We start from the raw sequence: 72,089 nt of genomic DNA on the forward strand, positions 1-72,089 counted from the left end.
AAAGCTTTTATTCAGTCATGGAATCTTCACAATTCTCTTCAAATGGAAATTATATTCCTACTTTTGTTCCAATATCTAATAGTTCTTCTTCAGAGAATATAATTCCAGATTTACCCTTACCTAACAATTCAAGTGGTAGACCACATCGGCCTAGAAACAAACCATCATATTTGAAGGATTATCACTACAATCTCATCAAGATCAATGCTTGTTCTGATGCTTCTTCTTCCAAACTTAATGACTGTAGATATCCTTTATCTGAAGTCATTAATTATGATAACCTTAGTTCTACTTGTAGAGCTTACACTTTATCTATATATGCACAAGAAGAACCAAGAAACTATAATGAATCTATTAAAATGGTTGAATGGCAACAAGACATGAATGCTAATTGTAGGCCTTGGAGTCAAACAATACATGGATTATTGTTCCTCTTCCAAAAGACAGAAAACCATTGGGATGCAAATAGGTGTACAAGATTAAAAGAAAGGATGATGGAACAGTGGATAGGTTTAAAGCCCGGTTGGTGACAAAAGGTTCAATCAACAAGAAGGGGTAGACTTTCTAGATACTTATTCACCAGTGGCTAAGCTTGTTACAGTCAAATTACTCTTAGCCTTAGCAGCCCAAAACAACTGGCCTCTTCTTCAGCTAGATGTAAACAATGCATTTCTTAATGGAGATTTAGAGGAAGAGGTATATATACAATTACCCCAAGGGTATTCTGGTAATTTTCCTTCCTCATTTGGGTCTTCTCCAATGGTTTGTAAGCTTCAAAAATCATTATATGTATTAAGACAAGCTTCTATGCAATGGTACTCAAAGTTTTCAAGTTTCTTAATCACTTTGGGTTTCACACAATCCAAGTCAGATTACTCTTTATTTTTCAAAGACAGTGGTTCTTCATATGCTGCTCTACTTGTTTATGTAGATGACATAGTTATCATAGGTGCTTCTACCGATACCATACAATTAGTTAAAAAGGATTTAAGTGCAAGATTCAAGGTGAAAGATTTGGGAAATTTAAGGCATTTTTTGGGTCTTGAAATTGCTAGAAACAAAAGTGGTATCTTCATATCACAAAGGCAATATGTTCTTAAACTTTTAGAAGATATGGGTTTATTAGCTGCAAAACCAACCTAACAACCTATGGATCCGAAGTACAAGCTATCTGATTTTGAAGGTGATCTCTTACCAGATGAATTTCAATATAGAAGACTCATTGGTCGTCTCTTATACTTGGCAATAACCAGACCCGATATTACTTATGCATTACACAAATTAAGCCAATTTCTAAATAAGCCTAAAACACATCATTTACATGTTGCAGCTCATCTTCTTCGATTTATAAAGTCAAATCCAGGTCAAGGCTTATTTTTTTCTACAAACAGCTCATTACAATTGAGAGTTTTCGGTGATGCTGATTGGGCAGGGTGCAAAGCAACAAGAAGATCAGTTACTAGTTTTTGTGTCTTTATTGGAGAATCACTCATTTCTAGGAAAGTCTAAAAAGCAAAACACTATTTCAAGGTCCTCAATTGAGGCAAAATAGATGGCTATTGCTGGTGTCACATGTGAATTAATGTGGTTAAGACACTTATTAAGTGATTTTTAGAGTAAAACAAAATGAACCAAATATGATATTCTATGATAATGAGTCAACAATATAATTGACATCTAATCCTACGTTTCACGAGAGGACAAAGCATGTAGAAATTGACTGCCATTTCATCAGAGATAAAATCATTGACAAGACTATCAAGCTTCTTACCATACGAACTCAATTCCAACTTGCAGACATATTTACTAAACCATTACCATGTGCCAAACTCTTACCTTTAATGTCCATGATGTCCTTAAAAAGCATTTTTCAATGGTCATCTTGAGGGGAGATATTAGGGGTATTAATGTAATTTAACATTGAGTCAGTTGTCGGTATCATATGTTACGAGTTGGTTAGGTGTATGCTAGTTCAAAGACGTATTGTAACAAGTATATATATATATATATATATATATATATATATATATATATATATATATATATATATATATAGTCTGTAATCATTTCTTAATCACTAATGAGAAATTAAGATCCCATCTCACATTTCATTTCTGTTCATACAAGTTGATAATGTGCCAATACATATTTACCGTATTTTAGAAATAAACTTAGATTCACTCAATTTTATGTTAAATTTCGTTTGAAAATAAAGTCAATCGATTAGATGACTTAATATAGAAACAATGAAGGTGACAAGTTTGGTATACTACTTAAAAATAAAACGATACTTTGTTATATATGAATTCAACAAATCAAATAAATTAATACGACAGTCACATCAGGTTTATTAAGAAGTTTACATCATAAATTTTTAATTTTGATTAAATAATCAACTTTTTATAAATCAGTTTAATATATTAATTAGTTATAAAATTTAGAGGAAATGTTAAAAGCCAATCTAAGTCATATTGACCCCCATTAATTTTTTTCTTCTTTTTATCTTCAGAGTTTTGACATGTAAATTGCCCTTTGCCATTTATCGATTAATGGTTTTTCAGCATCTTAAGATAAAAGTTTAAATTTGTAAATTTTGTTTAAAGTTTGAGGGTATAATTATTTAAGTTTGACATAAATAAAATTGGTATGCATTGGGAAGAGGGAGAAAGAGATGGTCCATTGGCATTGACATGTGCATGTGAATAAAGCACATAATAGAGTAAAGTACACAAATGGGCAAACCATTTTTTAAATAGTTAACGTGTAAATAATAATAGGAATAATATGGTCGTTAGACATCACATCTTATAACTACCTAATTTAATTAATACTAATTTTTTAAAATAGTTAATGTGTAAATAATAATAAAATAATATGGTAGTTTGGCACACATAGAGATATGAGTTTGCATTTAGTATGGGTTATCCACTTCAAACAAGTAGAATAGTTAGTTGATTGTTTGAATCATTTAAAATACATAATAAATTTTTTAATTGTTATAATGATTAAATAATGTAGATTTATTTATATTCAAGTATGTTACCATTTACAATTAATTTATATTGTCGTGAAGTGTTAGTAGATTGTTTATAGAGATTAGACGTAACATGAAGATTACACATAACATTCCTGAGTGCTTAATAGAGATTTAAGTATTGGTAAAACCCATGCTCAGAGATATTGCTTCATAGATTCAATCACGACCAATTCTGAGATGATAATATCATTTATTCCTAAAACAATGAGACATTTGAGTTCTTTGGATATAAGTTAGTTATGTCTTAGTCTTTCTCTAACGCTATTCGTAACTGGTAGTCATAACAAGTAGGTCTATGCATAATCTAGCTTGTAGACAAAAGTTGTGTAGTCAAAGTTTATTTGTCCCTTTTTCCATACATGGAAAGGCGATATTGTGGGCCCTTCGGTAATTTGATGATGATATACATCTGCTAGGTCTGGCTAGGACTTGATTGATGTGTTCAATTAGTAGTCTGATTTAATCGTCATAAATTAGAAGATCGAGAATCAACTCATGGACTGTTAGGTTGATTCATAATTCATGACTCGGTCCCTAATGATATCTCGAAAGATACAAAGAGATAATTGGTCACTTGTCTAAGGGTGAATTCTTCATAAGATCAGAGTTCAACAATTGTTGTAGAAGACACACTTTGTTGGTTATTCAAAGTCTAGCTGACAAATAGTAATCGATGAATTGTCCAAGTCGGAGACTGTTGGAAATAGATATCCAATGGCATAACTAAATGATGTAACTTCAGAAATAATAACAAAGTCTTTTTTGAGTTTTCCTCAAGAACAAGAATACCTAGAAATGGTTTTAGGAGATTTAGGAAAAGGTTTATTAATTTATTAAAGGGAGAATTTCATATATGCCCCTCTTAAACTTCAAAATATCATATTTGTCCAGCTTAATTTCTCAATATCATATTTACCCTTCATAAACCTTCAAAATATCATATTTGCCCAAATCCTTTTTTATAATGTTTTTAGTATTTTGCAATCATTTTTTATACCTTAGAATCATTATAATAATTAAAATTTTTAACCATATTATCCTTACGTTTATGATAATGGAATGTGAACTTCTAAATTGTTGGATTGTCGCCCTCTTGACAAACAAAAAGATTCATCTTCAACCCTCTTTATGGAATGAATATTTTGATTGTTTAGTTTTTGTTTTTGTTGGTTATTATCATGTTGTGGATGAAGGATATTTTAGATATTATCATTGATATTTTTGTGACATCCCCAAAATCTCGGCCAGAAAAGACCGATTTCATTTATGCTTTTCAAACATTTTCAGAGTAAATCCTTTTGATTTTAAAAGAGATGTGGAATTTGTTCCCAAAAACAAAGTATGATAAAATAATATTTACCAAAGCATTTCATAAAGAAATGTATTTTCATTATATAACCAAAACTCGGGATGTCATGTTCCGATACAGACCATAAAGCATAAACAATAAACATTACAAGTCAAACAACAAATATATACATATACAGACTTGTAAACAAAAACAACTTGATGATTATCCATCTCATGCCCTTGTGCCACTTCCTGTAATACAAAGAAACTGAGTGGGTCAGGCTTGGGAGCCTGGTGAGCATATAGGGTTTTCAACCCACAATAAATAATTAAATTAATTTTCATCAACCAACAATAACCCAATTACCCATTCCTGTTATTCTCACTTTATGTCCCTAAAATAACTAACACAAGGGACCTAGTCTAAGAATATTTCATCGGGGCGACAACACATGCATTCGGGGGTTTCCCGGCAATATATGTCAAATAAGGCAACCATGGGGGGATGGAGTACAGCGAATGAACACCCAAGTTCATTAACACCTACAAGTGGCGAGCCTGCTAGTGTTCCACAAGACTGTCTAGAAAAGTCCATGGTCGTCATCTAAACTCCGCTAGATGACTGAATCAAAACAACATCGAGGCCTCTTATCTGTTTATTACACACCAACTATCTACCCATGTTCTACCCAACATATTAGTAGATAAAAATATACATTTTTTTATACATAGTTTAAAACCTGCATAGCATGCTTTAATCAATACATATTCCACATAACAGATGAGGCACACACACATAACACGTATTTCATAGAGAATAACTCAGATCTATGAGATAGAAGAGAGTGAATATACATTCACACACATAACAACAAAATATATACACATAGCACGTATTTTATATAAAATACTTCATAATAATGTGTTGGAAGAAGGTAACTACACACTCACTTGATCAGAAGATGATCCGACAGCACTACGACTTATAGAAGTAGTATACTTCGATAGATCTGGAAGATCTTCACCAAAATCGGACTCCTCGCGGGCAGAGCTTCGGCTCGGGAATAACGCTCTTCGGGATCCTCGGGGCTTCGGATCTTGCTTCGGGGCTCGGGAATGATACCGGGGCTTCGGGATATGATTGGCACGCAAATCGAGGAAAAAACTAGAGAGAAGGAAGAGTTTGAACAAGAGAAAATGGCTGATTTCGGTTTCTATTTATAAGCTGGGAGTCTGGGATTACGCTGGGCGTAATCTCAAATTACGCTGGGCGTACTAAGGTTACGCTGGGTGTACTTTGACGTCACTGCGTGCGTCGACGGGTGGCACTCGAGTACTGGTCAGACAAGTTGCAACCTTGTGAGTACGTTGGGCGTAATTTGACTCGTCAAACTTCTAAATTCCGTAACTTTCGCATACGAGCTCCGTTTTCAACGTTCTTTATATCCACGCGTAGGTGAGACTACGCTCTACAACTTTCGTTTAGACTCCGTCGGCTAATTTTGACTTTATTTTTTTATTATTTATTTTTAGTAGGCCCGGACAGGAAAACTTCGTTATAAAATCATAACTTCTTCGTCCGACGTCCATTTTCGCCTATCTTTTCATCGCTTCGCTACTAACAACGAGATCTTCGAGTCTCATTTAGATTGTTTTGGCTAAAAACCGCTCGATCTCAAATCGAGTATTCGGGCTACATACTGCTAAGTCGAAATTTAGAAAAATCATAACTTCCTCATACGAAGTCAGATTTCGGCGTTCTTTTTATGCACGCTCTCGGTTTAACGAAATCTACTACTTTCGTTTAGATCACTAAGGCTAAATATCGCTCTATCTTAAATTCATATTTTACGTCATTCGGCGTCGTGCCGGTTTTGTCGCTAAACTTCGACAGGTCATAACTTCTTCGTTATAACTCAGATTTTGGCATTCCTTATATATCCGGAATCCTTGTTTCGACCACTACAACTTTATGCAAAGATATCGGGCTTATCTCACACTTTAATTTTGACGCTTATTTTATTCTTAATTCATTAAATTATAATAATCAAGAAAATAAACGCATAAATCACATAATTCACAAATATTACATTTTTATTATTCCAAATTGGGTTACAAAGGTTAACCTAGACTATTACATCAAAGAAAATGCCTAGCCTGGAAACGTGGGCGTTACAATTTTGATGTTTAAAAACTACATATACGATATTTTGATATTTAAGAAGGGCATATATGATATTTTGATGTTTAAAAAGGACATATATGATATTTTGAAATTTTATGAAGGGTAAATATGATATTTAGAAATTTTATGAAGGGTAAATATGATATTTAGAAATTAAGTTGGGTAAATATGATATTTTAATGTTTAATTAGAAACTAGTTGAAATTAATTAGAATTAATTTGGAATTAATTATGGATGAATTGGAGGTACAAGAACTGAATGTTAATTGTTTAATAGTTAAACAAATGGGACATTCTAGAACCCCCATGAGGTGGACAGTATTGGGAGCCTCCTTGAAGGATTCCAAAATTGTTCCATTCATCAAAGAAAGCAGTGATTTAAATCAGGATTAAATCTAATATTTAACTTATTGAAATCAGGGGTATCACGTCACCTGCTCAACTATATAAAGAGGTATTAGGGAGCTTATATTTTTGTCCAACCCTAACCTCCTGGAAGGCTGAAGAATCCGTCCCCCCCCCCCCATCTCTCTCTCTATAGCCTCTCTTCTTAGTTTCTAGGGTTATTGGCTTTTGGGTGTGACACATTAGAGCTACAGTATTTTGGGTACTAGTCTTCTAAGAAGCAACAAGAGATCAAGGAATCAAGCATCAAGAAAGAGAAATTAGTTTTGTCTTAGGTATGTATTCGAATCCCCTTCTTATAGTTTGAAAAGCTAGTTTTTAAAGTATATGCTATAATAGTAAAACTTAGAATCCTACGTTGCATGTACACTTAAATTTATTATTGAATGCTTTCATTGCCATAACTAGTGTAAATATGCATAGAAAACCCAACAAAATCAACCATGAAAAAACGCTCGATACTTGACGCAAAATTATGCTCACATTGACTTGTCGGTTAACCACAGACACTCCATCAACAAAATAATTTCCCAAGTGATTTCCATTTTAACTTGTTGAGCATCAACGCTACCGGTTGATCTAAAACCAATTGGTGTTGGAAAGGGCGCAACCTTACCCATATAGCGTATTCAGTCCTCCAGGACCAGGCATTCGATTGCGGCACTCCAGGCCATCGTGTGAGGACTTGGTCGATGTCATTTCTGACCCCCAACAATCCCCCTCAAAAATTGCTCCCTGAGAGAATTGAACCCTCGCCACTGGCTCTGATACCACTTGTTGAGCATCAACGCTATCGGTTGATCTAAACCCAATTGGTGTTAGAAAGGGCACAACCTTACCCATATAGCACAGACACCCACACACTATCATCATAATATAAAAAGAAAATGTGTGTTTTCAAGGGTAGCACATGACTCAAGCTATATATATATATATATATATATATATATATATATATATATATATATATCAAGAATTATGTTTTATTACTTTTGATCTTTAAACAAAATCTGATCGAACCCTTTCCTTAACTCTACTCTTAAGATATAAAAAGTCGGTCGGGTGGTAAGCACGAACCATTTTAAAAACAGACCTCATTAGGAATCGTAGATAACTCATTAAACCTTTCTTAGAGAATTAGAGTGGGTGAGCCTAGTCTTGATTCGATGATTATGTTTTTATTAACATGTGAGGACACATATGATATAATTGTTTTACGTATAATAGATTATACAATATAATTAATTTAAACCTTTTACATTTATAATCTTATCTTTATAATTTAATTCTCTTATTAAATAAAGTTCAAGATAAATATTCAAATTTTAATTCAAGTTTAAATAATATTCAAATTTAATTAATTAAATATTCAAAATTAAATTCCAGTTAAATAATATTTCAAATTAATTACAAAATTCAAATATTAATATTTAAACAATTAAAATAACATTTTAAACAAAAGGCTTATCCCCATATTTTTGAAATTAGTCAAAATCCCGAAATCCTGAAAATCTGCCCGTCGCGCTGTGGCCAACTGGTGACCGCGTTCTGACTGCGATTAACAAGTTTCTTTTGTTTTTCAATTTTTACAAAGTTTGTGATATTAATTTAAACCAATTAGTCTCTAATACCACTGTTGGGGATTATTAAAATTAAATACATTATCTAAGGTAGAGGAAACATTTATGAGATTTACCAAAATGCTCATGCATCCCAGAATTTTGGTTTTACTAATTATGACAACATGCTTTAAAAATCAACAAAAAAGAACTGCTAACCTCTTTATTGCTTGATTGTGATCTTATAACTATCAATTCGTTACTATGGATGAAGGATCCAACATAGCACCCCTTTAATGGAATTAGACCCACAACATTAAAAGCAAAATAATGAAACCCTAAACGAGAGTTTATATGAAATTCTCCAACCCTTAAGAGAGAGGTTGAGAAATCATTGAGAGAGAGAGAGAGAGAGTATGAACGAATTTTTGGGAGTGAACAAGCAGCTCTAGGGTTTACCCCCTAGCAGTCTATTTATAGGTTGTAGATGGAAACCTAAAAGGATTTAAAATGTATGGTAAATCCTTATTTGATTCAAACCAACCATATCTTTATCTTTGTATACACCAAAACTTTCCATCTCTACACATTTAGGAGCTTCTGGAATATTCCAATTAATCTCATTGATTAATTAATATCCAAGCCCTTTAATTAATTAAAACCTCTTAATTAATTACCAAAATAATTTCTAATTAATTTATTCATTCCTTAATAAATTAAAAATGTATTTATGTCCATTTCTTTATACTATTTGGGTCATGAGGCCAGCTCATAAAAATCATGCTATTATTAGAAATATTACAAAAATAGTTAATAACCTTGGAAACTATATGTGACATCCCTATTTTCTCAGGCCGAAAATACCTTTTCTTTACGCTTATTTTAAAATAGAGTATTCTTTATATATGCGGAATTTTTCAATAAAAAGTATTTTCGAATAAATGTTTCATCTATTATTAAAGCAAAAGGCCTACATCTCCTCGAATCTCTCGTCAGATCCAAACATCATTATCCATGTACCTTTATACTTCTACCTGAGATATAAAAAAAATTGAGTGAGTCAGGTTTGGGAGCTTGGTGAGTACATACGGTTTTCAACCTACAATAATATAATTAGTTTGTTTAATTATATACTTCACATCAAACATTTAACCCGATTACTCCTCCTCATTTTCGTATATATATATCTCTAAGGACACATCCTAAGAATCATCATGAACATCGAGTAGACAGTACTTCTTTGGGGATTCCTCCGCAATATATATATATATATATATATATATATATATATATATATATATATATATATATATATATATATATCAGTAAGAAATAGACTACATCGCAGGAACACATAGTTCATCACCTACAGGTTGTGAACCTACTTGTGTTTCACTTGGCCGTCTAGAATAGTCTGTGTTCATCATCTATACTTCATCAGATGACTTCATCGTTAGTACAATAGTACTATTAAAGTCGTGGCATCCTATCATCATTGTCATCTCTCAACGTACTATAAAACTCATGTTATCATCATTTTCCTCTCTCATCACCCTTTACTACCATATGTATTATAATTACGGAAATACATATACGGTTTAAATCATATAGAAATCATCTTATATAATTTCATCTACCACAAAACCTCTTAAGAACATAATATAAGCATATATATAGCATTTAATTATCTAAATACTTTCTATATATATGTAAGATGAAAGTAATTATGCACTCACTTGTTAAAAGTAGATGACTGGTGATTTCGGCAGAGCTTCGCCTAACACCATAGTTTTTCCTTTAATATGACCTAGGTATAATTATTGCTAAGCCTTAGTCTTATATTTCTTACGATTTTAATAATGATAGTCTAGATTCCACAATAATCCCAATGGCTACTGATCTATAGTTGATAATAAGAAACCATGTAAGATCATATCGGAGGTAGGTTATGTTTGGTATACATAGTATATTTTTTAGAAAGCCCACTTTAAACACCTCACTAAATCTAGCTTAGACATCAACCCCGTAAGTAGATCAATTAGTATTATGACTTGGAATCACTAATAAATCTTATTTATAGATTCATAATAACAACTATGAATATAAATATAAGTTACAATTGAAGCATAATAAGTGTAGCTTAACTTACTGAGATTTCTAACAAAAGCTCGGATAGTTTGCAAGTAGAACTTCGACCCGAACACTTCTATCTCTTTGACGAATCAGGGCTTCACTATAAAATTTTAGAATCTAAGGGAAAATCATAAATTTTCCAAATGATACCCGCTCTATACTATATTTATGTCGAAGGGCTCCAAATCACGATATCTTCAACTCTCGTTTAGATTGTTTTGTCTAACAATCAACCGATTTTAATATCAATTTCTATGTGAATGCAGTTGCGATGAAACATTGAAAAATCATATCTTCCTCATCTGAAGTCAGATTTGGAAGTTCACCATATGAACGAGTTCGCTTTTATGATTACTATGACTTTCATTTAGATTACTTAGACTAATAACCAACCTATCTCTGATTCATTTTTTTATAATGCACACAACCGTGTCAGATTGATCGTGAAATTTTAAATAAGCGTAACATCTCCATATGAATTCAGATTTAAGTGTTCCTTATATCCATGATATAGTTACTAATATTATTTATTTTATCTTAAATGTATAGCTCGAATTTGCGGGCGTTAAAATTACCTCCCCCTTAGGATGATTATGTCCCAGAATCATTGGCAAAATAGGGTCAGATAATGATCTCGTGAGTGTCTTTTCCATCCTAAGCAATAGCCGTAACTCAATGTCTTTCCCAATGAGTATCAAACTCTTGAACTTCTTGGCGGCTGGTGGTGCTCAAACTTGCATTTGATCTTCATTCTCTGTTGGACCTTTAGTCTTAACCTTCGAGTTACAAACTCCACCTTCATCACAGTCTCCTGATCCTTCTCGATACATGATAAGGTCTTTACTTTGGCTATAGTAATGAATCAAATGGTCATTTCCTAATAACCTTACATCACATGATGCAATGGCTAGACTCAGGTCTTTATAAGTCAAACTCTAGCACGTAAGATACTTTCCTTCGTGTTCTAATGTGATACGACCACATCATATCAGGAATCATTTCTAGCTACTAGTTGATTAATCCTAACGATGTCTACAACTCTTTCATTGATTACTTCGATTATCTTCTTCTCCAATATTTTGAATAAAGTCAGACACTACAACGAACATGGTTCTCTGAACTGGGTAACTTACTTCGCAGATTTGTTTTTAATTGGACTTGATTCGATATGATGACTAAGGTCTAAATAACATTCTTTTTCTTAGTCATCACTGAAACGAAGGTAACGACGGAAAAGAACAAAACGAATTTAACTACCATTGCCTTAGTAACATTGTGACTTTTCCTGATCCAAATGTGAGTCCTGTGCTTCAGGTAATATAGGCCTCTACTAACTTTCACACATACTAATACTCGTCCGAAGAATTGCATCGCAATCCCTAATTCCATATGTGAAAAAGAATCACACAACAACTAAACACATTGAATAATAACATTATTAGGGATTGTATAACTTCTTGAAAATAATAAAAATAATATTCAAGTTCCCCATACTCCATTCCTCTTATATTAGACTACATAACATATAACCAATTCATATCTTGAAATCCAGGTAAGCAACCTCCTACTCTTGATCTCCTTCACCTTCTGCTGCCTCCAAGGTCATCTCCGAAGTCCAGAACTTGACCCAACCCAAAAAGTCAAAGGAAGTCAACACTTAAGTCAACAGTCCATGTTGACTCAACTCGTCGAGTCCTCAGCACTTAGAAATCATGAAAACCTGAGTCAACTCGCCAAGTTGCTAGTCAACTCGTCGAGTCCATGCATAGTCCAGAAGACCGGGGAAAAACCCTAACCACTCGTCGAGTTGTCTCATCAACTCGTCAAGTTCACTCTGAACCCAGAAACGGGAAAACTCAACTCAACTCGTCGAGTTCCTCAACCCTTTCTCATTAAACTCATTTCAGCTGATTTAAATGATCCAAACTCCTAGGATGGAGTTACCACGTAAAGTTGCTAACTTTACGATCATGCAAGGCCTCACAAGGCTAAATCACCCAAAACTAAGCTCAATAAGGGGCTTAGGACATGAATACGAGTCAAAGATTCATAAAGCTTGAAGCTTTATGTACACAGGACCTAGAGAAGTCCAGATTTGAAACTCATGCCCCCTGGGGATGCTTAACTCGAGAATGGCCCTCAATTTGCACCAAAAACCAATGAACTCACATAAGAAGAGATCTAAGAAATGGAAAGCCAAGGTAAGGACTTTTTACCTCCAGGTGAATGCTACAACGGGTATGAACGTTGGATCAAAAGACTCATTCTTGTTCCATGTTCTTCAATCTTCATATTCCTTCAAAGGAATGCACCAAAATACTCACTATTTTCTCCACACACTCTCAAAATGGAAGGTACCTGATTAGGGTTTGTCTCAGGGTGGTAAAATGATGAGAGAGGCGGGGTGAAGGAGCTAATGTCCTTTAAATAGGGTGCAATCCCAAACAATTAGGGTTTCATCAAACAGACTCAACTCGCCGAGTCCAGTCCTCCGACTCGACGAGTAGAATTCATATTCCGCGCATGCTGATCAACTCCTACACGATGAGTTGGGGCCAACCAACTCGTCGAGTAGGCCCTTCCACTTGCACTAAATTCTCAAGTTCCATATCCAGGAATCGGTGTGTTACAATTTTCCCCCACTTGAATTAGATCTCGCACTCGAAATCACTCTTTATCAACACATTGATCGAAACAAATAACCCGAGAAGCACCACCGGAAAAATATCATTTCATACAACGATCTCCTTCCCAGGACATCCAGAACTGACAGGAACTCCCAACCCGAAAAGGACGGACCCCGTTGTCGATGCAGCATCGACTCTAACTCTCCAAAACTCAGAAACTATAGTGGTCTGTCTCCCTGAAAGACCGCCCATGCAGAATATCACCATACCGATCACTCATTGAATCTCGGACCGATAATACTCCCAACTCTGATTATCTCATAGAGACTGATGGGGACAAGTCTTTGACCATAATTGGCTGTTGATCACTCACTTCAGACATGCTAGTCGATCCCGATCGTAACTCAAAAGGAACGGAGGGGTCACATCTCACCAAGGACCAACCACCAGTACTGCTATCAGAACCAATCTGAAAAATGAATCTCAATACTCCGCTCTCATACACTAGAAGGATGACCATGCCCGGTCGAAACTATCCTTTGATCTCTAAAATCATAAGCCCCAGCTTCCTCTCAATGCTCCTCCCAACACCGAGTACCAAGTCAGCTCCCGACCCAAGAGTTGAATCTCTCCAAAGCTACCCTAGCCCATCTAGCAATACGACTTCACAGTCGTCCCATCCAACCGAGCTGACTCATCCAATCACACTAAACTTCATAATCATACGGTCCGCTTTACCCCACGCGATTATTACAATCGTTTTGAAATCGTACCCCACATACGATCTCAGTCATCTACTACTTGCTACTTCATGCACGTCGTGGTCCTACTCAAACCAACGAACCGATTCACCCAAGTCTAAAACATCAAATGGGAAACACATCCCACTCAGAATGAAATCCATCTGAAAACTCTGAAATTCCCAACATGCTCGTCCTCCACATAGATAGAGCCAAACTCACCCACAAGAGTCTGGTCCGACACATAATTGGAACTACTCGTCCTAACCTAGTACTCAACTCATGACCCATGTTCCATGAATCCACACATGCATTACACATATATCCTCCCGATTTGCGACAACCCCTCTCTAACTCAAAACACAATGGTTTTCGACCATTGTTGAGACCCCAATCTCGCCCCTAGTTCAGCCACCAAGTTCCCACATACTCAATTGGCAAGGCTACTCAGGCCTAAAACCCCTCTGCGTCACACTCTGACTAGTGAATGCCATGACTCCCTGCAGTCTTATGATACTCCCTCTCATCGACTCGTGAATGTTGCGGCTCCCTGCAATATTACGTTATTCTCTCTTACTGACTTGTGAATGCTACGGCTCCTCGTAGTATTACGATACTCTCTCGTACTGACTCGTGAATGCTACAGCTCCCCGTAGTATTACGATACTCTCTCTTACCGACTCGTGAATGCTACGGCTCCCCGTAGTATTACGATACTCTCACTTACTGACTCGTGAATGCTACGGCTCCCCGTAGTATTACGATACTCTCACTTACTGACTCGTGAATGCTACGGCTCCCCGTAGTATTACGATACTCTCACTTACTGACTCATGAATGCTACGACTCCATGTAGTATTACGATACTCTCTCTTACTGACTCGTGAATGCTACGGCTCCTCGTAGTATTACGATACCCTCTCTTACTCACCATGGACTCACCCCACGGTTTTCCTGACAGTCCTAAGTGATTACTCCCACCTGGACCCACTTACTCTCTTGTCACCCCATAATCTCACCATATCACCAAACCACGTTCACTAACTCATGCTCTGCGGTCCAACATGGATAGGTGCGCTCACCTTCCCAAATTATGCATCACTACTCTTGACGAAAAAAATCTCGTAGACAAAGCACTTTCCCTCAATACAGTTCACATCCCTGGATAATCCCCGTCTGGTGACAATTACTGTTGGTCTCACCTCTAGAAATATAGTCTCTTGATGTTCCACTTGCTGTCTGACAGACCCAAGTCTCATAGAAATCCAATAAATTAGGGCATTATACTCGGATACCTCGATACACCATCACAGAATCTCACAATGTCTTGCCACGACCACTGATCTTCCACTCACACAACTCGAAGCCTTGAAGTACTCCAAGTCACAACTTGAAGCACGGAGGAATGGTCAATGACTGAGAATGCATTGACGAAAATCTTAAACCCCATCCTCTACCGATCAAGCACATGCGAAACTACTCATACCGACCCTGAAGTTGATTGAAAAATCAATTGCTGTCCTTCCTAGAGTACAAATAACAATCCATACGCCGAACTATCAGTCTGTCCGAAACCGAATCTTGACCTTGGCAACCCAACCGTCTCGAAACTCAAATGTTGGCACACCAGAAGAATACATACCACAATCAGATTCATGTCTAACGGCCACCTGCCGTGAAGACACTCATTCTCTCCTGAGCCTATGCAACATGGATCCTCTTGCTCTGTACTTGCCTTGACTATCACATGAATCCCGTCTCATATATTGGGACTGCAGATCCCATAACCCAAACCTCTATACCACATCATATTGAGGATCCTCCCCGTAGAATACCCAGTTCTCCCCACTTAGGGTTCGAACCATCGTCCCTTGACATACCAAACAAACCATACTACAGACTGACTCACAAGATGTACCATTCCTGACTCATGGAATGTACCACGCAGCACTCGATGATATTCCAGATAATAACCATATAACTCCAAGTATCCTGTATCTCAGATGAAAGCCTTAAAATCCCCCCCAATATGACTTTCTCTAGTCACCCAAAATCTCATACCGACACGTCACCGAACATCTCGACCGTCCCGAATTAGTTATGACTCTCAACCTGAGAGTAATGAAATATCACACACACACCTCATCTCTGTTTCCTCAACCACCATGCCATCGTGTGAATTATCATAGAAGCAAAAGACCTCACTGTCACAATCGATATACAACGTAAACAACGAGGGTCGTCGCCCCGATATACTCCTCTTGATTACCTGGAACTGTTGCAAAAATGTGCCTTACTATACTCATCTAAGGCATATCCTTGTCCTCATCCATCTCAGTCCCCTCTGGTGACTCTCTCACGATATATGCATACCTCACAATAGACATACCATACATATTCTGGTGAAGATATCTCAACTAAATGCTACCCCACATGGTTTACCTCCAAATTTTGAAACCAAAAACTTGTTATCTCCTTCACTCCACACTGGAAACAGAAATAGTGTAATTCTCGTCACAGAAAGTGACGTCTCAACTATCGGCCGATCACTCAACCCTGACCGCAATCCTCCACAGCATAACATCTCCACTTTTCCTCAAGTCCTGCGACTCCAACTGGCAGCTCACCAGTCAAACTCCTCGGGATCTAAACTCAATTTTCCTTACAAGGTACACTCTATCGAAGCTCAACCGACTTGGCCCTCTGGCCCCACAGTTTACCATATCCATTCTCAGTCTGAACATCCATCTTCGGATAATTTGTAAAGATGGAAACACACTCTGCTACGAATCATGGTACCCGAACCATGTTATCTCCTCTCATCCAGCTATTTAGAACCTATGGAATTCTCCCTGTTTCGAGTATAAGTCCTCTGCTTTCAGTAGTACATGCCCATACTACCTGCCACATCTACACATACTTTCCACATAGATTTTCCCAAACTTCCTAAGTAGCTACTCAACTTCCTCGATCACCAATCCCATTACACATGATCACTCTCTAGCGAATACTCACCTCTAAACAACATACTCATCGCACTAGAATTTCTCCCTAGGCTCTCCTAGGTTCTCACACTCTTCTGTCTTCTGCTGTTGAAGAACTCCTCATGATGTCGGCCATCTACCTCCTGAATATCATCATTTTCACTTAGCAGCTGAATCCAATCATCAAGAGTTCGACAAATCACAAAGCAAGCAGCATTCAAGCATCGAATAACCTCTACCAGCACATAAAGCCACTCTAGCATACAACTCCACTCGCTCTATCCATAACTCAAAAGGCATCACCGAACTCAGGCAACCCTACCTCTCATGGTATCTAACCACTATCTCAATAGGTTCCTCAAACGCATATCTAGGTATCTTTCCTAGATTACTCCTCTACTTCAAGCTCTCTATGAAAGATTCCTACTAGGCACTCCTACCCACCACATACATAGAGCAATAGCAGATAATATCAATCAATAGCATCCCCTAGGCTAAGGCATCATGAATCAGGGAACTTTAGCCCTAATTTCTGAAATACCTAGCATATCCTCTAGCATGCAGCTATAATATCTCATAATGTAAACAAGTAATGGTACTTTGGGAAATCACCGCTCGGGCTCTGGCTGATTGTACACACTGCTCTGTCTCGTTTTCTCTTTAAACTCTTACTCGTTTTAGAAAAATAATTTCTTTTTAGAAAATTTTCACAAATCCTCATTTTAAGTCTAAACATACCCAAAAGTACATTCGAATCCCTCAAACCAAGGCTCTGATACCAACTTGTAACACTACAAATTTTCAAATAAAATTTTCATTTTTAAAATCACATAAACTCAATATCATATTTCCCAAAAACCACAAAATGTATAAGTTGTCAAAACACAAGTCAACAATGTTTGATAAAATCCCAAAATCCTCAAAACATGATCTCTAACTGGTGTGTACAATCAAGCTGACGCCTTCCCACGATCCTGAAAATACCTGAAACACATATCACACAATACGGTAAGCACAAAACTTAGTAAGTTCCCCAAAATACCACACACATCTCATTAGCCTCTCATGGCTAAATCTCAATAAAGACCCTCCGGTCAATGTGTCTCAGTGGAGACCCTCCGGCCCCACAACTCGGGTTGGACCTTGCGGTCCTAAATCAATAAAGCTCAGAATAATACACAACATAAATCACAAAGACATAATGCATGATATCACAATACTCAATAATAGCATACAAGACCCTCCAGTCACATAAAGTTACCACTTATGGTAAGTATAGTGAGAAGACTCACCTCGCAGAGTAAAGCAACATATCCCACACTCGAACTGCTGGTCTAGACTCCGCCTACACATATCACAATCATCTCTACTCAACAATTATATAAAACATTAAGCTAACTCCTCTACTAAATCTCTGAAAAGGGTGAAAGACCATTTACCCCTCCATGATCTCCAAAGTCCACAACTTGACCCAACCCTAAAAGTCAACAGAAAGTCAACACTTAAGTCAACAGTCCATGTTGACTCAACTCGTCGAGTCCTCAACACTTAGAAATCACAAAAACCTGAGTCAACTCGCCTAGTTGCTAGTCAACTCGTCGAGTCCATACATAGTCCAAAAGACCGGGGGAAAACCCTAACCACTCGTCAAGTTGACTCATCAACTCGTCGAGTTCACTTTGAACCCAGAAACAGGAAAACACAACTCAACTCGTCGAGTTCCTCAACCCTTTCTCATTAAACTCATTCCAGCCGATTCCAATGCTCCAAACTCCAGATCCAACCTCCTAGGATGGAGTTACCACGTAAAGTTGCTAACTTTACGATCATACAAGGCCTCACAAGGCTAAATCACCCAAAACTAAGCTCAAGAAGGGGTTCAGGACATGAAGACGGGTCAAAGCTTCATAAAGCTTGATGATTTATGTACACGGGACCTAGAGAAGTCCAAATCTGAAACTCATACCCCCGGGCAAGCTTAACTCGAGAATGGCCCTCAATTTGCACCAAAAACCCATGAACTCACATAAGAAGAGATCTAAGGAATGGAAAGCCAAGGTAAGGACTTTTTACCTCCAGATGGATGTTACAACTGCATGAACGTTGTATCTAAAGACTCCTTCTTGTTCCATGTTCTTCGCTCTTCATATTCCTTCAAAGGAATGCACCAAAATACTCACTATTGGCTCCAAACATTCTCAAAATGGAAGGTACCGATTAGGGTTTGTCTCAAGGTGGTAAAATTATAAGGGAGGCAGGGTGAAGGAGTTAAAGTGATTTAAATAGGGTGCAAGCCCGAACAATTAGGGTTTCATCAAACAGACTCAACTCGTTGAGTCCAGTCCTCCAACTCGACGAGTAGAATTTATATTCCGCGCATGCTGATAAACTCCTACACGACGAGTTGGGACCAACCAACTCGTCGAGTAGGCCCTTCTACTTGCACTAAATTCTTAAGTTCTACATCCAGGAATCAGAGTGTTACAATTTTGTTGTAACCTAATAAACCGATCCGTCTCATCCTCAGATTTGGCTGGTCCATCAAATATCTCAAACTCTTGTGGTCCGTGTAGATAATACACTGAACCCCATACAAATAATGAGGCCAAATTTTGAAGGCGAAAACCACTACCCCAATTCTAAACCGAGTGTAAGATATTTCATGAACACACGTAACACATTTAATTAAATAGGTTAGGTTTTGTAAAAATCATGAACCCATTTTCAATCCATTTAACTTTAATATAGTACATAATTAATTTAATAATTATTTAAATATTATCATGTATTAATCTGTGTACTAATTTATAAATTATAATGATTTATTATTATTTATGTTTAAAAGAATGCAATCTTAATTCCTATCTTTTTTCTTGGCACCAACAACACTAGCCACACTTTTAAATCACTTCGAATTAAATATTATTAATGTTATTTGAATAATTTTTTGTATTTGTGAATTGTGATTATACTTTTGTCATACTTTGAATTTTTAGTTTAATTTTGAAATTAATTTAAATGGTGTAATTTTTAGTTAATTTATTTACCTTTTTTTTTAATGAGTTAACCCATGTTTAACCTATTTATTTAGTCAGTTGGTTTGAAAACTACATAAACATGTTAACATGGTGACAGCCTATTTATGTGAATGGTTGTGTTGGTTTGAAATATTAACTCATTATAATAAACATGTTGGATTCGGTTGAAATCTTTAACCCAATTAATAAATATGTTTAACTTGAACCGAGCTCAGGTCGACCCATTGCTAGCTCTAAGTCCATTTTAAACCGTATAACCAATTTTTTTTTTTAATTTGAAACTATATAAATAATTTTTTCATTTAAACCCCATATTTTTTTTTGTATAAATACAAGATTTGATTTTCATGAAAACTTAATTTGGATTTCATGCAAAATCTAAATTCAAAAGTATAGAATACCTTGTTTTGTTTGATATTCTTTAAGAAAAGATTTTTGCATAATAATGTTTAAGTGGAGAAGAAGTATATTGCATGAACCAAAAAACATGAGTATATACAATGAACGGACTCTTGGTAATTAAAGCGACAATCAGACCCTCGTGTTCCCCATATTAAATTAGTTTATCTGATTGTGCATTCCACACCTCCAAACTCATTTAAAGTTGCATATTTAATATAAAACACGATTATAATATAACTAATAAATATTTATATATAACATTATGATTTTGAATGTAAAAAACTTTGTATTTATATAAAAGAGTGGTTTTTAAATGAAAAAAATAATTAAACATGTTTCAAATGCAAAAAAAAATAAATAAATTATTTATACGATTTCAAATAAAATATAATCAATATTGAACAAAATTAGAAAAAATGATGTTCGACTTGAAACAAAAAAATTATCTGTCAAAATGTAAAAAAAATGAAAACTTAATATCAAAATTGAAAAAAATAACAAAAAGTTATTATTTATTGTAATTTTTTTTTAATTTTGACACGTCAGAATGTTATATGAGCATATCACAACATCATACCACGTAAAGAGACAACTGATCAAGTGATTAGAATTGTAATAAATTGAAAAACAAAATATCAAATTTGAGGCAAAAAAAAAATGAGTGTTACATTAGAATTTTGATATAAATTTAATGACTTTTATGGTATTATCCTAATTATAATAAAAAACACAACATACATTATTACACTATATGATAAATCGTTAAGCTATTTATATGGATTAAAAGATTTACAAATATAAACAAACTACTTTGCATATGTTTGTAAGTAATTAAATGTTCATTAGATTCATACACCATATATGAAAAAAAAAATTAACAATTGTCAGTCACCCAATACGGAGTTTGCAAGAAAATAATAATAATAATAATAATAATAATAATAATAATAATAATAATAGTCTTATTGGTAAGTGCTGGTGTGCTGGTCGTACTTTGTGAGGTTTTGTCCATAATAGCTGTACTCTATTATTCAAAATTTCTAATGTATGTTCCCCTTTAATAGGTGCATATAGGTTCCAGTTTTAGGACATAATTTATTTTGTAATCAATGAAGACAATTAAACTCTTTGGTACATTTTCTTTTAGTCGTCGAATCTTTTCCATCAATATTATGTTAAAATTTTAGTTTAAATAAGACAGGAAACGATTGTACACACTTTAAAAACTATTCAGTTAATTATGATCTATTCTAAAAAGCCACTTTCAAATCCCTTTCTCTTATTATGATTTCAAGCGGTTCCTCTTCATATGGTACATGAGCTTCTTCGAGCTCAATTTCTTATTTTAGCCAAGATTCATCTTATTTATCCTTTGTTTCTTTCAATCACGACTCTGATAGATCTTTTAAAGCATATTGGAAGAACTATATGTGTTGCAAAAGTAGTTTTTGATATAACTATATTGATCCAAATTGCAACTATTATTCTCAAAATGTCCCCTCTATTATTAGAGTAGTCTAAACTCCAAAAATCAGTAGCTTTTTCAACGAGCCACGTACCTCTTGCAAACGAAAAGGAGAATGCAATAAATTTATCAAAAATGGTTTTGCTTTTTATTTCTTTTTATTGTAAATATATGCACAGCTATAATGACATGGTGGAGGGTGGTGGAGACGGGAGAGTGAAACCAAAGAAAACAAAATGATGGAGATTGAAATCAATGGTACATGCTTGATGCTTAAACCCATAAATGGCATTTACAAATGCACCATCCATAATTAAAGCTCACTTTCCTACACTGGTCAAGACAAGGTCGGCCTCTTCACTTACACTTCAAGTTTTCAAGTGATCTCAAAAGTATATTTGAACATGCATGTGTACCTTTATTCACACATTAATAAAATAATGATATCGTACTTTGTATATAAACGATTATATGATAGAATAGAATATTAATGTACAATATGATATGCATAAATTTTTGTGTAATTTGTTTTATGGATTAGGAATTAGAAAGAAGTGTATATTTTGTAAAACTTTAAGATTAAAAACATAAACTATAGTATTTCTTAACGAGTAAATTACATTAATAATCCCTACAGTTTGGATTAATTTGTACTCCCTAATTCTTTTTTCACTCAGAAGATCCTTATGTTTTGGATTTTATTCGTTTTTAGTCCCTAGCTAGCTTAAAATGACTATATTGCCCCTAATAGTATTTTTTATCTAATTATTATTATTTTTGTTAGTTTTATGAAAAAAATATATGGGTCCCACCCCTTTAATCCCAACCCGCTTTCCTTTCTCTCCTTTCAAACCTCACATATCTCTTCATCTCCTTATTCTCTTCAATGGTCTGTGAACCTCCATTATCACCACACCTCCTGCCATCGCTACTATAGCCTGGAAAATGGATATAAGTCATCCCTTCCCTCATTACCCTCACTATCTCACACAATCACCCTATGTCTAATATCGTCATCCCTCAACCTTTGTTCTAAACTCTAACCATCCGCTTTCTCTCTCATATACCATCGATAACAACCCCCCCCCCCCATCCCCTTTCTCTCTATGACCAAACTCTGACCATCCCCTTTCTCTCTCATATACCATCGATAAAAACCCGCTTTCCTTTCTCTCATTTCAAACCTCACATATCTCTTTCCCTCCTTATTCTCTCCAATGGTCCGTGAACCTCTATTATCACCACACCTCCTGCCATCGCTACTACAGCTTGAAAAATGGACATAAGTCATCCCTTCCCTCGTTACCCTCACTATCTCACACAATCACCCTATGTCTAATATCGTCATCCCTCAACCTTTGTTCCAAATGACCATCTCCTTCTCTCTCATATACCATCGATAACAACCTCCCTCCCCCCCCCCCTCCGCTTTCCCTCTCTGACCATCCCCTTTCTCTCTCATATACCATCGATAATAACCTGCTTTTCTTTCTCTCCTTTCAAACCTTACATATCTCTTTCTCTCCTTATTCTCTTCAATGGTCCGTGAACCTCCATTATCACCACACTTCCTACTATCGCTACTACAGCCTGAAAAAGGAACACAAACCATCCCTTCCTTCATTACCCCCACTATCTCACACAATCACCCTATGTCTAATATCGTCATCCCTCAACCTTTGTTCCAAACTCTGACCATCCCCTTTCTCTCTCATATACCATCGATAACAACCCCCCCCCCCCCCCAAGAAAAAAATAACTCAATCTAAAAAATCGAACTCCACAATCACTGATTCGAGGAATCGTCATTTGAAATCATAAATTGAAGGTAACAATCATCCTTTCTTCTAAACTTCGATCGATTTTCCCTCACTGCTAGCCTCAGGTTTTTTCCTTGAAAATTTTTATAGTCATTGATTCACCATCTCTTCGCACCAGGGGAGATTGGGATAGGAGTTACAGGTCTAAGTGATCGTGACTGAGCTGCATGTCTCAAGAGATCAGGGCTGAGTTGCAGGTCTATGTAATCAGGTTAAGATTTCATGGAAATTTCAGGTCTTGAGAATGAATTTGATTTTAGATTTTTTTATATGTATCAGGAAGAAAAAGGGATTTTTTCTAGTTTTGTTGAGGATGGCTTCAAGCTCATCAAATTGGATTTGAGACTCATTAGATTTGATTTCTAGTTTCCATGTTCATAAATGAAAATGAACTATGTATGATTTATAATTTGATTGTATTTTGATTGAATTGTACTTGGTTTGATTGTATTTGTTGGTGGTTTGCTCGTATATGAAGTTTTTGGACGAAAATGAACGGTAATAGAAGAAGCGGGTGACGTGTGGTTTGGGTGGAGAAGTAAAGGGTAGTGGGACCATTAGATATTATTAAGTTATATAATTAATTATATAAGAAATAAATAAAGAATAAAAGAATTTAGTGAGGGCAAAATAGTTTTTCATGTCTACTAAGACAGAAGGCACAAAAAAAACATACTATAGGGAAGTGGATAAAAAAAAAAAACCCTAATGTGAGTGATGTGTACTTTCTATTTCTAACATGAGTCACTATTAATAGATATATTGTGAAGTTAAGGTGGTGTTGATATGGGGGAATTTTTCTAGTAAAGACTTTGTAACCCCCTCCTTATAGCCTAAACATAGCTTGGGTCGGATCCTCCATTAATAATAATAATCATAATATAATTCTTAACTTTTGATAACCCAAATAACTTTTTGTAATTCACTTTTCAATTAATTGACTTTATTTGTAGTTATATGTTTATAACAACATGTACATGATTTTGTGTGGATTTTGTTTTAGTATTTTATATATAGATGGTGTTGCACATGTCTTCCCTTCTTTGAATAATAACCCCCATATGCACCCAACCCAACCACTCTTTCAAATCTCTTTCTCTCTCTCTATCGCTCATGGAAAATCCCACAATTCTCTCAAGCAACAGCAATGGCGAAAGAAGCAGCGCTTCTAATTCACCTGAATTCGAGTTCTGGATGGTGAGAAACCCATCCTCCCAACAAACCACCCTCCATTCCGCCGACGAATTGTTCTCCGGCGGCATCCTCCTTCCCCTCCAGCGTCTCAACTCCCAAAACAACGACGACCCACCTGACAAAGAAGATATCGCGGTAGAACCCACAAACAAACCTTCAATTAGCCCTAATCCAGATAATATTCTCGGATCCGACCTCAAAACAAATATTTCTGCATCTAAACGATGGAAAGATATTTTCAAAAAAAACCCAGAAAGTAAAGAGGAGAAGAAGAAGAAAGAACGCAACAGTGGTTCCAGCGTCGTTGGTGGTGGTGGAACAAGTACGGCGGAGTTGAATATAAATTTATGGCCGTTTTCGAGAAGTAGATCGGCCGGGAACAGTGGGAGTAGACCGCGAACGCTGGTCGTAAACCGGAAAGTTAGTAGCGCCCCTTGTTCAAGGAGCAACTCCACCGGCGATAAGTATCGGAAGTGGCCGAGCAGTCCCGGCAGGGGTGGGGTTCACTTGGGCCGGAATAGCCCAGTTTGTCAAGTCAAACGGTTGGGACAGAGCCGGAGCCTCCACGACACCCTTGTTCGTTCAACTGCCGAAAAAGTCTCCCGTCCGATCAAAAAGTCAGCCTCCGGTGGAGTTACCACCGGCGCCGGAGAAAGTCGTAAGGTGTTGAACCTTAATGTTCCGACATGTATTGGTTACCGGCAACGAATGGGTTGTCGGAGCGATGTGATTATAGATAACGACAGTGGACGGAACGCCGACGTAACGTCGGGAAGTGCCGGCGGTGAAGGTGGAGCTAGCAGTTTGTTTAATTTGAGGAGTCTATTTACAAAAAAAGTGTTTTGAGATTTGAATTTGACTTTTTATTTTTTATATTTTATTTACTTTTTGATATTTTGTTATTGTTTTTTTTCTTTTCCTAGTATCAATATGTGTAAAATATTAATTAAAAGTTGAAAGTAGCTTTTTCTAACCTGTAAAAATCTGTCTCTTTCCACTTTTTGGATAATATGTTGAAAAAAATTCAACTTTAACTAAATAAAATACTAATTGGAATTCGTAAAACTTACAAAAGTATTAAAAGTGATAGCCAATCTTTAATCGACCAGTCCAATACTTGTTCTATTTACAGCAAAAAATACTTGATTCTAGTTATAGAAAAAAATAAAGTTTGCCTACCGGTTAAAAGTTGAAACCATATTTACCATGCTACTATCCAATAATCACCTTAAAAACCTACAATATTTGGTCATTCATATAGCTGGCGACTAATTTTTTTTGACAAATCGGTCAACTTTTTTTTTTTTTTTTTTTTTTTTTTTTTTTTTTTTTTAAGTGCAATAAATCCAATTTCACTTTCTTGTTATTCTTGTTAATGCATGATTGTTGCTTCTTGATTTCACCTAATTTACATAATTACACCCAGTGACTAAAATATGCAGATAATTTCTTTTAAGACCATATTGACAAACCAGCTTATCGGTTATCAATAAGTTATTTTATCTCATATTTTACAAAAATAAACTAGCTTATTATAATTTAGAGTTCGGTAAAATCAAAAAAATAGTTTATCGTAGTCTATAAAATAGCTTATAAGTAAATTTAGGTTATATTTAGTATGTTATAATAACCTGGTAAGCTACTTTATATTTTGAAATTTTTTTTAATTATAATGTTTGAAAAGTTAAAAAGTATTTCACGCGTCCCAAAATTATTGTCCACAGATAAAAAACACACAGATTAAGGAAACATTAATTACCATTAATTTTATATAATAAAATGACAGTTTTGTCCCTATTTTGCATTTAATGTTTCATTAAATGTTTAGTTGGTTAAGTAAAAAATATGGGGTATTTTGGTAAAAATGATATTTATTTTAGAAATGAACTATTATTTTGAGACAAATCAAAAAGAAAAGATGGACTATAATTTTGGGACGGAGAGAATAGTTTATAAGTCAGCTTTTTAAAAATCCACTTAAACTAGCTTTTTAGGACATTATAATTTTTTTTTTCAAATATATCTTTAATTAATTATAAAAAATATATTCTTTTAAATGTCTTTTTATATCATTTCATATATTTCATCTATTTTATTAGGTAGTTTTTTTACCAAACATCATTTTTTATCCGTTAGTTTATAAACTATCAGTTGGTTTATAAGCTAACAATTAGCATTTTAGTTGACAACTATTTTTTTAGCTATCAGGTAGCTTATAAACTAACAACTACCTTATAAGCAAGCTTACATCTACCTTATAAGTTAACATCAAGCTTATAAACTAGTAGCTAGTTTTTCAGCTAATACGTCAAACATAACTTTATTGATAACTTAGCTTAAAATAGATTATCGATAAACAAGCTTATACGTTGGTTTGCCTAACAGGACCAAGCTAGCTTATCAAGAAGTTAGCTTATAAGTTACTTTATAAACTACGATGCATTACTTTTATGGTTTATCAAAACATTAAATTACAATAAGTTGGCATATTTTTGCCAAACATAACTTAAGAAGAGTAAGATGTCAATACTCGGTAACATACTATGTATGGAGAAAAAAAAACTAAATTAGTTGTAATAATTAGGACTAAAATATATTGTTTGATTTAATGTAATTTCATATAAACAAAAACAATGATTGCTCATTATGACTTTCTTTTAGGGATGTCAACGGGGACAAACGGGACGGGGAGTGTATCCCTCACCCCCGCCCTCGAAATCTCCCTGTTCCCCCGCCCCTCCCCTGCCCCCCGTAATGTCCAACCTTCGTACCCCAGCCCCCGTCCTTGAATCCCTCTTATTACCCCTACCCCTACCCCCATTCCTCCGCCCCCGATTTATTTTGGGCTGCGTTTTTTGAGCTAAAATAAGTTGTTGATTGGGCTAAAAAAAACTATTTTTTAGATAACAAATATTTATTTCTAGCAAAATTTGGCTTGTTAAAAAAAAGTTATGGCATATTAAAAACATTATACTAACAACTTAAAAACATGTTTTTTGTTAAATTTTGGAAGTTCAAAATCATGTTGTTGTTTATTATATTTATATAATTAATATATTTAAATATATGTATAATTTATTAACGAGGACCCCATGGGGTTTCGGGACAGAATTGCCCACCCCATCCCCGCCCCCGAAATTAAAACGGGGGTTAACCTTGCCCCCGCCCCCGTCCGCGCCCACAATTATTTTTTAATAAATTCCCTAAATGGGACGGAGCCCCTACGAGAACGGGGTCCTACGGTACTTTTTGACATCACTACTTTCTTTTCTTTTATTTGTACATTCTATAGCTTTTCGTTGGCACATGTTAGAGATAATCTTAGGGATGCAGCCGATCTTCCGTTCATAAAAACCTAATTGTTGACTTCTACTTTCCCCTGTCATATTCTAATGGTTTTTTGAGGTCTGTAATTGTTGTTGTTAATTTGATACATGATGTGTTAGGAGAAAATACTAGATGCAAATCCTAATTGACTAAACAACTATTACTAATCATCAAATCATCAATTGTACATCCATATTACAACACAAATATAAATGCAACACATCATGGTCATAATTTTTTTTACATATTTATAATTCTTTCCTAACAGATTAAACTTTTTTTTTTCTTTTTTCTTTTTGGAACGGCAAATTAACCTACTTCTAAACATCACATATGTCTCATAATGAAACTTAAACTCATGATCTTTCTATTGAAAAAGTCACTCATTACACCTAGACCAAAAGCCTTTTGATAGATTGGAAATTATAAAATTCAAATTAACGAGTTATAACTTTTTTTTTTTTTTTTTTTTTTTTTTTTTTTTTTTATGGTTAACCGTTTTAAGACCGGTGAGTATATTTACCATACTTTGGCATGCCACATTATTTTTTCTCACCTCCTCGTCATCTTCATCTTTTACTATCTCTTGTGTCTATCATTTTTTAAAATTTAAATATATATAAATAATATATCAATATATATACTATATTTATAGAGAATTAGAATGATTTAAAAGGTAAGAAGAGAAAAAAAAAACATTCAGTAACGCCTTGTTCCCGAGTTTAGCAAAAGAAAATAAGAGAAAAGAAAAGAAAGTCACGAGAGAAAAGAAGAGAAAAGAAAAGAAAACAAAATTTTCTTTTGTATTACTGAGTTGGAGAGAAGTGGAAGGAAAATGAATCATTTTGTCTTTTCTTTCCAAATCCTCCCAAATCGGAAGGAAAGTTAGGAGGAACTCCCATTTCTTTCCACTTACTTCCATTTCCTCCTCTAATGAAACTCGGAACAATAATTTATTTTATTTTATTCTCATTTCCAAGCATTTCCTTTTCTTTCGTTAAGATGGAAGGGGGTGTAAGGGTTTCTTAGGCGAGGGCCGCCACCGCACCACCACATATCAACCACATACCGTCATCTCACCAGACCTCACTGTGTTTGGTGATGGTGCTTCCTATAGTCCAATCAAATCTTTTTAAATAATTAGGTGACCTTTGTAAAGTACTTTTTGTTTTCTTCAAATGAGTCCAATCTAATACTGTGGCCCATCAATGGGATGACAAAGCCCACAAAAGCTGGAGACCCTCTAGACTAGAAATGGCAGTTGCTTGCATGACATGCCATGGTTGCTCTTGAGCTTCGTATGATTTACGCCCTCAATACCTGTGATCACTCAAGTAATCGAGGGAGATTGCCAAGTTTTCATGGCGTCAGTTCGTCGTCTTGCACGGACAATTCAGACGTGCCGTACAATCGCATTTCGTAAAACCCTAACCCCTTCAATTCCAGCTCATCGCCACATCTCCTTACGTACGTCTCTCAATTTTCTTGTTTTTGTTTATAAAAATGATCTGTTTATAGTTCAATTTGGTTTCTTGCTGTCAATTTTCTATGGCGGTTTTCAATATTAGTTCAATTTTGTATGGCGGTTCTCAAAATTAGTTCATTTCATACGGCGGGCTGTGCTATCAGTTCACTTTTGTATGGAGGTTATCGACAACGGTTGATCCTACTGATATAACTCAGTACTCCCTGTGCTTCACAATTGGGATCATTACTGCTGGAATTAATAGTTTTGTTGTTAATTCTTGCTGGAGTTATCAGAATCAACTCTTCTACGACTTCCATAACTAACTGAATCTTATTGCAAGTTTGAAATTGTAACATCCATCGAACATCTGTGAGATAATGACATGCTTCTTACTGGCTCATAATTGCCACCTGCAGGTACTTTCAACCAGAACAGCCACTCTTTCCATGATAGTTCTTGGAGGTCAACAAATGCTCCTGGATTAAATTATCTTCCTGCAATGCTAGCTGGAATATTTGGGCTTGGCCTAGTAGATGTAGCCTATGCAGATGCACCTGAGGTTAGTGTCTAATTCTCATGTTTGATCATATCCTAGTAGAGCAAGTGTGGCTATATGTATTATATATGTTAAAATTCATCATTTAGGACCCTTTCAATCCATTTATCAAGATTTGGTTACGTACAGGGTGAGGCTAAAACACCTTCACCACCTGAATCACCACTACCAACACATGTTGATATGGAAGCAATTGCCAAAAAAGAAAGAACTCGATTAGAAGAGTTGCTTAAAACCAAAGGAATGCAATACGGTTCTTACCCTCGGTTTACTGTTGCTGTGAAGGGAAAAAAGGTCATTCGGTTGCTTTCTTTCTCCAATTCACTCAATTAACATTGATGTTTACTTTACTTGGTTGTTACATTTCCAATTAAATCATATTGCAGGTTACAATCAAGTTCCAAATTCCTCCTACTTGTGAAATTGCACTTTTGATTTCAAACATTGTTGCAAATCTTGGTGTCAAAGTTGAAGAACGAGCTACAGGTTCAGACATGAATTTACGTGCTTGGGATAGGTAAGAAATAACAAAGTACCTTCTACTAAATTATATATACCCACAAATTATAATTTATTTGTTTATTTATTGTGTTGTATTACAGTGGTGTTGCTTGGCAGCTAACACTGAATCGCCCAGTGGATAAGAGCAGTTCTGATGCAAATCCAAATGATGAGGATCTTTGCATTCTGATGTTCCGATCACTCATTAGTTCTGATAAACCGGTTTTTATCCCCAATTCTGTGAAGTTTATATTTCTTTAAGTTTCTATGCTAGGGTTTTACTATATATTGTTTAAAGTAGTGTTTGGTATGCAATAATCGGAAAGGGAATGGAATGGACTGATCTATTCCATTACCTTGCTGATCCATTCCATCATACCAAACAGACACCCCAAGTCTGCATAAACCATGATTACCTTATCAAAACTTTCTCTCTCTAGATATTTCCTAACAATGTCTATATATATATGTAACAAATAGGAAATGGAGTTTATAAAGCAAGGGAGCTTTACACCTGAGGAGCTTGATGCTCTAGTATCTGTGTTGAAATTGGCGGGAACAGGACAAAATAAGAGTATGGATAGAAGAGGAGATAATGCACGTAACTCATCCTTGGATAAATCAGTTACCAGTTTAGAGGGCATGGGTGTCAAGATTTATGGACTTAAGGAGCCTAAATTAGAACACTCAAAATCTGAAGAAATATCATGGGAAAACATTGCTGGATATAGTCAACAGAAAAGGTATGAATACGAATATGTATATGAATATGTTATTATGTTGGTTCTTTGGTAAATATATCTGTTGACTTCCAAGATTTATAATTATTGATTTATTTATGTGTAGAGATATAGAAGATACAATACTACTAGCTCTTCAGAGTCCCGAGGTTTATGATGAAATTGCTCGTGGGACCCGCTGCAAATTTGAGACAAATAGACCCCGTGCAGTACTCTTTGAAGGCCCACCAGGTTCTTTTTTATACTCCTAAATTATAAAAATTTTCTTGTAATATTTAAAAAAGCATTACAAAATTTGTTCCCTTTTTATATTATTGGTTTAATATCAGGTACTGGGAAGACATCTTGTGCTCGTGTTATAGCCAATGAAGCGGTAATTTATTTCAGTTCTTTTTGTTTACTTTTAATAAATATTTTGACTAAAATAAAAAATGATCCCTTTTTTTTCTGTTAAAAAGGGCGCCCCGTTATTATATGTGCCATTGGAGGTGATCATGTCAAAATATTTTGGTGAAAGTGAGAGATTGTTAGGGAAAGTATTTTCACTCGCCAATGAAATTCCAAATGGTGCAATTATATTCCTTGATGAGGTATTTCTGCAAATAAAATAAATAAATAAACAAAATCTCAATTTCTGTTGCCTTCATTCATTATTTGTTTGTATTTTATTTGATTATAAACAGGTTGATTCCTTTGCTACTGCTCGTGATAGTGAAACTCATGAAGCTACTCGTAGAATCTTGTCAGTCATTTTACGCCAGGAAAGACATGACATAACAAGTTGTACTGTGTACTGTATACTGTGTACTGTGTAATGAGTACTGACTTTGATTACTTTTGTTTTGCAGATTGATGGGTTTGAGCAGGACAAAAAAGTGGTGGTGATAGCTGCAACCAATAGAAAACAAGATCTTGATCCTGCTTTATTAAGGTTTATTATTATTATATTTTCTTGTATATAAATGAATTAAATCATTTTTTAACTAAAAATTCATTCTAACATGTGGTCAACTCTTTTTCTCAGTCGGTTTGACTCGATGATTACATTTGGCCTACCAGATCAGCAAACTCGCCAGGAAATAGCAGCTCAATACGCAAAACATTTAGCAAAAACCGAGTTATCTGAATTAGCTGCAGCCACTGAAGAGTATATTAATATTAATATTATTAATTATTTATAATTCAAAATTTCTTAATTATTATTATCATATCATTGTACTTTCGATTAATTTTTTTTATTTACAATTCAGAATGTCTGGACGCGATATTCGAGACGTGTGTCAGCAGGCAGAGAGGCGATGGGCATCAAAGGTATAGCAACATAATTTCATTTATCTGTGTATTATATATAATTTATAGCAACCTACTTTCATTTCATTATATTACACCATTGTATTTTGAAAAAAAGAAATATGAAGAAATGAAAGTACATTGCTATTTGTTGTTATATAGGTTATACGGGGGCAAGCACAGAAAAATGAAGATGGTGCTTCTCTTCCACCACTCCAAGAGTACATTGAGAGTGCTTCAGAACGACATAAAGTTTTACTTGCAGCTGCAACTGACAAACAAGACCATAACTTTTCACCCAAAAAGAAGCCTCAGTATGATTTCCTTTGAGGTTTTTTTTTATATGTTTTTCAAGGTGAAATTGCAAAGTTTTTAATCTTAAGTTGATGGTTATTATATGTAAATATATAATAAGCATTTTGAAGTTAAATACCAGATAGGCAAATAGCCATTAGACTTTATATTGAAGCTATTTCTACTATTGTTTTATTGTATGTCTTTCATTGAGAAAAAGACAACTCACCACTATGATCCTATGGTTTGCTACAAACTAACCTTTCTTTTACTTCCACAACAAGCAATTTCACAATGAGAGATCATTTTTTTTTTCTTTTTGTATGGTCACCACCAAAAAAATAATATTAGAAAACTAAATTATTTTGATATGCTGTGAAATTGTTCATTTTTTAAGAATAAAATAACATAAAAGCTGATTTAACCATTATATTTTAGTTTCACCAGTGAAAACAGTTTTGATTTTTTTTTCTCTGTTGACCTCTTTGACTTGCTATGACATGCTATAACAGATTTTAAAATGGTTACAATAGAAAATTTTGAATTTAGTGGAATACTTAGTGTCAAAGTTTAATGTCAAGATTTCCAGTAAAGCTACTAAACTTTGATAAAAAGTTATGTTGAAATATAGAAAAAAATTGTAAAACTTGAATTAATTTTATTGACGAGACTGAAATATAGTGATAAAAGAAGCTTTTATTTTAATTTGCTTTTTTTTTTCAACGGTTGCTATGAAATTGTTCATATTATTGCAAATATCTTAAGTCTTTTTCTTTTGTAGATTTTGTTATTGTGGAATCTTTGAAACCAATTTCGAAGAAGCTTCATAGTGCGAAAATAAAGTGTTAGATTTGGAGAGATTTTCTAAAAAAAAGTAAGGTAAAACCAAGGGAAAATTAAAACATGGTTTAAAGTTAGCAAACAATGTGGTAACGTGACTAGATTTGTGATTTTTTTATATGCTTCATTTTTCTCATAAACACTAGTTATAGTTAACCTCAGACGATTTTAGGCAGATGAATAGACGATGTTAAAACAAAAGAATTTAGGGCATACAGTTGGAATTTTTAGTTTGGTTTATTAATTAATAAATAAAAACTTATTTCTTTGATGGGTCACAAAATATAAAATGAAATTAAAATGTTGCATGTACATGTACATGCATGTGATGAGATGCAACAACATTTGGGTTTCACTTTCACATGCCTAAATTGAATTGAAGTAAGCTTAGCAGCATTGCTCCTTCCCTGCATATAACAAAAATTTCTTAATGATTTTATGTGTTGATCAATCAAGAATTTAATAAGAATGAACATTTAAGAAACTCATGGATCGATGCTAAAAGTTATTAAGTTGTTAAACTCATGCATGTGCTTAACAATGACAAATTAGATAACATTAGATGCAAATAATGATAAATTAGTAAATTGTTCTAAAAAACTTTTGAAAAAAAGTTGATTATTGAAATAATAAATTTTTAGTAAATAAAAATAGTAGAATGGTGACCTTGAACAATTAAAAAAGTCTAATTTTTTTTAATAAAATGATGACATGACAAAAGTAAAAGATTTAAAAGGATTTTTTCAATTATTTTACCTATATTTTGGTAAGAATTCAAAATTGGTATTGATTGCATATATTTGGTATAATAATAGTAATAAACAACTAATTTAATCTAAATACACGGTGAAGTTTTTTTTAATGGAGATATTAAAGGGTTTCACCTTTGAACGGAGCCCGGCGAGACACCGTCGTCTTCTTCATCCCGCTTCCTTTTCCGATCACTTGTTCGTGAACATAAAAACGACGTAATCTGCAACTGAGTCTTCAACAACATCTCTGTCAACTCCGTTTCCCTCTCCAATCTCCGATTCTCCGCCTCAATCCTCGCCGCCTCCCTTACCTTCATCATCTCCAATTCCGCCACTTCCCGCCTCATCATACTCTCAGCAAGATCACGTAAACTCGCCGCCACACTCCACCGCGACGATCCGGAGCTTTCGGAACTCCATCCTTCATCGTCGGAGGTGAATTCAACGTCGACGACTGCCTGGTTTACTCGACGGTAGCGATCTACGTCGTCGTTGCTGGAGCTCAGGTTCGAATTTGATTTATCTGCCATAATCGTGAATTCTAAATTTGGAATGATTGATCAATTTTTGGATAAAAATGATGCTAAAAAAGTGGAATGATTGATCGGATTCCACTAACTACAAAATTCGATTACATACTTTACTTTTTCCAGTTTCAATAAATTCCATCTTTAATTAAAGAGGAATAATTTCTTGAACAATGTGTTCATTTAATTTTAATTGATTGGATCTGAGTTCATTAATCTGATTGAACTACATGAAATAAGTGTTATCTCAAATTCGAAGAGAAAGTGGTTTGATTTCGAAAATGTAGGAGGATCCTCCTTGACAAAACACAAAAGTTAATTAGTAGCATTTTTTATTTCTAACGTAATCTTCACAACCACCATACTTGTTCGCAAGGATTTCATGAACTTTATTTATTATTGTAAATTGGAGCTTTATATTATGCTTAACAGATTTCAAACGAGTTTAAGTTATTTGTTGATTAATGTAACATGTGTTTTAACATTTAATTGCATTTAATAAAATTAAGATCAAAATATGTATAGTTATAAGATGTGGGACTTAATAGCAAAAAAGGTTATATTGGTAAAATGTTCCTGTAGCACACTGAAGTTTCGACAAACTTAGTTACAGTGTGCATATTTGGATCTCAATAAAAGAATCTTTTTAGTTTGCATGTTGACATAATTTGATACAACATCAAGTGCACCACTTAATTCCTAGTGTGTTTGTTAGTTTCTTGTATTATATTATCGTTTTTATTTGTCAAGTGTGGATTTTAATCGTTGATTGTTAATATTTAACAACTAGTATAAAGTTATGATCGAAGACGAGAAGATTATCTCATGAGGCATTCACAAAGTCCATCTAATTCACAAAGTGAAATTCTCCAATAAAAAAGATGAACTCTTTATAGTTGTACTTCATAATGTGGTTTTCTTAAAATATTAGGATGTGTTTTTCCTTGTTACAAACAATATGGTGATATTATCGAAATAAGAAGTCGACCATTAAGACTATGATATGCCAATTCTTCTAAACAATGTATCGATATATTAGGCTTAAGATGTTCAAGTAAACCTAAGGGATAATGACTTGAAAGGGTAACGAACTTTTGATTTTTTTCACATTTAGTCACTAAACTTTTTTTCGTTATCTATTTGCCATTGAACTATTTAAACTGTTCACATTTTACCCTTATGACCGGCTGTTACCGGTCATAAGGGTAAAATGTGAACAATTTCAATAGTTTAATAACAAATAGATAACGAAAAAAAGTTTAGTGACTAAATATGAACAAAATCGAAATTTTGTTTCCCTCTAAAAAGTTTAATGACTAAATGTGAACAAACTTCCTCTTGTATTATGTTTTAGCAAATTATTTATTTTTGTTATTGTAGCAACATTTATTGATGAAGAAATCTATGAAATAAAAAAAAACTGAAAATATATTTAAAAAAATAATAAAAAAAACCGAAACCGAAATAAAAAAACCAATGGTTTGACATTTTCCAAAATAAAAAATCAAATTTCCAATCTGATTGTGGTTTTACAAAAAAATGAACCATTCTCACTAATGTGAATTATGACCATTGGTTTGTCATGCGAAATTTGTGACATCCCATGAATATGTAGTTACAACATCGTCTGAACTCGTAATTCATAGTAAGGGGTTAGAGTATCATCGTAGGAATACGTAATTACAACATCGCCTAAACTCGTGATTCATCGCCTACAGGTTATGGGCTTGCCGGTGTTTCCTCTGGGTCGTCTAGAATAGTTCGTGGTCGCCATCTATACTTTGGTAGATGACTACATCGCCACATTGCCGGTTAAGGTTATGGTATCTCCTTTCATCCTACATCACCTATTCATAATCATCTATTTACCTAATTATCATCACCTTTCTATCATCACCTATCTCTCATCATTTTATTTCATCACACACCAACTATTTCATCTACCCATGTTTCATCCGCAACATATTTGTAGATATAAAATAAATATGTCGTTTAAATCTTTTAAAACATGTATAAAATCGTTCATCCAGCATAGACAACAAGTATTCAAATAATATGCACACATAGTACGTAATTTATATAAAATACTTCATATCTATGTGTAAGATGAAAATAACTATATATACCATAAAAATCCCATAAATGCTTCCTAACTTCAAATCCCAAGGTTTACTCTACTAAAGCTTCATATTCTCGGCTCTTTGGACCTAGAAAGGTCCAGATTCCTAACTTCAAACCACAAGGCTTACTCTACTAAAGCTTCATATTCTCGGCTTTATGGACCTAGAAGGGTCCAGATCTATAACACAAACTTGCAAGAGGGGTTTGAGGCATTCAAAACCCCAAAGATGAAGTGATTCAAGCCCTAACCCCAAAATGGAATCTACACAATAGGGAAAGGAAAGGGGTTCATTTTTGTACCTCAGAATGAAGCTCCTTGCTTGAATAACTCAGAACAATAACCTTCCTTGGTCCCTCTTGCTGGAACTCTTCTCCTTTCTTGCAAAATCACACCAAAAAGCTCAAGATAGCTCTTCCTCTGACTCTACACACTCAAGCTCGCTAGGGTTCACACTTATGGGAAATGTAGTCGCAATTGAAGGCCATAAGTGCCTTTAAATATGGCTCGGGCCCAAAGATTTAGGGTTTCTGCCAACAACGCGGACTCATCGAGTCGCCTCACCGACTCGTCGAGTCCATTCATTAATCGAGTCATCAGTCGCGGCCTTACTTGACGAGTTGAGGTGTCAACTCGTCGAGTCTCTCTTCTTAACTCAAAAGAAAAATACTTAAATTATGATACCTGGAAATCCGGATGTTACATTTTGTATTTTTATTTCATAGATTTCTTCATCAACCAATGTTGCTACAATTAAACAAAAATAAATAATTTGCTAAAACATAATACAATAGGAAGTTTGTTCACATTTAGCCATTGAACTTTTTAGAGGGAAACGAACTTTCGATTTTGTTCACATTTAGTCACTAGACTTTTTTTCATTATCTATTTGCCACTAAACTATTGAAACTGTTCACATTTTACCCTTATGACCGGTAACAGCCGGTCATAAGGGTAAAATGTGAACAGTTTCAATAGTTCAATGACAAATAGATAACGGGAAAAAGTTTAGTGACTAAATGTGAACAAAGTCGAAAGTTCGTTACCCTTTCAAGTCATTATCCCTAAACCTAATTCAGTTTCAGTGTGTTAGTTGTTGATGTTGTTCAAATACCTTTTAGGCTAAGTAGTTTGGTCACTAGATTTCCACTAGAACTATGTTGTCACATTTGTGTCAAGTCATCTTCGGTACATGTTTATTATCACGCTACTACCTCTTGAAATCGTTACCATTTCATATTATTTATCCTTTTATTTTTTTAATATACAAACATATGCATTCAATGGTTAGGTTTTTGACGGTCTGAAAAATGATGAATTCTATTGGGCGTAATCAAGCGTAGCAAGCTCCACTCCACTCACACCTGCTCGCCCCTGGCAGACATGTTCGCCACATCTGCATTTCACGTGTGCGAATCCTCCCATACCCCAAAGTCTTAGGGTGGGTGTGATGCCTTATTTTAATACATATTTAACATGTCACATCAATGTTACGTCATTTCCACTCACAATCATTTCACAAAAAAAAACTAATAAGAAATAGTCTTACCACAATACCTCTCACTCCTCTTATTTTGTTATTTTTAAAAAAGACAAAACTTCAAAAATAGTCCCTGTGGTTTCCGAAAATTTGAAGTTTGGTCCCTAATTTACAAAAACCTCACGGATCGTCCTGTGGTTTCAAAACTTTTAACATTTGGTCCTTCCGCCTAACTCCGTCAGCTTTCTACTGTTAAGTGATGGGTATTTTCTTCATTTCAACACCTAGGGACCATTTATGAGGTTTTCTTTTTTTTTTTTTGAAAAAAAAGGAAAAAAAATAAATTTAAAGGGGTCCCACCCATCTTTCTCTCTTTCTCTCTCTCACTTACGATTCCACACGGTAGCACCACCTTTCAGGCTTTCACCATAAAACCATCACTGCCATCACCTCCTTCCCCACTGGAAACCACAACCCAACCACCCATCTTCCATCCTGTTTGATCACTCAAACCCACCCTCAAATATCACCACTTACGGCCTTCCATTCATGTTTTTCTACTGCCCTTCCCCTTTTCCTTACTACCGAGAAACACCACCACCCCCAAGGCTGGTGTTGCTGTTGTTGTAACCACTGAGAACCACCGTGTGTTGTCGGATAGAAGAGAGACGAGGCAGCCGGAGCCGCCGCTACCACCACCATCACCCTCCTTCCATCACCGACCCACTTCATTACCGTCATCGCTATTGAAAGCCCGACCACCACCATTTTGCTGCCACTGTGAGTAAATCGGTCACCACCACTTTTGTTTTTTTAGTCGATTGTTTCCCTTGTTTGTAAGTCAGCTGATATCGAAGGTACAAATGGGATTCTCTGAAGCACTCTTTTCCTTACCCCATTCCTGTCTTCCCTTCTTCATTTGAACTGGGCTTTTCTTGATTCCAATTCCATCTACTGAAACACCCAATTCATCCAATACTTTTTTGTTTTAAGATCTAGCCTTCTCCATTTTAACAATCTCACCAGTAGTCTTAGTTGGGTTGTTTTTCTCTGTGGGTTTTTCAATTTCTTGATTCTTGTCATCACCATTAAAGACTTTGAAGCTACCTTTCATTATGTTATCCCAAACAGAACCCATCACTACCCCATTTTTTGATGAACTCGTTGACACCCTTTTTCTATCCGAATCCATACTTTCTCCCTCTATCAAACTGAAATATTTTTTTGTTGTTGGAGGCTTTGAGATGAAGAAATGTCAGTTGGTTTGGTGAACGTTGCTCTAATATGACGATGAAGCATTGGGATCCCTTTTTATGAGAGAGAGAGAAAGAGAGAGAAAGGGAGATAGAGAGAGAGAGAGATGGGTGGGACCCCTTTAAATTTAATTTCTTTTTTCTTTTTTTTTTCAAAAAAAAAATAGAAAACCTCATAAATGGTCCCTGGGTATTGAAATGACGAAAATACCCCTCATTTAACGGTAGATAGCTGACGGAGTTAGGCGGAATGACCAAATGTTAAAAGTTTTGAAACCACAGGGACGATCCGTGAGGTTTTTGTAAATTAAGTACCAAACTTCAGATTTTCGGAAACCACAGGGACTATTTTTGAAGTTTTGTCTTTAAAAAATGCAAATATATATATATAAGAGTAAACTACACGAATGATCCTTGTGGTTTGGGGTAATTTGCGCACTTGGTCCCTAACTTATTTTTTTAACTCGGAAGGTCCTTACTTTTTGTTTTTGTTACGCGATTGGTACCTACTGTTTGTTTTTGTTACGCGTTTGGTCCCTGTCTTAGCTAAAAAAAACTATTATTTAAATAAGAAAAAATGGTAGGGTAGGTAAGGTAAGGTGAGAGGGGTGTGGTTGGGGTTGTGTTTATTTAAATAAATTAAAAAATCAAAGGCAAAATAGTCTTTTTAGATAAGCCAGGGACAAAGCGCATAACAAAAACAAACAGTAGGTACCTTTCGAGTTAAAAAAATAAGTTAGGGACCAAACATGAAAATTACCCTAAACCATAGGGACCATTCGTGTAATTTACTCTGTATGTAAATAATATATGAATATTATATTCTATTTATAGGAAATTATATATATATATATATATATATATATATATATATATACACACACACACACACACACACACACACACATCCAATTGATTATGTCATTCTAACTTGATATTAAGCTTTTATTTTTAATAAACCTATATAGTACATGTATCTCACACCACCTAGTTTTTAAATTAAAAAAATATTACAATACCAGGCTGGGGACCCTCTCACTCATGGAAAGGAAACACACCAACGATATACTCAAGAGTTAACGAGAAAAAATAAGTAAAGAAAACAAAAACACATAATTCTGAACTTGTGATGTCGAATCATTTTCCAACAACAAGAATTTTAGAACTTTTTATGTGGAGGTTGTTTGGGTTTAGAAGGGTTGTGGTGGAGAATCGGATTCCTAATGGATTGCATAGGTTTGCTTTTCAAACACATAGTTCTACCATATGATTGGGCTACAAGAAATCCAGTTTAGAATAATAGTGAATTACACAAATGGTCCCTATGGTTTGGGGTAATTTGCGTACTTGGTCCTTAACTTATTTTTTTAACCCGGAAAGTCCTTACTGTTTGTTTTTGTTACGCACTTGGTCACTGCTGTTTGTTTTTGTTACGTGCTTGGTTCATGTCTTACCTAAAAATACTATTAGTTAAATATGGAAAAATTGTGGGGTAGGTAAGGTAAGGTGAGAAGGGTGGGGTTGAAGGTGTGCTTATTTAAATAAATTAAAAAATCAAAGGGAAAATAATATTTTTAGGTAAGACAACGACCAAGTGCGTAACAAAAACAAACAGTATGAACCTTCCGAGTTAAAAAAATAAGTTAGGGACTAAGGTCCCGTTTGATAGTTTTTGTTTGGGAAAGTGCTGTCTGGTAAAGTGCTGTCTGGGAAAGTTTTCTGACTGGAAAAGAAACCATATTGTTTGATTGTACACCTGATTGACTGTGCTGAATGATGAAAAAAAGTAATAGTTCAATAAAAAATAAATTAAAAAAAAGTTATTTAAAAAAATTAATATTCCAATAAAGAAAGAAAGAGGCGGGGTTTGGTGTATAATTGTCTTTCCAGCCCATTCAGACAGAAAGATATGATTTTGGGGCTTTCTAGGAAAGACATATCTTACCGGGAAAAACCCCTTCTTTTGTGCAAATCAAACAATCTTTCCGGTCCATTCAGCCAGAAAGATCTGTTTGGACCTGGAAAGATGCATATCAAATGGGGCCTAAACGTCCGAATAGACACTCATAAATATAAGCATAGAAACACACACCAAATTGTCAAAGAACTTTGAGATCGTTTAGCGAAGAAGGAGAGCTGAATAAGGTGTATTTACACCCCATTAGAAGAGTTGTATTTATACTTGACGATTAAGGTTTCCGTCTTCTAAATTAGTTAAGTAAATCACAAAATTAATGGCATATCAATGGTTTACAAAACTGTCGAGATTTGTCAATTTTTTACCATAATCACTCACTAGAATTTGGATTTTCCACTATAATACTTAACAGAGGCCATCGCTAGGGCTCTCTGCCCCTTGGACCCTGCTAGGGGGTCTACCCCTAGGACCCTGCAAGAGGGCACAACCCCCCTGACCACCGCCATTTGTCGTGCCAGATAGGTTTTACTAATCCTAACAAAAAACAAATTCAAGGCAGTGGAAACATACATAATTTGTAAGATCTAAACCATACAATGATCACTAGTTTAATAATATGAACAACAAAGATAGTTAGGAAATACTAATCTTTAACAAAACCGATTTGCTTGAAGATTTTGTGAATGTCGATTTCTTGAAGCTTAAGAAATATATAGCACCTAAAGTAGAATGCCTTTGAAGTGTCGCACCCAAATGGCTAAATGCTAGAACTTGAAACTAATGATCCTAAGAGTAGTCCACTAGATCTCAAGAAGAGAGAAGAGAAAAAAAATGTTAGTCACATTAAGGAAGAAGAGTATGAAATTCTAGGTAAAGTATTAATGATGGTATGTGTTTGAGTTACACGTGCACACGTATGAGTTTTGAGTTGTAGGTTTGTGATTTTTTTTAGTTGAGGTACGTGTATGTGAGTGCGAAGTGTTTGTTTATAAGCTTCAATGTGCTTGTTTGACTTATAGGGGAAGACGATGATGTACAAGAAATGAGTTTTAAAGGTTTTACAGTGTGTGTGTGGAGAGAGAGAGAGAGAGAGGGAGAAAGAGAAAGAGAAAGAGAGAGAGAGGGAGAGATGGAGAGAGAAGGTGAGAGAGAGAGAGAAAGTACCATTAGGCTATATTGAGTGGGTGTGAAGTTTTTACGCAGGTGAGATGACCACATCAACCATTTATCAATTCCAATTGGATCTTACAAGCATTAAGAAATGGTAAAGAAGAAGTGAGAAAAGGAAAGTACAAAGAGATAGATAAAGAGGTAGGAAGAAAGAGACTTTGGAGGGGTAATCAAGATAGGGATGGTGTTTGTTAGATTCTTATGTGTGAGTTAAGGGTGCCATGACACCTCATGCTTCAAAAAAATGGGCACTCTATTTAGCCTTAAGGGTGGGGTGGTCTGTTGTATTGTGTGCATGTGTGTTTTATTTTATTTAAAAAATATTAAAATAAAATATAAAATACATAAAAGAAATTAAAAGTGTAAAATTATCTAGATACTAAAATTAAAAATTATTGATTTTGAAATTTGGAAAGTCATTTTTTTTAATTTTGGGTGTGTTCGGCAAAACTAGCTGTTAGCGGGTAGCTTGTAACGTTTTGTTAAATGCACCATGAAGTAACTTTTAGATTTGGGGCGTTTTGTTTAACCTAAACGCTATAAGTTTGTACTGCCAAACAACACTTTCTGTTTAAAACGAAGTGTTTTGTCAAACGCTAAAAGTTAAAAACTCTCAAACGTTTATAAATGCTTCATACCGAACACACCCCTTTTATACAGTTTGTAACGAACCACAAACATTTTATAGTTTTGTCATTTTTATTATATACAAAAAAATATTTCACATGACAACTGTGAAACAAACTTATTTTAACTCATCTTTAAAAACTTAAAACGTGAAATCGTTTCAACTTTCAATTATCCCCACAGTATTTTTATTTTGTCACCTACAATAAAGTTCGTTACTTTTCAATATAAAATTCCAATTTCCAAACCCCCTCTCTGATCGAGCTACCACCGAATCCAGAGGAACCATCAAGAAACGATGACCTCGCGCGATAAGAAGCCGGCTAAACCCTCAACCAGTCGACCCGGTGGTATTCGGACCCTCTCCGATTTGAATCGCCCCACCGCTAATGATTCTGACAGCGACTCCGATGGCCCTCAGGAGTACTATACCGGTGGCGAAAAGAGGTTTTTCTCAATTTCTCAATTACTCATAAACCCTAGTTTTTTCTTTTTCATTATTTGTTGTTACTGTCTAATCCTATCAGAAAGTTGGAATTGTTTTTTTTTTAAAACATAATTTATTGTTAATCTCATGTTTTCTTACCTAGAAATTGTGGAAGTTATAGCAAGATTGTACCTTTTTTGGGGTCTTTTTAGAATAAGCGAATATAGGTCAAATTGTAATTGTGGAGGCTTTCTTTATATGAATTATAGTCTAGTTAAAAGAATTCTGTTAAGATTTAAGTATGCAAATCGATATAAGGGGAAGGGGATTCTTGAACCGAAGAGCTTGAAACTTGAATGGTGGTGGCCCTTTTTTTGAAACTAAAGAAGATCCTATATATGGGATGATTATGTTTTGAAAATGAAGTCCGATTGACAAATGACAAGAGTACGTGTTTGAATTAAACATGTGGGTACACTTTAGGGGTATTCGGATTTGCATTTTGAAAGTGATTGTTTGTACTCGAAGTCTGTTAGACTTACATAATCAATTAAGTTATCTCAATATCTGATAATTTTAGGAAAATCATAATTATAATAGCTTTGATGAAACCCAAAAACTGATTACTATGACTTCAAGTCACAATAATCAGTTTGAACACACATCCAAACACCCTCTAACCATGACTTAATTATGAAGTGCCTTAGGTTTCGATTATCCTTTTAATGATCTACGTGCACTTGAGTTATGATGAAGCTTTCTTTGTTTGAATAGAACATGAATAGTTTGTTGGAATCATGTGTGAAATGTTATAACTTTTGTTGTTATTAGTATATGTTTCAAGAGATTGTTGTCATAAAAGTTACTTTCTTTCTTGCAATTATGATAATTAGAAAAAAAACATCAATTTTGACATAAACTGCTACACACTTGCACAAGTTAGGGATATGATCATATGATCATATAAGTATCATGGAAATACATGTTGTGATGTCAATATGTCATAGGGGTTGTTTCGTTTTTACTTAATGGGTTATGAGCTTAATAGGTTAAGCACTTAATCTGGACAGCTATACATGGTTTTTTCTTTTTTACTTAATCAGGACAGAATAACATTATGGGTTAAGCCAAAAAAACCAGGCTTAATGTATTCAGACACTAGCCCTATACCTATCTACCCTTTGTTTTTCCTCCCAACTCCTCTCATGTTAAAATTGATGAATATTATGAAAGTTGTTTGTTGGAACGCAAGGGCAAAACGGTCATTTAGTTTCATTATGACATTTTATTCAGTCTAGAAAGAAACAAACAAGACAATTAGGTGGTGTTGAAGGGCTTAATTAGGAAAAAAAAAAGAAAAAGAAACAGCCACTATGGGCGACTTTCAATCCATTTTACATGTTCCATTTTTAGCCAATTCTTTTTTCTATTTCACCAATTTGACGTGTTAAAGATTGTGAGATTAATGTTGTTTTTACAGTGGTATGCTTGTCCAAGATCCTAATAAGAGAAATGATGTGGATGAAATATTCAACCAAGCAAGACAATTAGGTGGTGTTGAAGGGCCCATGGAAAATCTTCGCCCCTCAAGTTCAAGAAGTTTTACGGGCACCGGGCGGTTACTGACCGGTGAGCCTGTCCCAGCTGCCCCAGCTGCCCCTGAGCAACCGCAAAATGTTGTACACAACATTGTCTTTTGGAGAAACGGTTTTACTGTAAATGATGGACCTTTGAGAAGGTTGGATGACCCTGAAAATGCACCTTTCCTTGAAGTAAGTAACAACTTTCCATTTTCACTGTCATCTGTCAACTGTCAACTGTCACCTGTCAACTGTCTGATGTTAATTGTCTGTACAGAGCATCAGGAAATCCGAGTGTCCAAGAGAGCTTGAGCCTGCAGATAGAAGATCCTCGGTTCATGTCAATTTGATAAGAAGGGATGAGAATCGTCCAGTGAGTATCTTCATTATTGTACTTGTTTCTCAAAAAGTCCATTAATTATTATTATTATTTTTAAATTTTTTTTTTTTTTTTAATGTTGTAGGAACCAGTGGTGGCAACCCAAGTTGCATTTCAAGGAGTAGGAAGAACCCTAGGCGGCAGTAACAACAACAACAACACAGATGAAGCAAACACTTCCAATACTGCCACCGACACGCCGCCAGTCACCTCCTCCTCCCCTTCTGGCGGCCTGGTTCTGGACACCACTCTACCATCAACCTCAATCCAGCTCCGGTTAGCTGATGGGACCCGAATGATTGCCCACTTTAACCATCATCATACTGTTGCAGATATTCGAGCCTTCATCAATGCATCCAGGCCAGATGGTTCAAGGACTTATCAGCTTCAGACAGTTGGGTTCCCACCTAAGCAACTCACTGATCCGACTCAGACCATTGACCAGGCTGGCCTTGCTAACTCGGTTGTCATCCAGAAAATCTAAACACTGGAAAGAGGGTAATATGGTCATCTAAAGTAAGGGGTTTTTGACTTTTCGTATTGGGAATCGGATACTTCTGAAGTTATTAAGAACACTCTTTGTCAAGAAAAGCATAATGCATGTATAAATTTGAGATTATAACTTCAAAACTTTGTGGATAATTTATGTTGGTTGTTTATTTATGCACCCTGATTCGACTTTGTACTTTTGGATTTTCTTGAAAAGTTTTAAAGATGAGGACTTGATTAGTATAGGCTATCGTTCTAATTTTTTAAATAGGTATACTTTATTACTTTAACACCCTAGGTTTTATAGAATTTCACTAACCAAAACTCCTATAGTAGGGGATAGTTATGTAAATATGTTGGTTCCTAGGGTTTACAAGATTTTATAATGCGTTTGGAATTGTATTATCTAAAAGAGATGGATAGTGTGTCTAGATTCAAGCTTTAAATGCAATTGTTACCTCCGGAAAAGTACATGTATATGCAAAGTTTGTCATGATTTGAGTTTTTGAGATAGTTTTCGCGTATATTTTAAAGCTCGATGAACAATGTTGGATTGTATTGTTTGAGAGGAATTATTGACATTTAAAGCTCGATGAACAGTGTTGGATTGTAGAAAACTTTTTCATCATTTCATTTGGAACTATGTAGATCGCTAGACACGGAAGTTGTAGCTTTTATTTATGTAGATGTTTTTAACAAAAATAGTTGTAAGCTTATGAAATATCTAAAATTACATAGAACATAACAACTAAAAGATAAAAGCTCCTAAAAACTACTTGAAGTGACATTCGGATTATAAGTTTTTTGTTATAAAACAAAAAGTTTTAAACTCTTACTACAAAAAAAGTATTTTCATTAATTCAAGTTCTTATAAAAGAATTAAAAGTTAAAAGGTTTTCAAAAACTTGTTGTCAAACACGTTTATTGTTCGATGGAAACTTGTCTCAATCAAACGCGAATTGTGCATGCTTTATGTGCAAATCTTGTGTCCTTACACTTCAACATGCGTTGATGACATCTAGATATGTCATATCTTTGCAATTTTTTTGATATATCCGAGGTTTTAGGATTCCGGTTTTCATGATAGATATCATAAGTCTAAGATTAGGGTTTAAAAGATAGATATGGCATCAAATGAAATGAAATCTCACAAGACTTAGAGATATATATTGTCTGCCAATTGCTATTAACTTTGGCCATATATTGCGTAGTTTTAGCGAGACATCGACCACAAAAAGATAAGCATCTCACTTGTGGCAAACTTCTATCAAAGTAAGTCCATCCGTAGTGGGATGATTTAAGACAATTTCCATTGTAAAATTTGTTGTCGGCCAAAACAAGCTATTGGAATATATTATCTTAAAAGTATGTTTTAGGGTCACTTTTGCTTGCATAAGCAAGAACTAAGAAGACCTAAACGGAAATATTTTTGTATTTGTTAGTTATTAACATATACATCAAAGATGGTAAAACAGATTATTGGGTAGGTGGATAAAAGCGTTAATTTTGTACAAGATTTCCATTTAAAACTCACACAAAATAGCTTAGTAGTTAAAGTCTTTCAGTTTTATTTACGTTGATTCTTTTGTGGTTAGTCTTTGTTCATGAAAGACTTTAGACCTATAAGTTTTATTGGACTTCAATATAAGATTATTGTCAAATTTTTGGCAAATAGATTGAATAAAGTGGTAGGGTAAACTTTTGGATAAATGGTACAAAAAACATTTTTTTTACACAGAAATTCGATTTTGATACCGTGTTTTTTTTTTTTTTTAATCAATTTTGACACTGTGTTTTTTAATTTGTTACAATTCTGACCATTTGACCAGTTAACCAGGTTACATGTTGACGTGACATGATGATGTGTCAGTTTTGATGACGTGGCATGCTGACGTGGCATGCTGACGTGTCAAAATTGATTTTTTTTTTCCACAAAAAACACTAAGTTTTCACTTTTTTTCGATTTTGACACTAAGTTTAATTTTTTATTTCAATTTTGACACTATGTTTTTTTTTGTTCCAATCGAACATCATTTATCAAATTTTGTTCAATTTTGTTTATTTTCCATTTGAAACCGTATAAATATATTTTTATTACATTTTAAACCGTATAAACATATTTTTTTCGTTTAAAAATCACATTTTTATTTAAATACAATGTGTTTTTTTTCTTACATTCAAAACATTAGTTATATCATGAGAATCAAACTAACCATAAGCTTCTAATAAGATGTAAAAATTTGATGGGTTGCAAACTTGATATCCGAGTTTTGATCGACTACATGCCTCCAAACCTCCAAACACATTTTAAAGTTGCATATTTATTATAAAATACAATTGTTTATATAACTAATACATATGTATACATAAAAATATGGTTTGAGTGTAAAAAAATAATAATAATAAAAATATGTATTTATACAAAACTATGGTTTTTAAATGAAAAAAAAACATATTTATACGGTTTAAATGTATTAAAAAAATATTTATACGGTTTCAAATAGAAAATTATCAACACTGAACAAAATTGGAAAAAATGATGTTCAATTTGGAACAAAAAACATAGTGTCAAAGTTGAAAGAAAAAATTAAACTTAGTGTCAAAATTGAAAAAAATAAAAACTTAGTGTTTTTTGTGAGAAAAAAATTCAATTTTGACACGTCGGCATATCACGTCATCATGTCACGTCATCATGTAACCTGGTTAACCGGTCAAGTGGTCAGAGTTGTAACAAATTAGAAAACACAGTGTCAAAATTGACAAAAAAAAAACACGGTGTCAAAATCGAATTTCTGTGTAAAAAGAGTGTTTTTTGTGTCATTTACCGTAAACTTTTATCAAAAGCTGTCAAACCCTTGATGAATCTTTAATTGTTAATGAAATTGTTGATTGCTGCAAGAAACAAATGTAAATGTTGATGTGTTCAAGGTTGATTTTGAAAAGGCGGAAGACACTTTGAGCTGAGATTTCTTGTAACATTTTATGATTTTCACGGTTTAGCCAGATAGTATGATTATATTTCATATGTTGCTGAAATTGGATTAATCATATATGTCATGTTATGCATAAAGGCCATATATGTTGTATGCCTGGAACATGACAAAAAAATACCAGTATAATCTGAGAATAAGTCAGAGGATGATTAATAGGAACATTCTAAAATAATTACGAAGAACTAAAGAAATATTCCTGATCTGCGGAGTATTTTAAAGAAAGATATGTGTAAACTACACATATATTAACTTCCAAATAGATTGAGATGATCATTAATCACAATCAGACGTGTACTCATTATGAATGAACAAAAGATTGCATGGAAAGAAGTTCCAAGTAGATTTTGATTACAGTTACACTATAGAGTCATAATGCATTGTTCTTCAGGAAACCACAAATGAAGATGCTTAAATGATTAGTTTATTTATGATTATGATTAATCCTATTACACTAATATTGATATCTAAGTCATATTTAAGTACTTAAAACATTCTCAAGAGTTTTCTCTATATATGTGTTATATATGAAATGGAAAATGTTAGCATTTGCAAAGTTTTTACAAATCAAATTCGACGAATCTACTTAACTAAGTTCCTTCATTAGCTAAAGCATGAGAGTCACGCTTGAACTATATGAACTTGTTGTTATAAGTGATTAGATTTGATTGAAATGCGATATTTGGATATTGGAACAATATAAATAGCATATATTGTAATATCTTGATATATTGGATATGATATTTTCATTAAATACTTGTGTTCTATATTAACATGTTTAATGATTGAAAAACATACTTATTCTAAATGTCCATAGTCATTCATAATCGTCGGAGCATCTACGAAATAAGACTATTATAATTAGATTGGTTGATTTTCATGGAGATGAAAATAGTAAAGGGTTGCAAGTTCATGGATACTTGATTAGAGAATAAGTAGTGGACAAGACCCACGTCAAGATCACTTCATGGATCGTAGTCATGAGTGATGTTTGATAAAGGTAGTATCTTCATATTCTTCGACCTGAGATACCTATTTGGGACATAAGTGTAGGAATTGTTGTATGATATGGTTTAATGTTGTTCCTGTTAAAAGGCATTTATAAGGACTACTGTTGGATATAACATGAACTGAATGAGATGTGTATGTAGTCAAGATAGGATTTATTCCTCTTTTTCATTGTAAATTAGACATCTAAGGCCTTACTAAAAGTTAAACAACGTATGATATTGACTATGATCCATATCTCATGTTCAACATGATTTCTGAGACAAAGGGATAACTGATACATCACCTTATAACCAACTGAGGCTTGGAGCTCTTGGAAATCAGTAGTTACTAGATGGAACCTCTTCGTGTGTTTTGGGGGGCATTGGTCTGGTGCTAGACATCAAACAATGTCTATGTCAATCTACAATGAATCGTGTGCAAATGGGAGATTGTTGTATATATATGCTTAAGAATCTTTTTAGAATGATGTTTGCTAATAACATATGATTCTATATGGTCACACCTTTCGCAAGTTGTCACTTCTTGAATATTTTTTAGTAATTTGTTTATTAATAAATAGATGCAACTCTTATATTTAATTAGGGAAAATTATATTTTATGAAAATAATGTGTCTAAAGGTTATAACTAGTTATTATATCATATTGTATAATGTATTATGTCATGTACAAGCTTTTGGGCATACTGAATATAACTAGAAATAGACATTAACGTGCACATAAGTTATACAAAGTATATTGTTAAACATTCATTGGCCCCTCTGTGACTAACTTCGGCTGAACCCATCCTCTAGGGATGGGTTGTTGCTTGTTTTGCCTCATACTCCATGTATTATGCCTTTAGTTGTCAATCACTTCTCATTTAATGAAATTATGGGAATTAGATCTCCTTTGTGAGTATATAAGGGATGCATGGGGCTTGCATTTGAGGTTAGACTTTATCTTTTTTCTCCATAAAGTCATGGGCTTCTTCTTATGCTTCTCTTGCTCTCTTTTGAAGTCTAATTGCAAGTAAGTGGTGCTTGGAAATGCTTCTTTTTTAGTACTTAATTGTGATAAGTTCTTAAAGGATAAGAAGTATTTCATACAAGATGAGAACTAGCATTCTTGGTGACATTGTATAGTTGGTGGATACATTATAGAGAAGTTCTATTTTGAGCTTTCGCTATATTCATCAACTCCCTAATTGCCAAGTGGGATCAAAGTATTCAAAGGTTGTCTTCTAAACATCCTATGTGTTGTTTTTAATATATATATATATATATATATATATATATATATATATATATATATATATATGGGTAAAGTGAATATACCTAACAACCTTATATAACCTTAGGTACCTAACCACATTATACTACATTGTTTTGCATTATATTTCCATTGCAATCATCTAAGGTTCTTAAACTTCAACCCTTAACTTGATTTACTTCCAAGATTTTCAGACATTCACTATTGTATTCCTCCTACACCATTTGATTTGTAACAGTAGTATATGAAGCCCACCAGAGGGTCTCTAATAGAAAGACGTCATTTGAAGGAAGATAACGGTGAAAGTCCAAAGATTTTGGAAGCAATCAAGTTATGAGGTTGAATTTTAAGAACTTTGGGTGATTACAATGCAAATATGATACAAAATTACGTAGTATGATGTGGTTAGGTACCTAAGCTTATATAAGGTTGTTAGGTATATTCACTTTTCCCTATATATATATATATATATATATATATATATATATATCATGTAATTGGATACTTGGTGGTTTTGTTAAAAAATGATCTTAAAATAATGGTTATTTTAAATTGCTTCCGTTTGCCTCTTAAATTTGTTTTATAAAAAAAGATTGTTTTTATCTTCTCAAATCCGTCAACACTATGTTTTCCAAATAGGAGATAAACAAAAAACTTAGTAAACTAAAACCAACTTATTTACAAATCTTGATCTTTGAACAAAGTTAACGATGAATTTGACAGTATTTAAATGCGAAAATTGGGTCTTTAAATTGATCATAATAGAAAAATATGCTATTTTGCTTTAACTTTCTTACAACGAGGTATTTTAGACATATAATCAACAAGTGAACAATTTCCAAGTATAGGAAAAATCATACGTTATATTTATATTTATATTTTTTGACCGGACAATGTAGTTCTCATAGAAAATTCATGATCTAATGTAACACCCAATTCCAGGTAAGCATTGTTTTCGAGCAATTAGTTAAATTTTAAGGATTTAAGCCTTGGTCACGACACGAGCACTTGTGTGTCACGACGTGACCGTTCCCGAGGAAACACACATCCCATTTAATTGTACGATGTGATCACATATGCGTCACGACGTGATGCCATTGCATGCCAAAACCCTAATTTCGGGGATTTCCCCTTATTTAAAGAAAGCGAGGGCTAGGGTTTGCTCACCCTCAGTGTTTATCACCACCCTTCACTCTCCAAAAACCCTAATCTTCCATTATTGATCTTTGAGCTCCATTTTTGGTGATTTGAAGTCTTGAAGAAGAAGAGAATGCACTTGGTGCATCATTTCAGCTTGCTAGCTACTCCCTCATCATCTTAAGTTGCATTAGGACTCTTGTAAGTCCTTAAGTTCTCGCCTTTTTATTTCAAGCTTATTATATCTAGTGTTTGGTTCACTTTTCTCATAATTTTTGGAGGTTTGAGTGTTGCAATCTCATAAAGTTGGCAACTTTATGAGCTCTTAAGACTCCTTTGATGTCCTTTATCCCAGATCTGGTATATTAGCGAGTTTTGGGTTTCATGCATGGTATTCTAAGATGGAGAAATCCTTCTAAAAGGTTTGGTTTCATGGCTTAAAGGATTAAGAGCTTAAGGCATTAGTCTGTCCTGAGCATTCCTCACGACGTGACACTTTGCTCATCACGATGTGATGAGGGTTTGATCCATGATTATTTTTTCTTCATATGCCACGACATGACCAATGGGTGGTCACCATGTGGCGACTGCCTGAATAACCTTGAGTGTTGACTTTGACTTGATTGTTGACTTTTTGACCAAGTTTAACTTTAGGTCAAACTTAAGGTTTTGGGATGTAGTTTGAGGTTTGCTCCCTTTTTGCTGTATAGGTGACCTATAGAGCTGGTTATCAGATCTGTGATTAGTACTGTTATCTTCTAGACTATAAGGTGAGTTTTCTTACTATACTTTGTACTGTAGTATATGGCCTTGTGTTTCGAATATTGGCATATTGTAGTGATATGTTAGATTTGTATGATTACATGTACTTGTGGTTATTGATGTAGTGGATTAGGAAACGCTAATGGAAACCTGCAGCCTGAGCCACAAGTGATTGAGCGTGCACCAGAGGTAGCTACTGCACCCAAGCCAATCACGATAGCAGGAGTCCAAGAAATATATCGGGCTATGATGGCCGAACAAAAGGAGGAGATGAGACAAATGTTGCTTAATAGGGATGAACCTACTGTACCCATTGTACAACCTGAACAGAACATAAAACTATCAGAGGAAGGAAACTATAGTCAGACTGTCAATCAAGTTGAGCCACGTATGGTTAGAAAAAACCAACCCAATGGAAGAAATGATGGACGTGGATGCAAGTACAAGGATTTCATGGCATCCAAGCCATGAAGTCTTTCTGGAAGCCCAACACTGGTGGAAGTCATGGATTGGATCTCCGAGATGGAGATGATGTTTGAAAGTTGTAACTACAACAAAAAACATAAGACCATTCTCGTGGTTACATAGTTGAAGACTGGAGTATTAAGTTGGTGGCAGTTATTGGCTAATACCATGCCTAAGGAAGAAGCTAGAAAGATGTCTTGGGAAGACTTTTTGGTGCAACTGAAATGCAGTACTACTCTGAGTAGGATCTTCTGGAGATCAACATTGAGTTTCAGAATCTGAAGAAGGTAAGGATGAACGCCAACGAGTATGCTGCAAGTTTTACGGAGAAAATGAAGCTTATTCCTTATTTAGTACCAAATCAACTCTCCACAGTCAACAAATTAGTACTAATGGATTACCAGCAGACTTCGGTCCAATGGTCAAACAAGCAAACAGCTTGAAAGCCGCCATTTAGGCATGTAAGAATGTAGAGACCCAGATAAGAGAAAAGGGTCTAGAAAAATATAAGGCGGGAGAAAAGGGGAATATTGAGGTATCCTCAAGATCCGATAAGAAAGGAAGATTCTCGAAGTATAACATGGATGACCAAAAGTATGGAGCCAAATGGCGTGAAAAGTACAAGAATAAACATTATAGGAGATGCGACGGAGAAGTGACTTGTTATAAGTGTGGGAAGATCGGTCACTATTCCAACGATTGTACACTTAATGATAAGGTACGCTACGGATGCGGAGACCAGGGGAATATTTCAAAAGATTTCCCAAAGAAAAATGAAGCAGCAAGGCCAAATGCACCACCGAAGCCAAAGGCAAGAGCATTCCAGATGACCCTAGATGAAGCAGGTGACGATGCGAGGGACCAGGAGTAAGGATCTATATATCCGACAATCAAGATGTAAAGTAGCCTTGTAGATAGTATCATGTGGTGTAGCCTATTATAAGAGGCCTATGTAGGGTGAACTTGAACATCTATGTAATCATTTCAAGAAATAATATAAACCTTGGTTATGTTATCTGATGTGTTAAGTTGTCATTTGTTTTTTCTTGTGTGGTGACTTGGAGAACTGCGAGACAATACTTGGGACAAGTATGACTAGGTGTGAAAGGTAGTAGAGGCCTATACTACCCAAAGCACAAGACTCACACTTGGATCAAGGAAAGTCACAAGGTTACTAAGGTGCTAGTAATTAATTCCCTTTTGTTCATATATGTCGTTACCATTGTTTCGGGAATAACTGGAAAGATGATTGCTATTCTGAACTTAATGGTCATATCAAATCGAGTCCGGATAAGATATGTATGGTGCATGGTTCAGAGAACCAAGTTCGATGTAGCCTTCGACTTAAACCAAAAAATTGAAGTGTGAGATCATCGAAGCGATCAATAGAAGTATCGTGGTCAACGTTAAAGTAATAAGCTTGTAGCTAGAAGTGCTACATGCTAGAATGTGATTATATCACATTACAACATGAAGGAAGGTATATTCCATTCTGGATTCTGACTTTAAAAAGACCTGAGTCTAAGCATTGCATCATTCAATGGGAGGTCATTAGAACACGAACCATTAGTTTGTTACGGTAATTGAAGTAAAGAACTTATATTAATATAAGTTTGTTTAAGAAGGTACAAGAGTTTCCAATAAGGATCGAGTTTGTAACTCGAAGGTTACGATTGAAAGTCCAACATAGTATGAAGAATGGGTGCAAGATAGAGCACTGTCAGTAGTCAAGAGGTCTAAGAGTTAGATGCTCATTTGAAAGAACATAAGAGTTACGGTTATTACCTAGGATGAAAATATAACATTTGGAGTCATTATACAAGCCCCTTTTTATTGATGATTCAGGGACGTAATCATCCTAAGGGTGAGATAATTGTAACATCCGTAGATTCAGGTTAGTCAATTTAGAGATAATAAGTGTTAAAAATGACTTTTTAATACAAGATAACTTAGAATAAACAATCTTAACCAAAGTTATAATATATGTCGCAAGGATTCCGTACATATAATGAACGCTGAAATCTGGCTTATAACGAAGAAGTTATGATCCGTCGAAGTTTCACGATTGAACCGGCACGACTCCGTGTATCGTAAAAAGTAAATTTTTGACAAAATACTTTTTAGCCTTAGGGATCTAAATGAAATTCATATTAGATGTTAAAAGAGAGCGTTCATATAGAGAACATCCAAATCTAACTTCGTTAGAGGAAGTTATGATTTTTCTAAGATTTAGCGTACTAGTGTACAACTCGAAAATTGAATTTTAGATCGATCGATTATTAGCCGACACAATCTAAACGAGAATTGAAGATCTTGTTAATAGGAGCTCAAAGATATAAAGAGAGTCGAAAACGGACGAAGGACGACAAAGTTATGAATTTTTAACGGACTTTAACTATCTAAGTCTGTTAAAATATAAATTTAAAAATAAAATCAAAATTTGCTGACGCAGTCTAAACAAAAGTTGTAGATCCCGTCGATACCTATGCGTGGATATAAATAACGTCAAAAATGGAGCTTATATACAAAAATAACGGATTTTAGAATGTAATTGATTTTCGTATTAACCAGCAAGTGACACGTGGCAAGATCTAGGCTCACAACTTTTTCCCACGGCTTGCCACTAGAATGCGACACGTGCAACATTACGCACAACGTAATTTTTTAGTACGCCTAGCGTAACCCAAAAAAAGTTATTACGCCCATTGTAATTCTTGAGTACGTCCAGCGTACTTGGGAGCTGACAACTATAAGTAAAGCTCATTTCTCACTCTTTTCTTCACACCTCTTCAACCAATTCTCACCCAAACCTCCCAAGGCACTAAGAAGTATTCTCTAGCCCATCCTAGGAGTTTGTAGCAAAGCCTCGGTGCGCCAGAAGGCCCCGAGAAGAAGAGCTTTCGGCTCAAAAGTTCTGTCCGTGCAAAGCCTGGTTTCTCGCTAAACCACTTGTAAGTTGAGTTATGCTAATCACTTTAAGTATAACTTATGTTTAAGTTCATTATCGTTATTATGAACCTATACATAAGATTTATTAGTGATTTCAAGTCGTTATAATGATGGATATACTTATGGGGATGATGTCTAGGCTGGATTTAGTGAGGTGTTTAAAGTAGAATTTCCAAACAGTATACTTCGTATACCAAACAAACCCTACCTCCGATATGATCCTACATGGTTCTTCCTTAATTGATAGATCTTTAAGTAGACTTTGATTTAATGAGGAATCTAGACTAATAATTATTCGCAATAAATATTAGAGTAAACCTTAGCGATGTAAGGTCCTAGATGGAAGGATCTTCACCAATGATCAATCAAGCATAAGAAAACAAAGAAGAAATGGAGTAGAAGATGAATGAAACTGACTAACTGAGCTTGCATACGATTAAACAATTGAAACCGTCTGATACAACTCAGGGACCGAAAACTAGCAAAGTACAACTGTTATCCTAGCCTGACAACCTGACATCTATATATACTAACAAGGACCGAAAACAGTTTTCGGTTAGCAGACCGAAAACTGGTTTTTGGTCACACCTTAACCAAAAACTTCCTAGACCGAAAACATCAAACATACATAAAACAACTCCAAAATACATTGACAAATGCCCTAACTCATCCATACATTGATGCCTAGCCCAAACCATATATATTGGCCCTTCAATCTCCTCCTTGGTTTGGGGCTAGCATGATTCAGTCTTTATCAACCACCAGGACGTCTGACTTTCCCATAGCTCCATTCCACATCTCCTGTTCGATAATATCAGCAACCATGGCAATGTATTCCTTAGCAGTAGACTCAAAAATGTCTTCAGCCACCACGATATGATGAATAGAAAGCTGATGAATATCCCACTTTCCAAACTGTAGTAGATCCCTCTTGTCATATAGACGAATACATCCATTTTTAAGTTTGATGACAGCAGAAGCTGTAGTTTCATCAAAAACCCAGTATTGCATGGATTGTAGAGATCCATCTGGATGGTCCTGAAGGATAGGAATCTGCTTTACTTTATTAGTAGTGGGCCACATCACAGACCGAAGAGATGATTGGTTTTGGGATCAATGACACTCGGGTATACCTTGATGATAGACTCTGCAGTCTTCATTGAGGGAAAGCCCTTTGCCACTTGACCTTCCAAAAATAACCTGAACTGTGTCGCCTTGGGCTCTTTTGTTGGATTTGAAAAAGGAGCCTTAGACAATTCCGTAAGATCAAACTGTTGGAATAGTGTCTAAGGCTGTACCTATATCCGGTTGTGCATGGTCCTTTTGGGTTGCCTTCACCATAGCAACTTGATAGGATGATTTAATAAGAGAGAGTAAATATTATTAATATATTATGGGAATAATATAATGAATAATATATTGTTATTTGATTAATATAAGTCATAGAATTAATTAGAATTAATTTGGTGACTTAAAGAGATTAATTAAATAAAGGGGTATAAACTGTCAATTGTTTGATAGTTAAACTTTAGACTGTAAATCCATTTGGATATGGTATGGACGAATTCTAAGAGCTTTAGGATAGCTAAAATCGTCCATATGCTTATCTAGGAATGGATTTGGATAGCCTTAAGAGAAGATTATCTGATAGGGACTTATCTGTAATCCTTAAGGAGTCTACAAGTATAAATAGACCCCATGGCATAGGGAATTTGTGACTAAGCCTAAAGCAAGGAACCTCTGGTCGAATTCCTCCCCTCTCCTCTCTCCCAAATCATCCTCCTTGCTATTGGTGTTTGTAAGCCATCAGAGGAGTGACATTTGTGACTCTAGAAGCTCCAAGACCTCAAGATCAACAAGGAACTCAAAGGTATGATTCTAGATCTGTTTCAATGTTGTTGTTTAGCTTAATTAAGAATTAGAAGTCTTGGATTCAACGCATGTTTATTAGAAAGCCTAGATCCGAGCATTAGGGTTTTTGCATGCGCATATAGGAAAGTTCTTATGGCTAAAACCCATCACAAACCTGGTCCAAGAGTGGAAGTCGTGAGCATCTTTATATAATTTGGTATTTCCACTCTTTCTTCTTACAATGCACATTTTCAGAGGGTCATGGAATCCTCATGAGATGATCCCAGACGTATCACCATAAACGTCTCTGAAGCGATTTTCTTCAAGATCCGTAAAGGTAATGTTTGTTTGATCCACGGGAGCATTCTGATCCAAGCTCCTCTTGAACAAAAATTGACCCTTCTTAGCTAACTTAGCTAGTTTAGCACGTTTTAACGCTACGACATTTGGAGCCTGCGTTGGTTCTTTGTCAAAACGTTTGACAATTATGGTTGTTCTAGTAGGAGGTGGAACTACGGGAGCGTCTTGATTGGGAAGATAGACTCTTGGCTCATTGACAGATGATTTGAATTTGTCACCAAATTCTTCTTCCAGCTTCTTCTTCAAATCATAATAGCAACGTTTGACAATTATGGTTGTTCTTGTAGGAGGTGGAACTACGGGAGCGTCTTGATTGGGAAGATAGACTCTTGGCTCATTGACAGATGATTTGGATTTGTCACCAAATTCTTCTTCCAGCTTCTTCTTCAAATCATAATAGCTGGCGGTCAACAAACCAAATTGCGTCTGAAGATCGGAGATCTGCTTTGTTTTCTGAGATTTATCTTCAAGAAGATCAACAACTTGAATGTTGAGCTTGGCGTTCTCAGTTTGAAGGTCTGCAACCTTGATATCAAGCTCGATATTTTTCTGGTTCAGCACACTAATCTCCTTTCTCAGCTCAGGCACTGAGGCGTCATCATCTGCAGATATACCTTCCTCAAATGATATTCCTTTTCCGCGTGAGGAGTGAGTTGGACTTAATGGTTGGGCCAAATGCAGAGCTAGTCTCTCAAAGACAGTATCATGATAAGGCCTTGGAGGAGACGATCTCAAGCCAACAGACGAACCACCAACTTCATAGATAGAGCTGAGATTCTCTTGAATGTGCACAGATGAGGATGGAGAAAATGTTGTAGATGGAGGAGTCTTTGTGGTTTGAGTTGGGTCAGGAAAAACTAGTCTCACCATTGGATCAATTCTGGGTCTTTTCATCAGGGACTGGGAGGTCAGGACAAACTGGGTATCACTTGTAATTGGCTCGGATGTAGGAACCACATTATCAAGTGGAGGAATCCCTGATGATGTGTTCATATGAATTGAAGAATCAGCCGCTTGAATGGTAAGCGGAGGCTCAACTTCTCTATCGTCAGCTTTCTCCCTTATCTCCGGTGTTGAATTGGCACCATCATTGATATCTTTGAGGAAGTCATAGAGGTCTTCATTTAGAAAAGGGTGATCAAGTCCAGTAAATTGCATCGATATATCATCTTCGTCGTAACCGGACAAATCAAGATTCTTATACTCATCTTCTTCTCCTCCTTCAGTCTCAGTAACTTCTTTTGTAGTTCCCTCACTGAAGTCACTCTGAACCGCCACGTTTGTGAGATCATGCTCTTCAGCAAAAATGGTGGACGGAGTAACATTTTCAATCTCATGGTCTGAAACGGTGATAACATCATCATTCACATTTGCATGTTCTGACGATGCTTGATCAGTTGACATTTGTTCAGACGACCCATGGGATTCTGAAGAGTCTGATAGCTCAGTAAACTTTCCAAATTTCACGAGAGGGTACCTCCCATGAAACATAATTTTCCCTTTACGGTTCTACTTGATTAGACTCACAGTGTTTGGTCCGAAGGCTTTCATGTCAAGTATTTCTCCTGTCTCGACCAGATCGGGAAATAGGCTGTTGATGAAGATTTGAATAAATCTTGGATAGAGCAGGAATTGATCCTTCGACTTCTTGTTAGAATTAGAAACCATATCTTCCAAAATAAACCTTGAGAAGTTGAAGTCAATCCCGACAGCCAATACAACGATCGCCTGAGTGTTTCTCGAGGATATTTCATCTGAACCACCCTTTCTCCCAGATATGCAGTTGACAAATACGTGGGCTAGAAACCTCCAGTAAGGAGGTAACAACTTCTTTAGGGTTGGTGGAAAGACTCCTTCGTATCCCATCTTCTCGAGATACTCATCAACAATTCTTAGATCAATATCAGTCGGGTAAGCAGCTTGATCATCAATCTTCAAGATATCTCTAATGAATTTCTCAGAGATAACAACTTTGCGTCCCCTGATAGAAGCTTCAATCTTCACTAATCCATTGTCTCCAGTCTTGACACTTGCAGATCTCCAGAATTCGTTGATCAGGTTCAGATAAATGATGGGGTTCCATGTAAGTGTAGTTGAGATGCATCACTCCCTTAGCCTGTACATCATTGATTTGAACTCGTTGTGTGCTACTGGAGGATCATCAAGAAGAATGGACACGTGACTTTCTGCAACTTTGAGACTTGTCATTTTATCTGCACAAAACAAGCTAGGTGTGAAAACATTTGATTATAATAAATTAAAATTATTTTCTCAATTAAATCCATTAATATTGGCCATTTTAAATTAAATTTTATTAGACAAAATATGGGTTTTCGGTCAAGACAGTCAGACCGAAAACTCATGGACCGAACACTAGTGTAGACCGAAAGCCAATTAAAACCTAAAAAGGCTTAAATAAGACGGTTTGACTAAATCATGGATTTGACCGAGAGCCGTCTAAGCCGGCTTGACCGAGAACGACTCGGCTTGACCGAAAGCCGGTTAGCCGATGGACCGAAAACGGCTCGACCGAAAGCTCGCCGACACTTCTTGTTTTCACGATTTGGCCACGATTTCACGGTCGATTCTTGGTAAAAATTACATGGGCATGGTCGGAATATTCATACCTTCAAGAAAAACAAGTTGATTTGAAGAAACAACACAAAATATTTTCGAGTGTTTAGAGGATTTTTGGAGGTTTTCGGTCAGAGAGAATGAAATGAGGGAAGAACTGAATTTGGTGTGCCCTTTTCCTTATATACCTGGCCCAAACCCGGTTCTTCACCCGTGGGCTGATCCCGATTTCAATTAGCATTAAGCCCAATACTCAACAATTTCAAAAATAAATCATTTTGAGGATCAACTTCAATATAAAATAAAATAAAATAAAATAATTTTTTCTAAATTTTACCAATCCTAAAAATTTAAAGACTAAAAATAAAAATAAAATAAAATAAAAAAAACATTTTCTAAAATTTATCAATCTTAAAAAATGAAAATAAAATAAAATAAAAATACTAAAATTTTAATTCAAACTAAATTTAATCCTCTATCTTGAAATTGATTAACCTTTTGTGATATGTGATCAAAGTTGTTAGACAATCATTTTCCATTTATCAGTACCTCTCCTTTCATGAATAGATCTGGTCGATCGCCAGTATTGTGGTCCACTTAAGCACGAAAAATTGTGACAAATTTTAGGAATGCTATCAGTGACAGGACAGATTGATCCTAAGTTACTAGATTAAAATTCCTAAGGACCATTTATCTGACGACGACCAAGGATATTGTTGTCCACATAAATTGAGCAGCGAGATCTACAGACAATCTAGAATTGTTCAATTTTAGATGTACTAGAACACGTTTCCCACTTCTTGACATACCCCAATAATCAATAACTTCCGAGATACTCCTTACTTTAGGTGAGCAGAAAATTATTCATAGAGAGGATAGATTTAGAATGCATATGTCGTATACTCAGGTCGAATCTTTCAATCACACAGAGAGTGAAACATATGAGTGACTAGAATTTTAGAGGGATTTAGAAGTAGAAGGTTGCATATGCTGTGTACCAGGTCGGATTGTTAATCACACAAAGGAGACAGCATATGGCTAACAGATAGGAAGAATTGTATAGATAGAAGATGCAGAGAAATGGAGTTGCATATGTTGCAGTCCAGGTCGGATTTTTCGATCACACAGAGGAGGCAACATATGACTAACAGTAGGAGAGAAAGAAAATAATTTCCTACATACCTACTTTATCGGAATTCCGCAGATGCCCCATCAATACCGGAATTAAGGACAAAATCCGTACATCGAGGAAGAGTTAAACCACAGTTCTAGATACGGGCTCTTTAATGTGACTAGTGGATTCTCATGTATATCTCCCTGCTCAAGCTACCCAAGCGTCATATTTTCAGGCTAAACAGAACTATATAGGTCAAGATTTATCAAGTCTTTAGATTCCTTAAGTTCATCTGTACCTAGTCAAGTCCTTTTAAATCTTTCGTGCCTACCAGCGCATCGAACACAGAGCCTAGGCAATTCAGCTTTGGTACCTTACACAGATTCAGATTGCCTGTTATCACAAGTTTTATATCACTTCCCATCACATCACTTTTTAGAAATATTTTTGATTTTTCTGTTTTTCTAGTGTTTTTGGATTTTCTGATTTTCTATTGTTTTTGGATTTTTAATTTTCAAATTTTTGTTTGGTTTTCGTTTATTTCTCCACCTAAATTTGTGAATGGGAGAGAATGAAATTAAAATACGCAAATTTAAACTAACCTAAACAAAAATTAATCCTCAAAGCGAATCATTTTCAAAAAATTTACCAGCACATCGAATCGAGCTTTGTTAAACAGATTGGTGAACAGATCTGCCACATTATTATGAGTGTGAACCTGTTCTAGCCGAATGAGCGAGCGCTCATAACAGTCTTATATAAAATGAACTTTGATGTCGATGTGCTTGGTTTTTGAGTGCTGGACCGGGATTTTAGCAATTTGGGTCGCAGCCTCATTATCACAGAATATAGGGGTTTCTTGAAAATTCAAACCGTAATCCAACAGCTGATGTTGGATCCATATGACTTGAGAGCAACAACCAGACGCAGCTACGTATTCTGCTTTTGCTGTTGAGGTCGAGACAATATTCTGCTTCTTGCATTGCCAAGACACCAGCCTATCTCCGAGAAATTGACATCCGCCTGAAGTCGATTTCCTGTCAAGCTCGCAACCTCCATAATTGCTGTCTGCAAAAGCATAAAGATCAAATTCAGAATTTTTTGGATACCAAAGACCCAGTTTTGAGCTGCCTTTGAGGTATCGAAAAATCCTTTTAACAGCAATAAGATGAGACAGTTTAGGATTAGCTTGGTAGCGCGCACATTGACAGACCACAAACATAATGTATGGGTGACTTGCAGTCAGATACATCAGCGATCCAATCATCGATATGTAGTACGTTTGATCTACGGATTCGCCTTCAAGATCAGGAGCCAGCAGTGGTCTCTCCGCCATGCGCGTCAAAGCAGGTTTAGCGTCTCTGAACCCGAACTTCTCGAGCATATCGTCCACATATTTGGCTTGATGAATTAGGATTCAGGCTGAACATTGTTTGACCTGAAGCCCCAAAAACATGGTCATTCCCCCCAATGAACTCATCTCGAACCGCTTTTTCATGACGTCCTTGAACTCCTTGCATAGCTTAGGACTCGTCGACTCGAAAATGATATCGTCCACGTATATTTGAACAAGAATCTGGTCTGCATCGACATGCTTGATGAATAGGGTCTGATCGCTAGTGCCACGAGAATAGCCATGGTCGAGTAAGTGTTGTGTGAGGGTAGCATACCAGGCTCTAGGAGCTTGATGCAGCCCATACAAAGCCTAGTCTAACTTGTCAACATGGTTAGGAAGTTTTGAGTTAACAAACCTAGGAGGTTGGTCAACATAAATCTCCTCCTTCACCTTGCCGTACAAGAAAGCCGTTTTGACGTCCATTTGATATACAGTGAAGTTCATGTAGAAAGCATAAGCGAGGAAGATACGAATAGCCTCCAAGCGTGCCACCGGAGCATAGACTTCTGTATAATCAAGACCCTCAATTTGTCTGAACCCATGGACCACCAATCTCGCCTTATTACAGACAATGACACTCGAATCATCTTACTTGTTATGAAACACCCATCTAGTGTCGAGAGATTTCTTGCCTTTAGGCAGCTCCACCAACTTCCAAACCCCGATCCTTTCGAATTGATTGAGCTCGTCATGCATGGCATCAACCCTGCTGGGCTCATTTAAAGCCATTTCGACGTTCTTGGGATCTATTTGAGAAATGAAGCAAGAATAGAGACATGTGTTGACGTCTCCACTCTGGCTTCTTGTTTGAACTCCGTCGCCCAGCTGGCTAATGATGTTTTCTATCGGATGATCGCGTTGTATGCGAGAGGGGATTTCGTGACTGATGTCATTGAATGAGACAGGAAGATTATGAATATTAATAGCTCCGTCATGTGCTGAAGAATCCACGGTAGATGTACCAACTTTGTTGGGTGAATTTGCTACAAACTCATCTGCGATCTGTTCGGGAAAAAGAAGTTCCATTAGATTTTGAGTGACAACGGAAGCATCTTGGTTCATGAACTCTCTTTCAACTGGCGTTAGTGGAGTAGCGTCAGCATCTGGAGCAGATTGTTGTGTTGAGGATTCAGGAGAAGCAATTGGAATAGTAGACACCACCAGAGGATCAAAAGAAACCAATGGTGGTCTATAGACAACCTCTTCATCTTCGTCTTCAATGATAGTCTTCGAGCCAGAGGTAGATCCAGCTTGGTTATCAGACGACACACTAAAGGATTTGAATAGAGATGTGTAGTCAAATAGCCAATCAGGACCCATCCTAGCGTCTGTCTCATTCTCTTTAAGCCAGCGAACATCGAAAGACTCCACGATTTGCTTCGTCTTCTTGTTCTATACCCGGTCAGCAGTACGAGCGGCGTATCCGATGAAATAGCAATCATCAGCTTTGGCATTGAACTTTGGGTTGGATTCCAAGTGGAGAAGGGTGCAAGGGCAACCAAATACTCGGAAATGGATGATAGATGGATTGTGTCCATAGGGAATCTCATACAGAGTTTTCATCTGGGATTTGTTGATTAGGACACAATTTTAAACGTAACAAGTTGTGTTGATCGCCTCCGCCCAAAAGAAAACTGGAAGTTTAGAATCACAAAGCATCGTCCTTACGGCGTCTTGTAATGTCCGAGTCCTCCGCTCAGAAACACCGTTCTGTTGTGGCGTCCAGACAGAGCTAAATTGACGCACGATCCCTTTCTCAGCGCAAAAATGATCAAGAACATCGTTCTTGAACTCTGTTCCATTGTCTGTACAAAGCGCTTTCACTTGGTTGTTGGTTTGGTTCTCGATCATCACAATGAACTTCTTGATAAGATCAATGATCCCATCTTTGTTGGACAGAAAGAAGAGCCACGTGAAACGAGAGAAATCGTCTATCACAACGAGACAATACGAATTTCGGTTAATGTTGAGGACGTTGAACGAACCAAACAAGTCCATATGTAACAATTGGAGCACCTGACTGATGGAGTTGACCTGCTTTGGCAGATGTGGTTTTCGATGGTGTTTACCTTGAGCACAGGAAACACATTTTTCAAAGGTAATAAAATCTCTGACAGGCAGACCGCGGACCATTTCGTTCTTAGCAAGACGATTCAGATTCTTTGCATTTGCATGTACAAGTCGACGATGCCACAACATTGCGTTTTGTTATGAGACTTTGGAAAAGAGACAAGTGACTTCATTGGGTACATTGCTGTTCATGTCGATAATATAGGCATTCCCATCCCGGTTTGATTTTACGAGAATCCACTCCTCCGGGATGACAATGCCCGACTTTAAGATTAGACATTCTTTATCGGTGAAGTGTGTTGAGTAACCCTTGTCACAGATTTGAGAGGCGCTCAATAGACTTTGCTTCAACTCAGGAGCATAATTGACATTCTCAAAACTGAGCACTCCATTTGACACCGTTCCCTTCTGCGTTATCTTTTCGCCTTCTCCGCCCACGAAGGAGATATATCCCCCATTAAATGTCTGAATGTTGCGTAGTTGGGATATATCTCTAGTCATGTGCCAGGAGCAGCCACTGTCGACATACCAGGGTCTGACGACATTCTTCCGCAACCGTCCCTACACGATAAGCGGAATCATTTATATTTGTTTTCCAGTCATCATTTCGAGAGTGGGGTCTGGAGGATTTTCTAATTAAAGATCGTCCTATAGACTCATTTTTTCCCCTTTTTGACATGGGATGCACAAACATCCGGTTTAAAAAATTTCTGGCAATATGACCAGCAGTACCACAGTTGAAGCAAATTTGTTTATTATCATTGGATTGAGTACTGCTCTTGTCAGTTTTCTGGTTTGTATTATCTTTTCTAGCATTTTCACATTTGCAAGAACAAGAACTAGATTGTGTAGAAAACGTGGAAGATGTAGAGATTTAGCAACTTTATTAGAAAAAACTCCATTATTTTCAAAATTATCAGTGTGAAACAACACAGCACCAGAAACAAAAACTTTAGTGTTTGAATTTAACACAGATTCATCACAAAATTAAACACCAAATTTGGACACAGAATTATTCGACTTAGACTTTTCAGCTTCTTGCTCCCCATGAACTACTGACTTATCTGCACTTGTGGTAGAAATGTTAGTATCCAAGATTTTATCATTAGACCGTGTTGTTTGTTCAGAAGCTGATTTCCCATAAACAATGAAAGGTTCTCTGTCAATTTCTTCTTGAGACAAGGGAATAGCAGTGTAATTATGATTGAAGGGAGGGGGACACTCTTAAATCCTAATCCTACTTTTATCTGATTACCACATGTAATATCCTTCCCTTGCATTTGTCCTTCTATCATTTTTGCAACTACTTCACTCGACCCATCGAATTTATTAAAAACAAATTCAGTATTTTCAAGACGATTTTTCAATGTGTCAAGTTCAGCGGTTACAACAACAAATTTTCTTTTGAGATGATCATAGTTCTCGCATTTGTTGCTGTAATCCTCTTGCAGTTTCTTAAAGTCATTTGTTTTGTTTTCTAATTGTGTCTTAAAGGCTCGATTTTTCCTAAGTGTGTAACCCTCATATTTAAGGTCCTCGTTCTCTCTCTTGATTAATTCAATTTGGCCTCACAAAAATTTAACAGTTTTAATACAACACTGAGAGCAACCAATTTCACTAACCTCGGGTTTGGCAGGCTCTGGAGTGGTTTGCACCATGAATGCAAACTGAAGATTCATCATCTCTTCTTCAGGATACTTCTTTGTTTCTTCTTCCACACCATTCTTGATCTGGGCGTGATGTGCATTTTCAGGTCCTGAAATATTTAGATCCTGAACTTGTTCTTCCCAATTAAAGGATTGGGCCACCATCGCCAAGTTAGCAGTCTGATTGCTTGAAGAAGATCCCTTTTTGACATAGGTCACCGGCACCATGGTTTGTTCAGAATTCTCTCTTCGATCTAGCTTTGGACATTCCCTTGCAAAATGCCCAGGCTCATGGTAGTTGTAACATCGCAGTTTTCCTTTGTTGAATCCCATTTTCTTGTCGGAATTCACACTCCAATTGTTCTTTCCTGTTTTTTTTTTTTAGAACTGCTTTGCCCTGAAAACGGCCTTGGCCATCTGCCATGTAATATCCGCCTCTTCCACATCCTCATGATGGATCTGGTCTAGGTCAGCAAATAAGAGTTTTGGGGAGAGTTCTCCGGCCATAAAAGCGTTGTAGAAGTTTGCCAAACCAGTGGCGAGGGCCAGATTTTCTTCCTTTTCTTTTAAAGATGAAACTTGAGGACTGATTCCATGAGATTGAACTGGTGCAGCTGTGGATAAAACAACACTAGAACCAACTTGTTGAGCTAAAGTTTGAGGTTGAGGAACTTGAATGTGTTGCATTTGAGGTGTAACGTATGAGGTGGGCTGATAAGTCACATAGGGTTGAACTTGAGGAATATGAACTCGAGGAGCTTGAGGAGTAGAAAAGCTTGAGAAAGCAGTGTTGTTGGTGGTTTGGATCCCAAGATTTGTTGTGGAGTATGAATTGACATGGCTAATCTCCCTTTGCTTATCATCGAGATCACAAGCCTTGATGATTGCCATCGTTTCAGCCAAACTCAAACGGTTCAAATCTTTGGTCTTCTTAATCACTGAGACATTCATATCCTAGGATTTTGGCAGAGAGTTCAGCAGATTTTTGTTGATCTCCGATCTTGTAACCATCACACCAGAAGAGCTCATTTCTGTGGTGAGTGTGATAAACCTTTGCAACTGATTCTCAAGTGTTTCTCCTAAGACATAGTTAAACATATTGAACTTTTGTCGCAACATGTCTTGGCGACTCTATTTCATGTCTTCGTTGCCTTCATAGACTTCTATCAGTGCTTCCCATAAGGCCTTTGCTGATGTATATTGACGAAAACCTTGAGCGATTTCCGGAGATAATGCCATGGTAAGTGTAGCGAGAGCCTTTTCCTGCTCCTCGACTCTCTCGAAATCATCATCGGTGTAGTTCTCAACTTGCTTATCAATTATGGTTCCATCTTCCAATGTAGTTGTAATGCGGATTGGACCTCTAAGAATACTTCGCCATATCTTGAAATCCTTCATTTTGATGTACTTCTCGATCTGATATTTTCATTCTGGAAATACTTCCGCAGATAACAGTCGTGGAATTCAAGAAGTGGTTCCCATAATCGCATCCAATTCATGGTGAGCTGACATACTTTAAGATTCCATTTTTTTGGATTTTTTTGTTGTTTTTGAAATTTTTTTAATAAAAAGTTAACTTGAAAAACAAATAAAAAGATCAAGTAAATAGGGATTTTCGGTTGATTGGTGATAATTGAAAATAAGGTTTTCGGTTTCTGAAGTAAAAGGAGGTTTTTGGTTTCTGAATGATAAGGGTTTTCGGTTTATGAAGGATCAAGGGTTTTCGGTTTCTGAAGATTCAAAGGTTTTCGGTTGAAGAACAGTTTTCGGTTTCTGAAGATTCAAAGGTTTTCGGTTGAAGAACAGTTTTCAGTTTCTGAAGATTCAAAGGTTTTCGGTTGAAGAATGGTTTTCGGTTTCTGAAGATTCAAAGGTTTTCGGTTGAAGAATGGTTTTCGGTTTTTGAAGATTTAAAGGTTTTCGGTTGAAGAACAGTTTTTCGTTTCTGAAGATTCAAAGGTTTTCGGTTGAAGAACAGTTTTCAGTTTCTGAAGTTTGAACTGAAAACTAACAGTTTTCAATGAAAAACTTAAATTTTCGATTCGATTTTGATTTCCACACACTTAAAACCTCAAACACAGCTTCCAAACAGCTTAGATCTGAGCAGAAATCAATTGAAGATATGTTTTCGGTTGAAGAAGATCAAACCGAAAACAATAAGATTTCAACTGAAAAGCTAAAATCCAAGCAGATATCTATTCCACACGATGCAAATTGTGATCTGATCTTCAAAACTCGAGCAAAAACAAGCTTCAAGAGACCGAGAACGTGAAGAACATGACTGTGAAGCAGAAAACTGAATAAACACACTTGATTGACACCGGTTTGAGGCTCTGATACCAATTTTAAGGTCCTAGATGGAAGGATCTTCACCAATGATCAATCAAGCATAAAAAAACAAAGAAGAAATGGAGTAGAAGATGAATGAAACTGAGCTTGCATACGATTAAACACTTGAAACCGTCTGATACAACTCAGGTATCGAAAACTAGCAAAGTACAACTGTTATCCTAGCCTGACAACCTGACATCTATATATACTAACAAGGACCGAAAACAGTTTTCGGTTAGCAGACCGAAAACTGGTTTTCGGTCACACCTTAACCAAAAACTTCCTAGACCGAAAACATCAAAGATACACAAAACAACTCCAAAATACATTGAAAAATGCCCTATCTCATCCATACATTGATGCCTAGCCTAAACCATATATATTGGCCCTTCAAGCGATAATAATACTAGGTTACGTCAAAGGAAAAGACAATTGCTAGAAGTGAAGCGTTGTCCGAATTTTGAGTCGTCACTTTAACAAGTGAGTGTATAGTTACTTTCATCTTACACATAGATATGAATTATTTAATATTAGTACATGTTGTATGTGCTTATTATCTGTGTTCCTGATATCTATGTTAGATGAACGATTTATACATGTTTTACGTGATTTTAACTATATATGTATTTTTATACCTATAAATATATTGGGTAAAGATGGGTAGATGAATGATGAGAGATGAAAGATGATATAGATTATGAGAGGTGAAAGATGACGAGAAGCCTTGACTTTAAAGGTGATCCAGTCATCTAGCAAAGTATAGATGACGACCACAGACTATTCTATACAATCCAGTGGAACGCTAGCAGGCTCGCAACCTATAGGTGTTTGTGAACGACGTGTTCACCAGATGTACTCTAAAAACCCTAGAAGCTATGGACTTAGTGCCTTTACAAATTCACATAGGCAGCTATGGACTTAATGCCTTACAAATGAACATTGACAGTTGTGCCTAATAGATAACATAGGCAACTATGGACTTAGTGATCGTTGGATAAACCCTTGTAGCGATGGACTTCGTGCCAATTCCTTAGGATAATCCTTAGGAATAAATAAATGATTAATATATGAATGCTAGGGTAGATCCTTAAGAATAAAGAAGATAATGGGGATGAGAAATTGGATTAATTGTTTGATAATTAAACATAATAATTATATTATTGTGGGTTGAAAACCCTATGTACTCACCAGGTTTCCCAACTAGACCCACTCAGTTTATTGTATCACAGGTGGCTATATGAAAGATACATTCTACTGTGAGATTCAAGGAGTATTAGACCATTAGTTTAATTACTATAAGCCTTGTAACATTTCGTTATGCTTATGTTTATGTATTGACGATGACATCTCAATGTTTTAAATAAACATACATTTCTTCGGAAATGTTTTAATGACATCTTTATCATGTTTTCTGGAAACGAATTCTACAATTTTTTTCTTCAAAAATGATACTTTGGTTTTTAAATAAGCATCAACAAATCAGTCTGTTCCGGTTGTGAAAATGGGGATGTCACAAAACAAAAAAGTTGTACACAAAAGACAATTTTATACTCAATTCTCAAAGTCAAT

At 35.6% G+C, this 72,089-nt stretch overlaps 5 protein-coding genes across 6 annotated transcripts; 4 read left to right on the forward strand and 1 right to left on the reverse strand.

Moving 5' to 3' along the window:
- The first annotated feature begins 1,149 nt into the window (after window positions 1-1,149).
- LOC145063771 (putative mitochondrial protein AtMg00240) lies at window positions 1,150-1,509 on the forward strand. Its single transcript, XM_079011355.1, has one exon. The coding sequence runs from the start codon at window positions 1,150-1,152 to the stop codon at window positions 1,507-1,509; it is 360 nt and encodes a 119-aa protein (XP_078867481.1).
- A 23,289-nt stretch (window positions 1,510-24,798) lies between these two features.
- On the forward strand, window positions 24,799-26,308 carry LOC145063772 (uncharacterized). Its single transcript, XM_079011356.1, has 3 exons — window positions 24,799-25,681; window positions 25,803-25,813; window positions 26,216-26,308. Exons 1-3 carry the CDS (start codon window positions 24,799-24,801, stop codon window positions 26,306-26,308), a joined length of 987 nt encoding a protein of 328 aa, XP_078867482.1.
- Window positions 26,309-29,196: 2,888 nt separating this feature from the next.
- Window positions 29,197-33,222, forward strand: LOC145062314 (P-loop containing nucleoside triphosphate hydrolases superfamily protein). 2 transcript variants are annotated; one of them, XM_079009932.1, is made up of 14 exons: window positions 29,197-29,673; window positions 30,091-30,233; window positions 30,360-30,524; window positions 30,617-30,747; window positions 30,833-30,971; window positions 31,212-31,474; window positions 31,578-31,702; window positions 31,801-31,844; window positions 31,930-32,061; window positions 32,155-32,229; window positions 32,317-32,402; window positions 32,496-32,618; window positions 32,722-32,782; window positions 32,924-33,222. In XM_079009932.1, exons 1-14 carry the CDS (start codon window positions 29,568-29,570, stop codon window positions 33,089-33,091), a joined length of 1,761 nt encoding a protein of 586 aa, XP_078866058.1. In that variant the 5' UTR covers window positions 29,197-29,567; the 3' UTR covers window positions 33,092-33,222. The 2 variants fall into 2 exon arrangements, with proteins under 2 accessions (XP_078866058.1, XP_078866059.1); XM_079009933.1 differs by having other exon boundaries at window positions 29,198-29,673; window positions 30,833-30,953.
- An 886-nt stretch (window positions 33,223-34,108) lies between these two features.
- On the reverse strand, window positions 34,109-35,379 carry LOC145062968 (uncharacterized protein At4g22160). The gene is made up of 2 exons (XM_079010568.1): window positions 34,780-35,379; window positions 34,109-34,302 (listed from the first exon to the last, which is right to left on the reverse strand). Exons 1-2 carry the CDS (start codon window positions 35,175-35,177, stop codon window positions 34,254-34,256), a joined length of 447 nt encoding a protein of 148 aa, XP_078866694.1. The 5' UTR covers window positions 35,178-35,379; the 3' UTR covers window positions 34,109-34,253.
- An 8,596-nt stretch (window positions 35,380-43,975) lies between these two features.
- LOC145061433 (plant UBX domain-containing protein 4-like) lies at window positions 43,976-46,812 on the forward strand. Its single transcript, XM_079008899.1, has 4 exons — window positions 43,976-44,188; window positions 45,649-45,940; window positions 46,026-46,121; window positions 46,213-46,812. The coding sequence occupies exons 1-4, from the start codon at window positions 44,040-44,042 to the stop codon at window positions 46,609-46,611; spliced, it is 936 nt and encodes a 311-aa protein (XP_078865025.1). The 5' UTR covers window positions 43,976-44,039; the 3' UTR covers window positions 46,612-46,812.
- The last annotated feature ends 25,277 nt before the right edge of the window (window positions 46,813-72,089 follow it).

Source organism: Lactuca serriola, chromosome 7, assembly GCF_051521515.1.
Source record: "Lactuca serriola cultivar US96UC23 chromosome 7, Lser_US96UC23_V15, whole genome shotgun sequence".
NCBI classification, from domain to species: Eukaryota; Viridiplantae; Streptophyta; class Magnoliopsida; order Asterales; family Asteraceae; genus Lactuca; species Lactuca serriola.

Excerpts from the sequence above, each read along its gene's own strand:
- LOC145062314 (XM_079009932.1), top strand. The coding sequence starts at position 29,568 with ATGGCGTCAGTTCGTCGTCTTGCACGGACAATTCAGACGTGCCGTACA. Across the intron at positions 30,748-30,832 it reads AATTTACGTGCTTGGGATAG|TGGTGTTGCTTGGCAGCTAA; the intron begins GTAAGAAATAAC and ends GTTGTATTACAG. Across the intron at positions 32,619-32,721 it reads TTAGCTGCAGCCACTGAAGA|AATGTCTGGACGCGATATTC; the intron begins GTATATTAATAT and ends TTTACAATTCAG.
- LOC145062968 (XM_079010568.1), bottom strand. The coding sequence starts at position 35,177 with ATGGCAGATAAATCAAATTCGAACCTGAGCTCCAGCAACGACGACGTA. Across the intron at positions 34,303-34,779 it reads TCGCCGGGCTCCGTTCAAAG|GGAAGGAGCAATGCTGCTAA; the intron begins GTGAAACCCTTT and ends TGTTATATGCAG.
- LOC145063771 (XM_079011355.1), top strand. The coding sequence starts at position 1,150 with ATGGATCCGAAGTACAAGCTATCTGATTTTGAAGGTGATCTCTTACCA.
- LOC145061433 (XM_079008899.1), top strand. The coding sequence starts at position 44,040 with ATGACCTCGCGCGATAAGAAGCCGGCTAAACCCTCAACCAGTCGACCC. Across the intron at positions 45,941-46,025 it reads AAAATGCACCTTTCCTTGAA|AGCATCAGGAAATCCGAGTG; the intron begins GTAAGTAACAAC and ends TTGTCTGTACAG. Across the intron at positions 46,122-46,212 it reads GAAGGGATGAGAATCGTCCA|GAACCAGTGGTGGCAACCCA; the intron begins GTGAGTATCTTC and ends TTAATGTTGTAG.
- LOC145063772 (XM_079011356.1), top strand. The coding sequence starts at position 24,799 with ATGGAAAATCCCACAATTCTCTCAAGCAACAGCAATGGCGAAAGAAGC.